This window comes from Capra hircus, chromosome 4 (genome assembly GCF_001704415.2).
Source record: "Capra hircus breed San Clemente chromosome 4, ASM170441v1, whole genome shotgun sequence".
In the NCBI taxonomy this organism is placed as follows: Eukaryota; Metazoa; Chordata; class Mammalia; order Artiodactyla; family Bovidae; genus Capra; species Capra hircus.
The window spans coordinates 54818584-54888363 of NC_030811.1; the positions used below are offsets into that span (position 1 = coordinate 54818584).

Consider the following 69780-nt stretch of genomic DNA (forward strand, 5'->3'; position numbering starts at 1 on the left):
GGTCTTTCTGCCCCTCACTTGCACGCTCCCTCCTCCCCACTGCCAACCACAGGCCTCCGTCTCCAGGTTAGTCTGCTATTACTTCTGTCTCCCCTAGGGTCCACCAGCTTGACAGTCTTTGAGACGAATATCCTCACCTGCCTTCATTTTCCCGCTCCTGCCCCGAGATCATTTGCTCAAATTGCCCCAGAAACTTGAGGGCTCCCAGAGTGGGGGCCTTCCATATTCTCACCTATCTCAGGCCTGCCCTTGACCAGATTGTCGGGGGTGGTCCACAGACAAGTTCTCTGTACCCTCTGGTGTTGCCGTGTCTCCATCAGCTGAGATCTGGCTGGTGGGGCTGGGGGCCCTGGGGCATTCCTACAGTGACATCCAGTGGCCAGGTCTGAACCATGTGCGGGAGGCGCAGACAGCCCCTAGGAACCCCAGGACATGTGGGCTCCAGGCTAACGTCACTCTGGAGTGGGATGGGGATGCCAGGCCAGCAGGGTCATGGTGCCCGCCTCCTGGAGGGCAACGTCCACCTGCTGATCCCTGCCGCTCACCCCGCCCTGTCCATCTGGAGGCCTGGCTTTGCCCTCTGGCACCCCCTGAGCTTTGCACACAGGGCGGGGACACCTGGATTTCTCTGGCCCCCTGAGTGGGGCCAACTTGGAGGAATTTCTCAAAGCCTATTAGAGCAGTGGCTGCCTCCTGCCTGCCTCCTCGGGCTGGGCAGGGCTGAGGGCGGAGGGAGAGAGGGAGGGAGGGGAGAGAGGAGGAAGGGAAAATAAGTTGGCAGTCCGACAGCAGAGCTGTGTCTGCATCCATCGCTAAGAGGAGGCCTGTGTGGTGTGGGGCGGGCCAGGAGCAAGGAGAGGCCTTCCTCCCTTTGTGCTCCCCCCTTCTCCTCCCCCCGAGGCCCTATAAATAGGCCCAGCCCAGGCTGTGGCTCAGTTCTCAGAGGGAGGCGAGCACCAGGCAGCGGTCTCAAGCCAAGCCCCCTGCCAGCATGGCCAGCGAGTTCAAGAAGAAGCTCTTTTGGAGGGCGGTGGTGGCTGAGTTCCTGGCCATGATCCTCTTCATCTTCATCAGCATCGGTTCAGCCCTGGGCTTCCACTACCCAATAAAGAGCAACCAGACGACAGGTGCAGTCCAGGATAACGTGAAAGTGTCACTGGCCTTTGGGCTGAGCATCGCCACGCTGGCCCAGAGCGTGGGCCACATCAGCGGTGCCCACCTCAACCCAGCCGTCACACTGGGGCTCCTGCTCAGCTGCCAGATCAGTATCCTCCGGGCCATCATGTACATCATTGCCCAGTGCGTGGGGGCCATCGTCGCCACTGCCATCCTCTCGGGCATCACCTCCTCTCTGCCCGACAACTCGCTTGGCCTCAATGCGGTGAGTGGGGTGGCCCCAGGCTCTGGGGGCTCTAGAATGGTGCTGAGATGGGCCCGTCTCATTCTCCACCCATTGTGCAGATGGGGACACTGAGGAACAGAGAGGATGAGAGGTTGCTGGAGGTCAAGCAGAGCTGTACCTGGAACTCAGCTATGCCTGCCGTCCAGAGCCTGTTTTCTGCCAGGCACTGTGGGAAGCTGAGACCCAGAGCATAACAGCCTTGCCAATGTCCCCTGCGGGTCTCTATTGTGGGGAATAAGCTCTGGAGGCAGCTAACAGTGGGGCCAGCGGCTCCTCACCCCCGGGCTGCAGTTTCTTCCCCTCCCTCCCCTCAGCCCTGTCTGGGCAGCGGCTCCCTCCTGCATGCAGCCTGTACCCTCTTACACTCTGCCTGCTGCCCCCAGTCTCCCTGGACCACATGTCTGGCATGTCGGCAGCTGGTCACACAATCCTGTGTGAGCAGAGCTCTCCCAGAGGGGCTGCTCGAGCATCCAGGCAGCCCCACCTTCACACAGGTCCTCAAACTGCCTTCAAGGAAAAAGCTCCTCTTGCTCTGCTGGCTCCAGGAACGGGGCAAAGATGGGAGGTGAAAACAGTTTCAGGGCAGCCTGCAGGTGACTTTCCTGGATTGGAGCAAAGGGTGGGGGCCGGAGCAGGGACGTCTCGCCTCCGTTCTGATGGAGATGGACATCTTCCATCTCTGGGTCTGCTGTCTATCACCGGACGCAGAGAGGTGTGGCGCATGTATTTGTGTCTGTGAGCAGTGTGTGCACACGTGGATGCCAGCATGGGTCTCCGAACCTGTGAAAGCTGGCGGTGTTACTTCTGAAGGTGTGTCTGTGAGCGTGTCAGTGCCGCGGTGTGAGTGTGTCTGGAGGTGAGTGCATCCCTGTGTGTGCCCACTGTTCGGGCCTGACCTGGGGGCACTCGTGATAAGCAGATGTGGGTGACTGGGTGGAAACTGGAAAAGAATTCCTCCCGGGCCGCTTAGCACAGCTAATTGACCGTTGGCAGGCAGCTGCCTGCTGTCGCCGACCTGGGCTTTTCCAGACCCTCAGCCAAGTGCAAACTCAGACCTGGCTTGGGCCACAGCAGGGGGAAAATTTGGCCTGAGAGGCCGAGGAAGTCTTGGAGGAGGTCTCAGAGTGCCCGAGGAGGGGTTTTCACAGGGAGGGAGAGAGAAGGAATCAGATCAGGTCCGGGCTGGCGGGACGTGGGCAGGGCAGGCGGGTGTGGGGACAGAGAGGGAGGCAGCCAAAGGCTCCACAGAGAGAGTGGCGGGTGATTAGGCAAGCAGCCGTCCTCCCGCTTCCCAGCCAAAGTCCAGATTCGGCTGCGAAGGTCCATGCAGAGGGCAGCTGGCATGACCCTGCCAGGCAGGGATTAGCACTCCTTGTGTCACCGTGACACTTCACCCAGTCCAGGACTGAAGGTTAGCCCTTCAGGCTGCAGTTTAAACTTTAGTCAAAGAAGATGTGGTCTTTGTGGGTGTAAGGTCCTCCAGGCCTGTCTCTCTAGTTGGGGCAGAGCTGGGCAACCTCAGGGTGTGCCCACGGAGTAGGGTCAGGATCACCTCGGGGCTCAGCTGGGTATGATGGGCAAGGGGAAGGATCCTTCCTGGGGAGGAATAGAGTCTCCCCAGGCCTTCTGGTCCCCTCTTGACCTTCCTTCTCAAGGGCAAGTCAGGCCAGGCATCTGCTGGTGACTCTCTTCTCTCACACAGGCATCCCAGGCAGGCTTGAGGAGGGCAAGCATCCCTGTGCAATCTTGATCTGGCCAGGCCCTGATTCAGTGTCTTTTTCCCTTGCCAGCCTCCATTTTTCCAGTCTCCCCAATACCTGGGCTGGGTGGTTTGCAGGAGAGGGAGAAAGGGAACCCAACCCTGAGTAGAGAAGCAGACAAGTTGGGTTCAAGGCCTGGCTGCTTACTTGTTGACTTTCTTGGAGCTGAGAGCCCTTAAGTCTCCAAGAGGGGACCTTGATATCTCTTGGCCACACCCATACTGCCAGCAAGCTCACTTTGTGGACTTGAGTTTATCACTCTTTGCAGGAGGGGCTGGCTAAGAGGAGCCCAAGAAGTGCCAGGCTGAGCATAAGGGCAGCGAACATCGTGGTGGGAGCCCAGGGACTGCCCTGGCCCCACCATGGAAGTTTGGGGTCCAGAAACACATGTCTTGGGCTGAAGAACTCAGAAAGGGTTCAGAACAATGAGCCTGGGATCTAAAGGGGCCTGGGAGGTGGCCTCAGTGCCTTAAGAAGGGCAGAGACCAGTCTACATAGCAGGTGACATGCTCTTTCCTCCAGGCTCTGGGAGAGGTTTCCCCTAGCCCCTTGAATCCGGGCCTCTCCCAGCCCAAACCAGTCGTTGGCATGGAGATTTTCAAGGAAAATAGGGAAAGAAGTGGCAGGAAGTGGTTGGAGTGAGTCAGGGGGTGTCCCATGGGGATATGTTGGAGAAAACTTTCTCCTCACTGAGTCAGGGCTCAGGATATGCCCTGGAGCTACCGTGGACCTCTCTCTATCCTGCCACATCCTAGCTGGTTCTCAAAGCCAGACCCTGAGTTTATTTAGAGTGAAAGACAGAGGCAGCGGCTGGTGCCTGGCCTGCCCTGCCCTAGTTCAGCTACTAATACCGTGTGATTTCAGGCAAGCCACCTCAGGTCCCAGGTCCCATCTGTGGAATGGGTATATCGCAAGACGTGGCTGGGTGCTGAGAACTGGAAGATGCTCTTGAACCTTGAAATTCTGACCACTCACTGGCTCTGTTCATTCTTCCCCTCTCTTGCTTGCTTACCCATGTTCGCTGTAAACATGACTTTCACTACTGCAGACTAAATTCGGGGCTGAGTCAGGCCACTCCCTGCTCTGAGGAGTCCATGGTCCCGAGCAAGATAAGGCTGCTGCGCATCTGTCAAAGATAGGGGGCAGGAGGCAGGTGTGATAAGACGTGTCAGGGCACCTGGGAACTTCTGACCTTGAGCTGTGATGAGGGCCAGGAGGCCTTCAGGGAGGAGGTGTCCCGGGAGCCTAAAAGTAGAGATTCCAGGGTGGAGGGAAGGGGTTTCCAGCAGAGGAGGTCATGGCCTGAGAATCACAGGGTGTGGCTGATGGGGGGTTGGGGAGGGGATGGGCCATGGTGGGAGACCGGGCCTCTAGAGAACAATGAGGGTTCAGGGTTCAGGTCAGTGTCTGCCTGCGTTCCAGAGCCTGTGAATTCAGCCCCTTTGGGAGCTCAGGCAGAGTGCAAATCTCCTTTATTTTGGGGTCTTTTCTCAACCCTGTTGATGCTGGGCCTGAGTGCCTGGGGCACCTCTTCTACTTGTTGCATCTGGCACCTGACTTTAGCCCCACACTTTCTGCTTCCCCAGTTTCCTGAGCCTCGGTTTCCCCAACCACAGAAAGAGAGCGCCCCCAACTCCCTAACCCCTGTTCCCCGTGCCACCGGTTCTTCCAGGGTTGAGGGCCCTCCGCCTCCCCCAGAGTTGAGGGTGGACTGGGGAAAGGGAAGCCAGTTTTCCGACGGCCCTGTCCAGGGAGTGGGCTGGGGGCTGGGTGGTGGTGCCACAGATGGGACATGTAATTACTGTTTCCAGCCAGAGCCTGATGAGGGGGAAGGCGCAGAGAGAGGCAGAAGCTTTGCGGTGGAGACTTTCCTCACCATGGAAAATTCTGAGGCAGTTTCCCCATTAGAGCCCTTGGAGCCGCCCTGCCGGCCCCATATCGTCCATCCTGACACTGGCCCCTAACCAGGGCTTGCTCTGGGAATCCTCCTCTGAAGAGACTATGCCCTGAGAGGGGATATGGCCCCCCGGGGTCCCTCAGTCTGAGGGGATTCACCTTCTTCCATTGTTCTCCCCCAGCCCAGGTCACAGCCTCCCCTCACTGCCCTGGCTCACTGGAGGGCAATCCCATGCAGTCTCCCCCAACCTGACCTCAGGCCCGCATGGTGTTCCCCGCTTTCCCTAGGGCCCCACCCAGCAGGGTGCCTTTGGCCTTACCCACCTAGGGCTTCCCCCAAGCAGCTCAGACATGCCCCCTGCCTGCACCTTGAAGACTGGCTTGGGCAAGCTTTCCTGGAGGCACAGGGAGCCCTTGATTCTTGCTGGCAGAGCCCCCCTGGGGGCATGGTCCCTGCCCTCTGGAAGAACAGATGTATCTGAGCCCTGTGTGGGCTGAGCCCACACAACTGCAGGTAAGGGCAGGAAAATTCCCTCAGCCAGACCCTCTGTCCTGGTTCAGAGGGGCTCCTTAACCCAGGTGGTTCCCCAGGGGGTAAGTGAGGGGCTCTCTTCACACAACCGAGGAGCTGAGGGCCAGTGGACGAGTACACTCTGAGGCTAAAAACAACTCACAAGCTGATAGAAAAGTGGGAAAATTCCCATTCCCATGAGCATGCCCTTTCAGTGCCTGAAACCCCACCATCAGGACAACCTGGGGCTGGTGTCTGCTCAGGGTAAAGAAAGAACTTACTCTTTTAAATTGGGGAGGGACAGCTTCCAAATCAATAAGCTCCTGGTTACCAGGGCTGTGCAGGCAGGGGGTGAGGCAGCCGTGGCTCTGGGGCATGTGGCTCTTGTGGGGCGGGGGCAGTGGTGGGGACCATCTAACATTCCAGGTGGGCGGGAGGCCCTATTACAGGCTCTGGGCTGTATGGAGATTGGCCGTTCACATGGCCAGATGGGAATCCTGCACTCAGGACCCTAGTCTGGAGGGTGACTGCAGGTCTTGGGGGAAGGGGTCCCATGTCAGGCAGGAAGGAATCCTACAGACAGTTTGGGGCTATAATCTGGGCTGAGGCCTCTGTTTTACTGATAAGGAAACCACGGCTCACAGATGGGTGGAGTCACTCAAGATTGTGCAGCAGATGATGGTGGAGCAGGACTGTGACCCCAGCCGCCTGCCTACAACCCTTGAAAATCTCTGCAAATTGCACATACTTACGCTCACTGGCACACACGTGTGTGTGCACAGTCACAACAGTATGATGCACACGGGCACACGCACACACACACACACACACACACACACACACACACACGGGTGGGCGGGAAGAACGTTTTCAAGCCTGGGTGGTCCCGCTCAAGCCCTGGGACCCTAGGAGGAGGTGGAGGGGGCGCTCCTCAATGGCACCTCTTCCTTTCCCGAGCAGGAAGGCAGGGGCTGCCCCCGAGTGAGGAAAGAAGGAGGGAGGGAAGGAGGAAGCCCTTGCTTTGTGTATTGTTCCTTGTCAGGAAGATGAAATGGCTTCTGAGAGCAAATAAAGGGCGCTTTGAGACCTGCTTCTTTCTCTCTTACTCAAGGGTGCTTCCATCCCATCTCCTCCCCCATCCCCAGCCAGCAGTGGACCTGTTTGTCGGAGGACAGCACATGGGGACAGGGTGACAACTCAGAAATGTCACTAGACACACAACACAGACACTTAAGGCCACACACAGCACCTGCCCCCCACCGCACCCCAGAGCCCACATCTGCAAGAGGCGGTGTCCTGCCTAATAGGGTTAATACATGACTAGTTTGAATGTCCCCCGTGGGCTGAAAAAGAGGGTACATTCTTGAATTTGGAAGTGCAGGGCATATGTATTTTCCTTAAATCAAGCTTGTTAGTTACGGGGTTTGAATCTTCCCTGTTCTTGCTGTTCATATTATCGACACTTCCCTCCATTGGTTTCTAAGAGAGGTGGTTAACCCCCCTCACTCTGGTAGTGGATTGATCGTTTTCTTTTTGTAGCTCTGTCAACTTTTGTGTCACCTGTTTTTAGGTTGTATAGTTTAGTGTGTACAGGTTGAGAACTTTTATAACTGTTGGGTAGACTTTTCACTTACTTAGTGTCTAATAAACCTCTTAATGTCTAAGGAAAAAGAAGAGTCACATCTGGACATATGTGGTCACGCAGAGACTCTGCAGAGAGCGATGTAGAGAGACACACAAAGCCGTGGATACCCAGAGGCACATGGGCGCTTGAAAAATCACCGATGGAAGGGTGATACTTGGGGAGGGGGCTCACTGGGATACTGAGTCCTGCAGGCGGCGGGTGGGTGGGGTGGTCCTTGATGTCTTGTTCTTTAATGGGTGCTCCAGAGCTCCACCAGGCCTGGTTCAGGAAGGGTGGGACACCAGGATGCTCAGGTCATGCTGGGGCCTTGGGCCTCAGGAGTCACTTTGGTCAGTCTGCTCATGGGCAGCAGGGAGAGGAGGGTTCGAAGTTCATTGCCGGGAGAGGTCAGCTCTGTGCCACCCTGGGGCCCGGGGCACCCTGGCAGCTACAGAACATCTTCTGCCAGGTCCTCAGTCTAAGATGGCAACAGACAGGACCTTTAGCCAGGTGCATAGGTAGCCAGCACCTTTGCCTGTGAATGTAGGCAGCATAGACTCTGGGGCAAGAATTCTGGCATTGCCATCTCCTTCCCAGGCCTTGAGCTCCCCGTCTGTAACCTCACAGAGCCTTGAGCAGGCTGCCCTGCAAAGTCCACAGAAACTAATATTGGCCTGCAGTCTCCCAGCTAGAAAGCAAATGAACCAGCCCTGGCTCCAGGGAACTTCCTTCTAGAGTGGGTGGAAATGCTAGAAAATTAACATTATCTGCCACTTCTTTTGGGGGAGAGGGGACACACCTAACAGCTTGTGGGATCTTACTTCCCTGACCAGGAGTCGAACCCAGGCCCTCAGCAGTGAAAAGTGCAGAGTCCTAACCACTGGGCCTCCAAGAAATTTCCTTGTCTGCCCCTCCTGTCTCCATACAGTAAGTGTCCCTTCGAGGTCTGGGCAGGGAGATGAGAAGGTGCCCGTATTCTGTCCCCACTGAGCTCCCAGGCCAGGGGTTCTGAGGCACCCGATAGGAGACAAAAAGTTTATCTCTCTGCAAGATTTGCAGGCTGTTTAGTGAGGGCTTGATGAGTGAAAGCAGAAGTTAATTCCAGCCAGGGACCTGGAAAAACTCCTTGATGCTGAATTGGAATTGATGGAGGAATCTGAATTGGACCTTGAGAGTGGGCTTCAATGGGTTTGATACAAAACTGGAGAGCTTGCATCTTTCTGATGCTTAAGATTAAATGTGTGGCTTTTCTCTTATTTATATTTGTGTTCAGAAAATTGTTACTGGTGGTTTTTTTTTTTTTTTGGCCTTAATTAGTGGAATAGAAGACCCGGGCTGGGCAAAATGCTCTGGGGATATACAAACTTTTTTTTCAATAACAAGTAACCACAACTGGGATTAGCCCTATTTATGCCATTGTGTCAAATTCAATAGGTTGTAAACAGGAACATGGGCTTCTCAGGTGGCTCAGCAGTAAAGAATCTGCTTGTCAAACAGGGGATGCTGGTTCGATTCCTGGTCTGGGAAGATCCCCTGGAGAAGGAAATGGCAACCAGCTCCAGTATCCTTGCCTGGAAAATCCCATGGACAGAGGAGCCTGGCGGGTTACAGTCCATGGGGTCGTAAAGAGTCAGAAACGACTGAAGAGATGAAATAACAATAGTAACAAAATCGGAACATTGGGTCTGAATTTTTACTTGCTCTCTTCTGGACGTCAAATTTCAGCAGACCTTTATCCATTTCAATTTGGAATGATCGATGATTTTTTTTTTCAGATGTAAGTAGCACAACTTCTTAGGCAGTTGAAAGAGAGGAGATCGTAGAAGCAATCAGGGGAGTCTTCCTTTTGATGGCGGTGGTGGTAATGGGTTTAGGGAGAGGAAATTTACTAACCCATGTGGTTCTGGGCAGTCAAATTCTAAGGGCTCTGGGCCGCTAGGATGAGGTATGTCTTAGAGTCCCCAGGGCAGATATCACTTCTTGTGGACTGGGCATGGCACCAGGGCCCTTGGTCTGCTCACTTTGCATGAAAAGTGGTGTCCTTGGGCAGAGCAGGAGCTGAAATGCTGAGATTTGGTTAAGAATGAGCTCGCCCAGACCACATCTGTGATGAGTGCGGTGGGGATGAGGAGTATGAGGCAGGAGCCACTTAGAGCGATCATTCCATTAATCGGAGTGGAAGGGCTGGTTTCGGGACTCCTGCCAGCCAGCAATTAGGCCGACCCTGGGGATCAAAGGAGAGTGTGTGGAGGCGCGCGGGAGGAGGAGCCCTGAGCTTCCTGAGCGCTCAGACACGGAGGGCAGCGGCAGGTGTGAATGTGATGGGTATCGGTGCAAGTTGCCTGGCCTCATCATCCTGGCCTCCGTGGAGCCTGTCTCTGCTCCAGGTGGGCCTCACTCTACTGTCCACACTCCTGAGCAGCACAGCCCCTCCTGTTCTGCCTGCCCCACCTAGTTCTGAGGATAAGAGAAAGAACCAGAACAAAGCCACAACAACTATCCTGAGCCCACCTGCCTCTGCAACCCTTTCCAAATGCCCCAAGACAGCCCCTACCCCTCCACCCCAAGCCTTAGAACCTCTGGCCTCTCTGGGGAATGGGGAAGGAAAAATTAGATCAGTTTTACAGATGGGGAAACTGAGGACCAGAGAGGGGCAAGACCATGGTCATAGTGCCAGCAAGTAGGAGAGTAGGGACCTGAACTCAGGGTCACTTCTACAGCCCCACACGGGTGCAAAGAAAGCTGGGTACTTCCCAGAGGGCTGGCTGAGCTGAGGGGCTGCAGCCCTGGGGTCGGCCAGGAAAGGCGCGCAGAGCTGGGGCTGCAACCGAGGGGAGGGGATATGAGTCATTTTCCCTGTGATCCAGGGCGGCAGACAAAGGCGGGAAGAGAATTGTTCTTGTAAGATGGCCTCAGGGTGGGGCTGTAAAAACCTCTGGATGGTGGAGGGGTGCCCTCCACCTAGGATTCTGCAAAGTGCCCTGTAGCCTTGGAGACACCCCCACCCTGCTCAGGAAGAAGGTTCAAGTTCAGTCTTATTTGGACACACCAGCCCTGCCTGGGAGAAGGCAGCCTCCGTGGCCACATCGAGGCATATTTGTGAGTGGGCCTTGGCCCACGTGGCCCAGGTCCCCTGTGTGGGCATATTTGGCCCCTGGGACCGACCCCCACATGGGAGATGGTGCAGAGGCTCCTTGGGGAGGGGTCTACTGGCTGCAGCTACAGAGGGAGGGCTTTGGTGACCTCATGGCAGCTCCCATTCCCTTCTTTTTCCATGAGTCATGTTTCTAAAAGTGGCCCAGGAGCAAGTGGGAGCCAGACGGTGGTGGCGGGGCCTGTGTGGCCAGGAGGGAGAAGGAGGGGGCAGATAGGGAGGGTGGGGCCCAGAGGAAATGGGAGAGAGACAGTGGAGGGGAGAGACAGACAGAGGTGGGAAGGAGACAGAGGTGGGGGCTGCGAGGAACAGAGGCTCAAGGGAGAGATGGACACGGGAAGCTGCGGCCAGCTAACTGCCGAAGTCCCTCTCCAGCTCTGCAGGGGATGCGGTGGAATGTTCAAGATGTGGGGGTAGGAAGAAATGTCTCCAGCTGGGCCCTCCCACCCATTTGCTCCTCTTCTTCTTTGACTGTCCCTGAATGTCCCTGATCATCTTTTCCCATGCCTAGGGCTTGCCTGTCACCTATGGCCTTGATACCCCAGGGTACCCTGGTCTGGATGTAGGTGGATGCAGAAGCACCATCGTCTCCAGGCCTCTCTGGCCTCTGGGGAGGATGCCGTGGGGTTTAGGACAAGCTGGTTCTTCCTCAACAGGTGTGGGAGGGGCCAAGGCCTGGTGCTCACTGCTGGCTGTAAGTGCTTGAGTGTGGTGGATGCAGTGGGCTCTGAGGGCACTGAGGGTCTGGCCTTTGGTGCCCAGGCCTGGGGGCCCTGGGACTCCATCCTCACTGCTCTGCTCACTGAGCCTCTCCGCCCCTCTCCCCCACAGCTGGCCCCTGGCGTGAACTCGGGCCAGGGCCTGGGCATCGAGATCATCGGGACTCTGCAGCTGGTGCTGTGTGTGCTGGCCACCACTGACCGGAGGCGCCGCGACCTCGGGGGCTCCGGGCCCCTGGCCATTGGCTTCTCTGTGGCCCTGGGACACCTGCTGGCGGTGAGTGGGGGGATCTTCCCAAGTAGGAGTGCTGGTAGGGAGGGTGGAGCCAGGCTGCTGAGGGTGTCCTGTTGAGGGCAGGAGGTGGGACTCACACAGGGCTCATTCCACAGGCTGGGGGACCAGCTGCCCTGGAGAGGGAAGCACAGGGCCTGGCTGACCATCCTTCCAGGTCTGATGGTCACTGCCCTGTTTCCTTTCTGGTCTTCTTCCTCCATGTCACCCTCTCCCTCTGTCTCTTTCTCTCCATCTCCTCTCCTGTTCCCCCTGACCGTTCCCTCCTACAGATAGACTACACTGGCTGCGGTATTAACCCTGCCCGGTCCTTCGGCTCCTCGGTGATCACGCACAATTTCCAGGACCACTGGGTAAGGGGTCGAAGGGCTGTACCGTGCAGGTGGGAGGGAGACTTTGGTGCCTTATGGTAGATCCATCCCCCACCCTGTGACATCATCTTCCATCACAGAGGCCCTGCGAGATGGCCATGGGGAGGAACTCAGGAAGATGAGACTTGAGATACAGAGGTGGTGGGTTCACACCTCAGGCAGGGCAGTGTAGGCAGCCTCCTCTCCCAGGCATGCTGAGTTGGGTCACACAGAAGCAAGGAGAAAATCACTACCTAAGTCCTGGCTTGGACCAGTTGTAGGGGGTGGAGGGCTGCAGATGCTGGGGTTCAGCACTGCCTTTTCTGTCCCAGGCACAGGTTGGGGTGCACCGTGCAGTGGGGGGGTGGGTCGGGGCTCTCATGGGAAGCAGGTCGCATCAGGGCCCGCTGAGCATGTCTGCTGTCTGTTCCTAGATCTTCTGGGTGGGGCCGTTCATCGGAGCAGCCCTGGCAGTGCTCATCTATGACTTCATCCTGGCCCCACGCAGCAGCGACCTCACAGACCGCGTGAAGGTGTGGACCAGTGGTCAGGTGGAGGAGTATGACCTGGATGCCGACGACATCAACTCCAGGGTGGAGATGAAGCCCAAATAAGGGGGCTAGGCCTGGGCATCCATGTCGGGGGTGTGGGGGCAGGGGCGGGCAGAGGGAGGGGAGGGGTGAAATCTGTATCATAGACACTCTGACAAGCTGGCCAAAGTCGCTTCCCGAAGATCCACAGGGCCTGCATGGCCAAGTCTGATTTGGGACTGTTGCTATCACCTTCTTTCTCTTTCTCCTCTTCCCGGCTTTGGGGATCCCTGAGGACCAAGATTTTCCAATCATCCATTCCCTTGAAGTCACAAAGGAGGTGAAAGAGAGGGACCTACCTTGCTAAGTTGTCCTCTCAGAGTGTGATGGGAGGTATGCCAGAAACCCCCCCCCCATCCCCAAATTGCTCACCAGCTCACCTGCCGCAGGTGCCTGGGGCTCCTCGGTGATTGCTTTGTGCCTCCGGGCGTGGCCCTCTTTCCTGTAACATGCACTTGCCCCAAGGATGCTCTGAGGGGGAAGAGACCCCACCAAGTGCAGTGGTGGGGTCAGGGGGCAGTCAGAGCCCGTCCTTGAGGACTGGCTGGCTTCCAGGGCTGCTCCCCCAGCTCTGGAGGTGCTGTACGACCTTGGGAATGTCTCAATCTTGGGGACTCAGTAATTCCATCTGTAAAGTGGCAGGGGTAGGGAGAGCTACATGGGCCCGAGACCCCTTGCAGAATCACTTACAGGATTCTGTAAGTGTAGACACACTGCACATTCTGGAAGACCTAGTCTGGCCCAGCGCTGCTTCTTCCACTTGCCTAGTATATAGTTGTAACCTACACATCTATGTGAACACATGTACATAGACACACATGTTCCAAAGCAAAGAGCAACAGGTCATCCAGCCGTTGGAAGTTCCCGTTCCTGGGGAGCAGGGCTGAGAGTGGACAGAGCCTGCTGTTGCAGAATGAAGATCATCTGAGGGAGGGGGAGGAATGTCCACGTTCCTTCACTGAGCTGTAGTTGATCTTTTCCACCTATCATTGCATCACCCTCGGCGTTATTTGGTTCTTCAGTTTCTCTTGCCAGTGCAGACACAGGTCAACATTATGTAGGGGTGTGTTGACTGAAGGACACTTGGTCATCCGAAGGTCAGCCCCCGGAGACAGATGTCCTTGCTGGACCCTCAGTGAGGGTTCTGAGCCCCCAGCTGATCCCGAGGTGGGAGGAGAAGCAGATTCTCCCCTTATTCCAGAGGTCCTGGTTGGAAGCCCTGGGGGGAAGCTGGGTGACCTGCACAGGCTTCCTAGGCCATAGGCTTCCCTCTTCATTTATTTGGAGGGGAGAGTTGGTCTTGACCGAATGAAGTAGCTGTGGCTTCAGCCCAAGGATAATTCTGAGCACAGTCTGTTAGCAGCTATCTACACATTCCATACAAATCCACCAGGGCCAGAGTAGGTCCCCCCATGCCCCGCAGCCACGATGGTGACAAACACTGGGAGACACAATACATAGGTATCTGGAAGCAGTAGGACGACCAGGAGGCCCTTGATGATCACAACACATCATAACATCCATACACTCTCTCCTCCATTCCTGAGCAAAAGCTTCTAGTCCATTTAACAGAGAAAGAAACTGAGGTCCAGGACCCGGAGCAAGACGACGATTCAGCCAGGCCTAGCAGCCAGGGCCGTGCCTCTGGCTACTCCCTGGACTGTGGGACTGGGCCCTCTTAGACCCAGATCCTACGTTTCTGCCCGGGTAATGGCCAGGTGCCGGGAAGGGTGAGGGGACTCTTGGAGGGGAAAGGGGGGCGCTCCATCCTGACTGTCCTGGCTGCTGCACACAGGGCCCTGCGTCTGTCTGCTCTGCATATATGTCTCTTTGGAATTGGAATTTCATTATATGTTAAGAAAATAAACACAATATAGGTCATCCAGACTCCTTGGAATGAAGGTTTTTCTTCTTTGGGCACTGTGTTCCCACAGGGATCACTGGGTCTGAGAACTTGGGCCCAGTCTGAGGGGGAGCCACTGTACCCCAGGATCCCTGGTCTCAGGGGGTGGACACAACCAGAGCTCCATCTGAGGGACAGAAGGCTCCTGCAGGATTGAAGTGTGACAGCTTGAGGGTTCTCTCTAACCCCCTCCTTAGAACAGTGCCCAGGGAGCACCAGGGACTGCCTGGGCCCCTCTTTCTCTGGCCCTTAGCACATTTCTGACCCACCTGCCCTGGGGCTGGGCTCTGCCTGGGGGGCTCAGCTCTGGGGGTGGAGGTGGAGATGGACTCACCCATCAGAGTGAGGTTAGTGAGAGGTACAAGGGATGCTGGGGAGAGGTGACATGCAGTAGCTAAGAGGGGAAAAGTCCCTCAGTTCTTTAGGGCCTGGCAGGGGTGGGGTGGCGGGCGTGTGTATGTGTGTGTGAAGGGTTCCTCTGCTCTGAAAGCATGAGCCACATTCTGTGAGGATGGGCATCTTCCCACGGTTTTTGTCAGGGCATCCTCAGGGCAGAAGAGATCAGAGTGGGCTGACCTCTGTCCCCAGGAGGACAGGAAGCCAGAAAAGGACCCCTCTGTCTGCTCCTGCCTTTACACCTGTCCTGGTGTAGACCAAGGCCGGTGCAGGCTGGAAAGGCCCCATCCAGCCCTCTTCAGATCACAAAATCCCATCCCACATGTGGCCCCCTGCTACTGGGGGCACAGCAGGCGTACATACCCTCATTCAGTGGAGGCAAGAGGATCCTCAGAGACAGGCCCAAGTCTCAGGACAGATCTTTGCCAAGCTGATATGTGGATGCAGGCCCCCCCTCCATGCCTCACCCCACACTCTAAGGGCTAGTTTCTCAAAATAGGGACAAGTACATGGGGAAACCCAGTGCCCAATAACGGAGGCCCAGAGTCTGGAAGACTCCAAGAACCACCAACCTGGACATCTCACTGGGCCACCTGGGCAGGTCAGGGGTGACTGGGAAGGTCCCGGGTCTCCCATTCTGCTCTAAGAGATGCCCAGGTCCTGCCTCCCTCTATGGGGGGGCTTTGCTGATGGTGATACAGTGGCAACTTGGCTTGTGGAGGTTGTGAGGTCAGTGTGGCTGGAGCAGGCTTTCTTATCCCAGTGTGCAGTGGGCCCCTACGAGTGACAGCTAGGGCCTCAGTCCATGCAAACTGCCTCTGCACCTCCCAGGCTGAGGGCAAGCTGCTATGAGTGGGAGTGTACAGGCCAGGCCATGGAAACAGGGTCTGGGCTAGCCTGGGGCAGCTAGGCCTCCCCAGGCAGGTGTGCCGAGACTCTCTCTCACAGCCCTTCCGGGCTTATCTCCTTATCTTGTCCCCTCCTCCCTGGTGTGAAGCCCTCTCAGTCCCCACCAGGGGCCCTGGGCACCCCCCACCTTAACCCCTGCTCTTCCTTTGCCATCCTCTGGCCATTCCAGAGAAGGGCCTTTCTTAGTTAACTGTTTAGTTTTAACTTCTAGAATTTTAGTACCAGGATACAGAGCCCGAAGAAGAGGTTGAGGAACTCCCCTTGGACTTCACATACAGCTTTTCTAATCTTAACAATACCTTTGGAAGGCAGAGATAACAGCTTCCTTTTCTAGAGGATGCCAAGGGCCCTGAAGATGAAATAATTTGCCCAAGCCCACACAGTGTGTTTGTGGCCAAACTGGGGTTTGAATTTGCTCTGTCTGGCTTCAAAGATTGGGCTCTTTCCACTATGTGGTGCTGTCCCATTTTGTCAAGACTCCCACTAAATTTACCTCTGGGCCAGCTAGGCTTGCTTTGCCTGGAGGGTGTTGAGAGGAAAAATAAGGGAAAACAATAACTGACTGAAGGGGATTCCAGCTCCAGGAGAAATGCCGTTTATTTGGGGGCCAGCTGGATATTGTGTCTGCTTGGGGCCTGTTGTTAACACCTGGCCCAAGACTGCTCCTCTGGCACTGGCCCCACCCAGTGCCGGCCAGGCCTGACTGCCCCTCTCTCTATTTGGGAGGAAAATATTTGATAAACTTCTTCATCCAGAGGTCGTCCTCTGCCACTAGCATATATGGGAAGGAGTAGGACAATGCTACACCCTGAGGCATAGTAATGCACCACTCAGGCCTGGGGGCTAAAGCATATGGGGCCAGGCTGCCCCAGTCTCCTCACCTTCCAGCCTGTGGGTTCAGGTCTTTAGGTCCTCTTTCTCCCAAGGGTCATCCCCAACTCTACTCATGTTCTGTCCAGCCCAGAACAGAGGGGAGGCTTTAGGAGAGTAACTGAATTGAAACAGAGCTTCTGAAGCAATCATAACTCTTGTCTGTTTTGTTCATCAAAATTTAATGGAGAGAGTATATTTCCTGGAATGTTCTGTGACTCAGCCTTGGTTCCCCAGCTGCTGAGCATTCAAGCCACTACACACATGAGGTGCTTTGATGGAGGGGGGTGGCCACCTATCACCAACCTCCCTTCCCCCAGCTGCATCCATGCTGAGACCAGATAACAGGCTGCTTCCTGCACTGGGCTCCCCACGGTTCAGGGGAGACCTGCGCGTGAAGGTTGGCCCGGAAGACTGTGCCCTCAGCACTTGGCCCAGAAGGAAGCAGGATGTAATTCAGCTGTTACTGAATCCTAGGATATTTATCCCTCCATTAAACTCACAAGAGCAAAAAGTTATGATTTCACAATTGCCTCATCTGTTCTGAGTCACACCTTTTTGCATGCTTTTGCAAAGCCCTTTATAGGGGACATCAGCCAGAGACCTGTGAGTAATGCTCAGGTCAACTCAGGGTTGCCTTTTAGTCACACATATATATGACCTCCTGCATCAGTTCAGTCCTGGGCTTCTAAATATCCAGGAATCTGGGAGTCTTGGAAACTCATATGCGCTTCCCTGGTGACTCAGTGGTAAAGAATCCACCTGCAGTGCAGTAGCCGCAGGAAATGCAGGTTTGATCCCTGGGTCGGGAAGATCCCACTGGAGGGCATGGCAACCCACTCCAGTATTCTTGCCTGGAGAACCCCGTGAACAGAGGAGCCTGGCGGGCTACAGTTCATAAGGTTGCAAAGAGGTGGATACGACTGAAGCAACTGAGCACACACACACACATAGACTTGTATTTTCCTTTTGATATATCCTTCTCTTCCAGGGCGAAGGGCTCTAGAGAGGATCAAGACTGGGGTTGGTCAACTGGTCAGACATAGACGCTGTGAGACCTCAGTGGGGTTTGGTTCAGTTCAGTTCAGTCGCTCAGTTGTGTCTGACTCTTTGCGACCCCATGAATTGCAGCATGCCAGGCCTCCCTGCTGCTAAGTCACTTCAGTCGTGTCCGATTCTGTGTGACCCTATAGACGGCAGCCCACCAGGCTCCGCTGTCCCTGGGATTCTCCAGGCAAGAACACTGGAGTGGGGTGCCATTGCCTTCTCCGCCAGGCCTCCCTGTCCATCACCAACTCCAGTAGTTCACTCAAACTCACGTCCATTGAGTCGGTGATGCCATCCAGCCATCTCATCCTCTGTTGTCCCCTTCTCCTCCTGCCCCTGATCCCTCCCAGCATCAGAGTCTTTTCCAATGAGTCAACTCTTCGCATGAGGTGGCCAAAGTATTGGAGTTTCAGCTTCAGCATCAGTCCTTCCAATGAACACCCAGGACTGGTCTCCTTTAGGATGGGCTGGTTGGATCTCCTTGCAGTCCAAGGGACTCTCAAGAGTCTTCTCCAACACCACACTTCAAAAGCATCAATTCTTTGATGCTCAGCTTTCTTTACAGTCCAACTCTCACATCCATACATGACCACTGGAAAAACCATAGCCTTGACTAGATGGACCCAAAGTAATGTCTCTGCTTTTGAATATGCTATCTAGGTTTGTCATAACTTTTCTTCCAAGGAGTAAGCGTCTTTTAATTTCATGGCTGCAGTCACCATCTGCAGTGATTTTGGAGCCCCCAAAAATAAAGTCTGACACTGTTTCCACTGTTTCCCCATCCATTTCCCATGAAGTGATGGGACCAGAAGCCATAATCTTCATTTTCTGAATGTTGAGCTTTAAGCCAACTTTTTCACTCTCCTCTTTCACTTTCATCAAGAGGCTTTTTAGCTCCTCTTCACTTTCTGCCATAAGGGTGGTGTCATCTGCATATCTGAGGTTATTAATATTTCTCCCGGCAATCTTGATTCCAGCTTGTGCTTCTTCCAGCTCAGAGTTTCTCATGATGTACTCTGCATATAAGTTAAATAAGCAGGGTGACAATATACAGCCTTGACATACTCTTTTCCTATTTGGAACCAGTCTGTTGTTCCATGTCCAGTTCTAACTGTTGCTTCCTGACCTGCATATAGGTTTCTCAAGAGGCAGGTCAGGTGGTCTGGTATTCCCATCTCTTTCAGAGTTTTTCAGTGGGGTTAGAGACCCATAACTCTCCCTGAACCCAGCATCCTTGTCCATCTCCAAAGCTCATGTGAGCTCCAAGAGGGCCCAGATGAAAGACTGTGGGTGGCTTAGGGGATCCATTTGCCACCTAGCCTCAAGGATATGGTGCCTTTTGGGGATTTGGTAGAAGCAAACAGGGCTCACTGCCTATTGGGGTTCCCAGGCTGGCCCTCAGTGTCCTTGCAACCAAAGCCAGAAGCCAGCCTGGAAAAGCACTGGAGGGACTGGTGCCAGGAGCCTCCACCCATAGCGTGGCCCGGCCACGTGCCGAGCCATTAGGATTTTTCCATCATTCCTGGGGGTCACACCTTCACTGGACAGGAGCCTCTCAAGGAAGGAGATAGTGATTAATGTTTCATGGTCGAGCTGCTGGGCATGACGCCTTGTTTTCTTTAGGATTAGAATACAATGAGGACGATGAGTGGAATTTGCTATGATCTGGGGGCCAGGGAGGGGCCGTTTCTGGGGGCCGAGGACCCACAGGTGGTGATGTTTACTGTCCTTGGTGCCTCAAAAGGGGAAATTCTAGAAGTAGGAAAGGCAAATGAGGCTCTTGCCAACAGGGCCCTCATTCCTGGCCCTCAAGAAACAGTTCCCACCAACACCTCGGGCCCTGGGTTGCAGAGAGGCCACAGGGGAAGGGAGCCCAGGAATTGTAACAAGCGTGTCTTGCTTTGATGACTCTACTTCATTTTAATAAACCTTATTTTCAGTATATAGATGTGTGCTTATGTTTCTGTTTTTTCCAGTGTATTGATGAGGAATGGGACCAGGGCAGAACTGACCTTTGGCGATGTGCGTTAGTATGGCCTCACCAATTCTTTTTTTGTTTGTTTTCAAAAATATTTTTAAGTAACAAATTTTACTTAAATACTAAATGGCACCAAGTTGAGTACAAGTCAAACATATTACTAAATATATTAAACATGAACTTAAGTTTAATGAATTAGAAATATTTATTTCTTTTTAATTTCTTCCCTATTAACTTTTTCATTTTTATTTTTTTAATTGAAGTATAGTTGATTTACACTGTTGTGTTAGTTTCAGGTGTATAGCAAAGAGATTCAGTTTATCTCTATATATATATACAGGGCTTTCCTGATGGATCAACAGTAAAGAATCCACCTGCCAATGCAGGAGATGTGGGTTTGATCCTGGGTTGGGAAGATTCCTGGGAGAATGAAATGGTAACCCACTCCAGTATTCTTGCCTGGAAAATCTCACGGACAGAGGGGCCTGGCAGGCTATACAGTCCATGGGGTCGCAAAGAGTCAGACTTAGTGATTAAACAGCAGCAACATCGTATATGTATACATATATATATCCTTTTTCAGAATCTTTTTCCTTATAGATTATCAAAAATACTGAATATAGTTCTCTGTGGGTCCTTGTTGGTTATCTAGTGTATGTATAGGAGCATGTATGTGTTAATATTAAAATACCTCCATATATTTTGAGCTCTGCAAGTACCTCCCCCTCACCCATAACTGTCTGGTTTCGGGCGACCCTGTGCTTCTCTAGTCTCTAGCCTCCCCTAGACCTGTCCGCAGTTCAGCACTTAAAGGGTTAAAGTGTCATTAGCAGGATGAAAGACGCCCAAGATCTTGTCCAGCTCAACAGTTGTGGGATGCTTTTGGTAGACAGGTACCCCTGCCACACAAGACGTGTATCTTGCACATCACCTCTAGTTGGGAAAAAAAGAGAGTGCATTCTCTCTTTCTCTCTCTTTAAAGTGAAGTCGCTCAGTTGTGTCCAACTCTTTGCAACCCCATAGACTGCAGCCTACTAGGCTCCTCTGCCCATGGGATTTTCCAGGCATTCGTACTGGAGTGGATTGCTATTTTCTTCCCCAGGGGATCTTCCCAACCCAGGGCTCGAACCCGGGTCTCTCTCATTGCAGACAGACGCTTTACTGTCTGAGCCATATATATATATATATTAGAGGTGTCTATCCAGTAAGGTTCAGATTAGAAACCGTGTGTGATGGAGGAGAACTCATTCCTACAGGACTGTATTTGGTCATCCTCTGACCTGTCCTGAGAGCCTGCCAGTGGTTCTCATGGGAGAGTCACAGGACAGCTCTGTGCAGGCACACAGACCCAGTGCTCTGCTAGCTCTTACAGCCTCCTCCAGGACCAATCCCTGGCCGAAGGCTAAAGAAACCCCCTCTGCTCATGGTCGTGTATCTTAAAAGATGTCCAACACCAGGGGCTATGCTCAATTTACATGAAGCCTCCCTGCCCTCCATGGAGAATATGAGGGAGGACTGGCCTGGCTGTGCTCAGGAAGGGGGAGCTGGTATACATTTTCAACAACCTACTGCTTGAGCCAATGGAACTACAATTTGGAGGGAGAAAAGTATTGTCTTTGGGGGGCAAAATGAAAGAGAGGGAGGGAGGGAGAGAGAGAGATTCAGTGAATCCAACCAATGAGATTAGTCCAAAAGAAGTACACCCAAAGAATTAATAAACATGAAAAAATTCTCAAGGATGGGAGCTCACCATTGACAGAACTCTCGAACATTCTGAAAAGTGGTTAACATATCCTTGACCCCTTTCTTAATGTGGGTTTTATTTTTTAAGAAAACTTGGCTTATATTTTTCAGACTTCCCTAGTGGCTTAGACAGTAAAGAATCTGCCTACAATGCAGGAGACCTGGGTTTGATCCCTGGGTCGGGAAGATCCCCTAGAGAAGGGAATGGCTATCCACTCCCGTATTCTTGCCTGGAGGATTCCATGGACAGAGGAGCTTGGTGGGCTATAGTCCGTGGGGCCACAAACAGTCGGACATGACTGCGTGACTTTCACTCACTTATATTTTCCAGAATGCAATTTAGATAACCTATGCCTCTAAGGAACTAAAAAAAAAAAAAAAAACCAACCAAACAACCTAAACCCATAAAACCAATAGAGTTAGTCATAATCATGTAGACATCGACAGCTGTGGGTCATGCCCAGGTCACGCTAGGTGTCAATAGACTTTGGTGGGTGTGGGTGTGGTGAAGAGTGATGGCTATAAAGCAGGAATCAGTGATGCCCGAGGTGACCGTGCAACCTCCTGTAGCATCTGTTTGCCACTGAATTGATGTGAACATCTCACACATTTCGGGTGGTTTGTCTGAACTCCAAGGAAACCTCTACATCGCCGAGCTTGAGTTTTTGAACACACTGAAGGCACATTACCCAGACCACAGAGCAGATGAGCATATGCTGAGTTCCAGGTAGTCCTAGTGGATCTGCCTGCTGGGAAAAGCAAGTTCCTGGGAGCCTGGTAGAGATCAGGCTCCCTCCTTGCCCTCGCCAAGTCAGCTCTTCTTGCTTGGGCAGATTACACATAACGTGGTGGTGTTTTTACCTTTTTGGCCAGTGAGAAATGCATAATAAATTATACATTTGATAAAAATGCTGGCAACCTCTATTTTCACATACCACGCTTCCTCAGCTGACATTCCTGTGAATCAGCACTGGGAGGTGAGTTCCATGTTCGAGAAGGATGGAGCTAGTTTTGTGTCTTAGGTCAAATCATTGACCTAGGCCGGTTTGGGAGGCAACCTCTCCCTCAGGACAGGGGCACATGGCCCCTCGCTGTCTATAGCCTCTGGCAGGTGTGAGCCAACAAGCATACACCTGCAACTTTGAAAGAAGTATTTGTGAGCTCCTGTTCTAGCATACTGTGTGTTCAACCATATTTCCAGGTCTTAGCAGCAAAGACAGGGACGCGGGCATTTACCGGCCCTCTGTACACTCGTATCTCTCTGTCCCCTGCCTGTTCGCCCCCCTCTCTCTCTTCCCACTGCCTCGCTGCTCTGTATCTGCTCCACACCCCACAAGAGGATTCCTGGGCTCTGTGGAGAGGATGACTCTGTGAAACTGTTCGTGAAGTTCCAGGATTAGCTGATGTGTCCGGTTGTGACTGATGAGCCGGCGGCACCTTCCATCCGAGACGAACTCCAAGAATTTCCACTGCTGGCACTGCTGACCTCCCGGCCTGGGAGGAGCCACGGCATCTGCCTCCAGGAATGTGGGGCCTCGAGACACCAAGCCTAGGAATGTTTCCATCGGGCCCAAACCTTCAGCTCCAGAAAATTCTGAGGACTCCCAGCTCCCTGCTCACTTTTCTTTCCCTCTTTCTCCCTGTGAAGCCGCCTCAAGCTGGAGGGAAAGTTCTGGAGAATTAGCTTTGAGACAAAGCTTAGCGGCCATGGGATTTTACTGACAGGTGCCATTCACGTGGCCAGACACGGCCTGAGTGAACGGTGTGGGCGGTTCTCCTGCCCTCTGTGGTTGCCTCAGCTCTTGACCCGTTTTCCCAGGGGCTGAGGTAATTTTGAAAAACACATCGCCCTCTGGGAAACTCATCGTAGTAGAGATTTTGACAAGTCCTTCAATAAGGAACTTGTTGAAGCCAGTGTTCACCAAACTTATTTTTGTCCATAGAACTCTCTTTTGAAAACGATTCGATGACTGTTTTGGACAACCGATCTTCCACAGAGCACATGTTGTCACTGCGGCCTGGGCGTCGTCTCTGAGGGCTCCTCAGTGTCCAGATTCCCCTATTTAAAACCTCAGGGATGGGGGTGTGCTTATTCTATGAGAACCTCTCCGAGGGCAGGCGCAAGGGGAGAGGGTGAAAGAGAGACAAGTGTTGAGTTCAGGGTGAGGGTACCGGGGCCCCTGGGGATGGGGGAGGCAGGTAAGCGTGTGTGTGTGTGTGTGTGTGTGTGTGTGTGTGTGTGTGTGCAAGAGAGAGCCTGAGAAGGAGGGGGTAGGGGAGAGACTCGGAAAGAGAGAAAAATAACCAGTTATCAGAAGACGCAGATAGATTACAAAGGTTGAGAGACACAGAGAGAGAGAGGGAGAGGCTAGGGGTTGGAGGTGGGCTGCTTACAGTCTGCCTGAAGGATGGGGAGGACCTTCTTCAGGGCCCGTCACTGATTAATCCCCATCCGGCCTGGTCCAGGGGGCTTGTATTGTGGCCAGTAGCAGGCGCCTGGAGTACACAGTGAAGGCTTCCTGGAAAAGAGCCTTCATGAATCATTGACTGGCCTTCATTGTGCTGGAACCAGAGGAGTCTCGTGTCCATGCCAATCTCCCCAAGCTGTGGGCAAAGGTGGTGTGGGCCGGGAGTAAGTCCGAGCTGAGCCACATCTCACACAGAGCCTCAGAAACAGGCTGACCCAGGGCCACCAGGACGTGCTGGGCACCCGGGGGCTCCCTTGCCACCAGGGCAGTGGACGTGGGCTAGGAGTCCGGGCCCAGGGTTCTGGGCTTGCCTCTGACACCCACTTCCCATGAAACCTTGGCTTTGTTCCTTCTCTCTGGGCCTCGATTTCCCCAACTGTACAAGGAGGACTGAATTTGAGAGTCCAGGAAACCCCTCTCGGATCTAGGATTTTCCCGAAGGCTTTTCCAAATCACACGGCAGAAAGCCTCTTCCCATGTATGGGCCTGGGAGGGGTCTTTGTATTCAGACCCCAACTCATGCCTCGGCAGCTAAGACCCTCTGGGCTCTGCACTTGCTGTGGGGGATGGGCAGAGGGATGGAGGCCTTGGGTCCATCCTGGAAGCTCCAGGATGCTTTGGGAGACCCGATATCCCACACGGCCAGGACAGGGTCTGTCCAGCTCTAGAAGGTGAGAATCTCTCCTGAGGGCAGGTGCAAGGGGAGAGGGTGAAAGAGAGGCAAGTGGGTCCGTCACCTTCTAGGACTGTACTATGCTCATTCTTCCCAGTTGCCTGAGCTTCTCCTGGGTTGGGGCACCTGGGGCACCCCTCCCCCAAGTTAGTTTGGCAACAGCATGGAGGTGAGAGGAAGGTGGGTCATGGTGGGCTTTCACAGAGGCTGGCCATGTGCACCATCATTCCTACCCCTTGCTGGAGACCCAGACCTAACCCCCTGCCGAGGGAGGAGGGGGACTGGGTAGCACCCACAGACCTGGCCTTTATTCCACACTCGCTGGGGCTTCTGAGGGCGGAAGCACCACCCTGCACCTCAGGCCAGCTCTTGAGGAAGCCAGAGAGGTCCCTGCCCAGGGCTGAGCAAGGGGACTATTTCTTAGCCCCAATCTCATGCTCACAGGGTCCTACCCCCTCCCTCTGATGGCTGCTAATTCCTTGTGGGCTCTATAAGGCAGGTTCTGGGGTGAAATAGATTGAGGAAGGAGTTGAGAAGGGGGTGGGTAGGGTTCCTTAGCAGGCCAGGCTGGAAGTAGAAGCTTCCTGTTCTCTTGGGTGTCCCAGGACAGCCGTGTCTGCATGTGGGGACCGAGGGGACCGTGGGGACCGTGGGGACCGTGGGAGCAAGCTGTTTAATGTGATGTGTGATAATGCTAGGAAGCTGAGATGACAGATAGTTGACCAAATCCCCCATATCTACACTCCTGCCCCCATTAAAGAGCTGGAAAAACTGAGGCCAGAGACAAAGGTTTTTCCCTCCCTCACTTGGGGGCTCCGTCCCCACTTGGACTGGAGCTCTCTCTGCTGCCTGAGCCTTCCCTAGCTCTCGTCTCTGGCTGCTTTTCACTGAGGTCGTTTCTTGTCTCTGCCTTGCCCTGTCCCCATGGGGCAGCCCCGATCCATTTCTGGGAAGGCCTTTACAGCCTCCAGAATCGCTCCGAGCACAGTGAGTACCTGGGCATGGTTGTCAGACTCACCTGGCTCCCTGCTCTCAGCTTGCTCAGCCTGCCCACCTGTGCACCTCCACTGGTCATGGAGAGAGGGAAATGTTCACCACACCAAAGAGAATAGAGGGAAGGGGTGTCCGGGGCTGCAGGCCTTGCGGGTTGGACCTCCCGAGGAAGCTGGGGGTGCTGTTTCTCTGGGCACTGACTGAAGGGGCCACGGGATAGGCAGGGAAGCTGGAGCACAGACCAGAGGAGCTGCTGCGGAGGAGGCTGGCTGGGGCTCTCTGAGCTCTTTGCCTCCAGGCGCTTGGTGCCTGGGAATTTCAGGGTGATCTGGGCTTTGGAGATGGAGGATCCTGGATGGGATCAGCAGGGAGGCTAGAGCTCTCGGAGTGGCCCATGAAGGGGCAAAGGGGAGGCCACCTACGGTGCCCTGCTGTGCGTTTGCTCTGTGCAAGATCGCTCAGCCATGTCGCTTTGCTTGATACTGATGAATGAGCTGAGATTTAGGGATTCACTCGTTCATTTAATGGAGAAAGGCTTCTGGAGATACTATTACTTGTCAAGCACTGTTCTGGGTATCAAGTATGGAATATTTTAAAAGTGAAGAAACTATAAGTCAGAGAGGATAGGCAACCAACTCAAAGTTGCACAGCTAGCAAGGGCAGAGCCAGGACTCAGGGCCATGGTCTGGGCCCAAGCTCTTCCCATTTCTTCGTACTGGTAGGAGGCAGGGAGTAGAAAGACAGTGTAGTGAGGAGGAGAGAACCTCAAACTGCCTTGCTGTGTGAGTGAAGACGGGTCACCTCCCCTCCCCTCCCAACTTTGGGGGACTTGACCAAGCCATCTGGAATTGCTCCTGGGAGGCAACAACAGAAATTAACATTTTAAATGGGGACAACTACCAATTTTTGAGCAAGTTCTATGCATCAGGTCCTGCAACCTTCATGGGAGTCCCTGAAGGTTCCTGAGCAGGTGGAGGGGCACAGCTGAACATCCCTGAACACAGCTTGCCCCGGGCCTCTCCCAGTGCCCCAGGACCTCTGGTCCTCAGAGGAAGCAGTTAAGGCTTTGGACAAACAGAAGTGACAGGCAGGGACTCAGGGACACACAGTTTATAAATAAAGGGGTTGAGTGGGGCCAGGCTGGTTGCTTTGGGGAGAGTGAGGACCACACTGCAGGGAGAAGCCAAGAGAAGGTGTCAGAGGACAGCCAGACCCTCCTTCACTCACTGCCCCTCCCAAGCCAGGGTAGGCAGCTCTGGTCCAGCCCTCAGGTCCTTGAAGCGGGGACCAGGGAGGCTTCCTCCACTCATCTTCTCGGCTCAGCACGTCTACCCTGACTGCTCCAGTTGCCCTGCTTGCAAATGAAAGCTGGGTGCCCAGAGAAGATGAGTGTGGGCTGTTGGGTAGGCAGAGAGGTGATGGGAAAGGAGGTGGGAAGGTGGGGATGGAGGGAAGGATTTTACCAGAGGAAGGGAAGAACAGGTGGGGGCATTGATATCTCACGTGGAACATATCTCTCCCTGTACATTTTAACTTTTAAAAGTTACATTAAAAATAACATACTTATAAATAATATATGTAGCTTGGTAGAGGGGTTTAGGTCACAGGCTCTGGAATCAGACTGCCTGGATTAGAATCCGGGATCTCATATCAGCTATACGATCTCCAACAGATCACTGGTGCCTCTGTTTCTTCATCTGTAAAATGGGCACCCACCTCACAGAGCTGTTGTGAGGATATAATGAGCTCATGGATATAATGAGCTTATTAAAGGGTCTGGCACGTGGTAAATTTGATATGTGTCTGGCAGTTAGCTATCCTATGGACTATAGCCTGCCAGGCTCCTCTATTCTTGGAATTCTTCAGGCAAGAATACTGGAGTGAGTAGCCTTTCCCTTCTCCAAGGGATCTTCCCAACCCTGGGATCGAACTCAGGTCTCCCGCATTGTGGGCAGATTCTTTACCTTCTGAGCCACCAGGGAAGGCCAAATTTGATAAAAATAGTCATTATTGTAGAGGTAAAATATAAAGTGTAATAATATAATACATATAATATGAAGAACATAAAGTAATAAAGTTCTATCATATAATAAACACCCATGAGCCCATCATTCGTCTCCCCAGTTAGAACATTTCCAGTAATTTGCATCTGGTTGTGTGTCGGCTACTCTCTGAAGACCCCTTAGAGGTATATAGTGTCTTGAATTTTGTGTTTATCATTCCTTTGCTTAAAAGAAAAGGGTTTTTATTATGCAAGCAAGCCTAAGTGCCTAATCGATTTATTGTTTACTGAACTGAACTGAACTGAACTCTTCTTTTTGGAAATGACAGCACATTATAGATAGCTTTCCAGGATGCTCCCTCCATCTTTTGTTTCTGAGATTCATCCTTATTGTCACCTGCAGCAGGAATTCATTTATTGTGAAGAACCTGCCACCCCTGGTCTCTCTGGCCACTCCTGCCCTCTCCTGACCACTGGCCACGGAGATTCTTGTGCAGCACAACGCCCACCACCTGTGGGGCTTCAGGCCTGAACCCCCACCCTGCGGCTTTCCACCGGCCCTCAGCCCCGAGCCCTGGCATCCCAGCACGATCTCTGGATACAGGGCCACATTTCATGGGCAGGGCCCCTTCTCTTGTGGTTTGGGGAGAAGTGGCTGGCGGCATGGCACTCTAGCTCTGCTTTTGACCGGCTGTGTGACCCTGGGTAGGTCTCCTGCCCTCTTTGGGCCACGATCTCCCTACTGTGAGGAGAGTGGGTGAAGCAGTCCATCCCTCCTCAGCCACGAAGTCCTTTCTCTGCTGCAGGGGGTACCTTGCCCTGGTGCGCCGGGTGCAAGGTAGGGCCGCGTGGGGGGTGCCGCTTCCTCTTCCCCTCTCAGTGGGGCTGGGGGGGCGCCTTTCCTTGGTGATGGTGTCCCAGAGCTCTAGGGACTCTGCTCCCAGCGCCTTTGTTGTTGCTGAGTCACTACGTTGTGTCTGACTCTTTTGCAACCCCGTGGACTGTAGCCCACCAGGCTCCCTTGTCCATGGGATGGATTTCCCAGGCAAGAGTACTGGAGTGGGTTGCTATTCCCTTCTCCAGGGGATCTTCCTGATTCAGCACCTTTAGTGTGTAATAGCCTCTTCAACACCAAAATAAGTGTTTGAAACGTTGAGTCAGAATCTTGACGTGAATGACAGCATGCAGCTTGGGCCACAGACAGCTCCTGGGGCTGGAAACCTGGAGACCTGGATCCCAGTCCCAACTCAGAGAACACTTTCCCAGGTGACCTCGGGCACCTCAGTTTCTCCTTCTGCAAAATAGGGACAGTTATCCACACTGGGCACGTACCAGGGACGGTTGGGCTTGTACCTCCCTCACGCAGTGCCTCTCGTCAGGCCTGGCTGGAGAAAGCCTGCTCTGGGAGGAGGGCAAAGTCTGCGGGAAGTTTAAAGTTTATCAAGAAATGAGTTATCCATACACAAATCAAAGCCAGCGCCTTCTTCAGTTAGAGGAAAACAAGGTGTCACGTTGTCTTGGGGCTGCCTGGCTGAAGTGCGCCTCCCCCCACCCTGCCCATTCGCCTTGTCCCACCCTGCCCCACCCGCGTTGAGCAGGTGCTCCTGCGGGGTCATAATTTCTGCTCAGGGGAAAAATCACTCTGGGACTCTGAGATTGACCTGAAAACCCGAGAAGAGAAACGGATTTGCCCTCATAGCCCAGAGGCTCGGCCCTGGTCCTCCTCCTGATCCTGACCCTGGATGGAGACTTGATCCCTGACCCAGCGCCAGACTGAGCTCCAAACCAGATCCAATTCTGACCCTAAAGAGGTCACAGACTGAACTGTGACTCCAGACAGAGGCTGAGCCCTGACCCCAGCTTCAGGCAAAGCTGGGTCATAGGCACACGTGAGAGTGCCCATGGCTTCAGGCAGCCGGAGCTCTAGAGCCTCAGCTAAGCGATTCCCTCCCAGAGGGCCAAGGATGGGGCTTCTGTCCATAGGGATCCGCTCTGAGGTCCCAGCACTCCAGCTCCTGTGCTAGCCTGTTCTTGCCCCTGAGGGAAGCACAGATTCATGGAACAGGAAGAGGGGCTAAAACTCAGCCAGGGACAGGGCTTGCCCCAGCCTTGCTCTGGCCAAGTACCCTCTGTCGGCAGCCCACTCCAGCAAAGGAGATCAGGGCCAAATATCCAGAAAGAGCTGCATCCTGAGGCCTGTGCATCAGCTATAAGACCCCAGCCCCAGTTATGGACATGCCTGGAGCCATTTTGAGGCAAGGGCTGCTTTCTAGCCTGGCCCCTCCCACTGACCTCAGGAAAAGGCAGCAGTTACTCAGCATCACCACCAGGGGGCACCAGACATAGATGGCACTGAAAAGCCTGTGCGGTCAAGTGCCTTGGGGCTTTTGCTGTGGCTTCCAGGGGTTCTCAGGGAGAAACCTGATAGTCCATTAAAAAAAATCCCACCTGCTTGTAGCGAGAACAGACTCTACCCTGACATCTACAATATCCACTGGTGACAAGGAAAAACTAAACACTAGCTTCTGTGATCTTAATTTTAATTTTATAAGCAGTGCACAAATACATATTTTTTTAAAGACTGGAATACTGGAGACAAAGCAACTATTCCATTGCCTACAGTCTATACCTTTCCCGTTTCCTTTTTCTCCAGTTTTACAATTTTGATGTGGGAGTTTCCAGACATTAAAAAATGTGTACGTGTATGTATATCTATTTTATGTGCTTAGTCGCTCAGTTGTGTCTGACTCTTTGCGACCCCGTAGATTGTAGCCTGCCAGGCTCCTCTGTCCATGGGGATTCTCCAGGCAAGAATACTGGAGTGGGTTGCCATGGCCTCCTCCAGGGGATCTTCCTAACCCAGGGATGGAACCCAGGTCTCCCACATTGCAGGAGGATTCTTTACCATCTGAGCCGGCAGGGAAGCCCCAAAGGGAATTCCCCTAACATGATAAAGGCCATATATGAAACCCACAGTGAATATCATACTCAATAATGAAAGACTGAAAGTTTTTCCTTAAGGTGAGGAACAAGACAGGATGTCTACTTTTGCCACTTCTAGTCAGTGGGTACTAGAAGTTCTAGCCAGAATAATTCAGCCAGAAAAAAATTAAGGGCACCTAAATTGGAAAGGAAAAACTAAAATTACCTCTGTTCACAGATGACACAATTAGGTGTCCTGATGTTGAATTCAAAAAACTCAAATCATGGCATCTGGTCCCATCACTTCATGGCAAATAGATGTGGAAACAATGGAAACAGTGACAGACTTTATTTTCTTGGGCTCCAAAATCACTGCAGATGATGACCACAGCCATGAAATTAAAAGATGTGTGCTCCTTGGAAGAAAAGCTATGACAAACCTAGACAGCATATTAAAATGCAGACACATTACTTTGTCAACAAAGGTATGTCTAGCCAAAGCTGTGGTTTTTCCAGTAGCCATATATGGATGTGAGTGTTGGACCACTGGTGCTTTTGAACTGTGGTGTTGCAGAAGACTCTTGAAAGTCCCTTGGACTGCAAGGAGATCCAACCAATCAATCCTAAAGGAAATCAGTCCTGAGTATTCACTGGAAGGACTGATGCTGAAGGTGAAGCTCCAATAATTTGGCCACCTGATGCAAAGAGTCGATTCATTAGAAAAGACTCTGATTCTGGGAAAGATTGAAGGTAGGAGGAGATGGGGATGACAGAAGATGAGATGGTTGGATAGCATTACTGACTCGATGGATGAGTTTGAGCAAGCTGCAGGAGTTGGTGATGGACAGGGAAGCCTGGCATGCTGCAGTCCATGGGGTCCGAAGAGTCAGACACGACTGAGCAACTAAACTGAAATCACTTTCTGTTACTCTGCCTTTCAGGGAAGCAGAAGTTCCTCAAGTATGTGTTTTTGAAATCTTTCCCTGTTGATACAAATAGAATTAGTTTACCCTTTCAATGCTTTATACTAGTCTGTTGTGTGAATATACACATTTTATTTAGCTATTTCATTATCATTGGACTTTTGTGTTGTTTTCTGGGTTTTACTGCATTTTGCAAATGAAACTGGGCTTCCCTGGTAGCTTAGTGGTAAATAATCTGCCTGCAATGCAGGAGACTCGGGTTCAATCCCTGTGTTGGGCAGATCCCCTGGAGAAGGAAATGGCAGCCCATATCAGTATTCTTGCCTGGAAAATCCCATGGACAGAGGAGCCTGGTGGTCTACAGTACATGGGGTTGCGAAAGAGTTGGACACGACTTAATGACTAAATAGCAACAACACAAATAATTCTGCCCTCTAGAACAAATATCTAGGAATAGAACTTCTGGTTTATAGGGTAGGTTCACTCATAGATATAAAAGATTATATCTGTCTTTTCAAAGTGTGTGTACCAATGTTCACTCTCATCTGTACAATATAGAAGTACCACTTCCCCAAATAATTCTAAACATCATATTGTCAGACATAAAATTTTTAGCAATGTGATAAGTGAAAAAGAGTAACTCATTACTTTAATTTTCATTTTCTTGAATATTAGTGATGTTGAGCCTTTCTTTATCTGTTCATTGCTTCCATTTCACTTATTTTCTGAATTGCTGTTTATATCCTTTACTCATTTTTCTATTGGATTTTTTCCTCTTATTATTAACCTTTAGGTATTTTAAAATGAAGTTTTAATACTATATCTTTATCATTGTTGGTCACAAATATTTCTACCAGTCTGTAGTTTGCTTGAAGTTTTATTTATAGGGTTCTTTCTTGAACATATCTATTTATTAATGCCAATGTGCTCAAACTTACTACTCTTTTCTTTATGATTTCTTTTTATGTAGAAAAAGTTTCTCTTCTTCTGAGGTTGTAAACACAAATTTGCATTTTTGGAAAAAGTCTTACTGCTTTATAGTTTGGACTTTAAGCCTTCTAGAATTTATATTTCATAAAGGTGAGCTAAAGAGCTAATCTTATATTTTCCATCCAAAGAATTGATTATTCTAACTTTCTTTGCTGAGACTCCAGCCTCGTAACATGTTCTCTGTGAGTTATGCTCTGTATGAGGTTCTCTGTAGGCCTTTCCTTTTCTGCTTATTCCAGAAACCCAATAAGGAAGGTATCATGCCAGTTTTTCAATGAAAAACTGAGGTTCAGAAAGACTAAATAACTTGCCCAAGGTCACACATGCTGTGTGTGTGAGACAGACCTGTTTAAGTCTGCCATTGAATTCAAAGTGGTGGAGTCAAACTTTGAACCCTGAGCAGATACAGAAATAGCTGGAGATGGAAGTTCAATGACCCTGGCCCATTCAGAAGGGATAGTGGGCCTGGGGGAAGCTTGAGGAACAGAAACAATTAAATCAGGGTCTCTCAACCTTAATTCTATTGACCTTTGGAGTGGCTAATTCTTCAGGTGGTTGTGGGGGGCCATCCTGTGCATGGTAGGATTTTAACAGCACCCCAGTTTTTATGGTTTTTATCCCTTACATAATATTAGTACCTTGCCACATCTCCTCCCCGCCCCTGACTGCTGGCTGTGACACTGAAAACTGTCTCTAGGCATTGACAAATAGATAAGAATCAGTAGTAGCATTAATATCAATTATTAACCCTCAGTAACACCCGTTGATGTTAATTATCAACAGTGATCGATCACAGATTTTATCCTTGGACTGTTGCCTCTTTGTAGCTGGGGATGGAGGCTCTGGCTTTCCTTTTAAGCTACACCTGCTCGGTGCTCTGTGTCTGGCATTGATCCTTACTCAGCCTGTCAACAGAGGGGCTCTGCTTCACCCTGCAAATGTGCAAGCTTGGTGTGATTGAGCCCTGCCCCAGGTCACGGCCGAGGACATGAAGACGCTCGTACAAGGGCAGGAGTGTCTGGGGCTGGGGGTGCTTCTCTCTTTCCTTTCAAAATATTTTTCTTTGTTGGTGATGAGCACAAATGGAAAAACACAGCCCTGCTGATGTAAAATGATTCCTCAGTCCAGATGTGGCAGGGACGAGGAGCTCCATCATTCATGATTGGCGTCAGGCTGGAAACATGTGTGTCAGAGTCCCGCCTGACAAGCTCTGGGATTGCAGACCTGCACACAGAAGGCAATGGCACCCCACTCCAGTACTCTTGTCTGGAAAATCCCATGGATGGAGGGCTGCAGTCCGTGGGGTCGCTACGAGTCGGACACGACTGAGCGACTTCACTTTCACTTTTCACTGTCAGGCACTGGAGAAGGAAATGGCCACCCACTCCAGTGTTCTTGCCTGGAGAATCCCAGGGATGGCAGAGCCTGATGGGCTGCCATCTATGGGGTCGCACAGAGTTGGACGCGACTGAAGCGACTTAGCAGCAGCAGCAGCAGCAACACACAGATGGCAGGGCCTGCCGGGTACTGGCACCTTCGGGACGCTTGAAGATCTAATGCGATTTCCAGACGCCCCAGTGCTGTGCAAGGTTCTGGGCAATTTAGAACACTGTTTCTAGCCTGGCCAACTGAGATCCCTCATTTTAAAGTCTGAAACTATAATAAAAATGACAGAGTAATGAATACTCAAATTAGTCTGAGCTGCTGTGTAGGTTCTCTTGTTTCTGCCCCTGATAACACTGGTTTTGCCCCACTCAGGATGGCTTAGCTACGTGAATCTTCTTGCACGCTTCCTGTTTTTCCCTGTTTCCATACGGACTTCTGAAGAGACTTTGACAAGCCCCCATGTAAAGTCCAGAGCCTGGGTCTCTTCAGACTTCACCTCGCCATCCAGACTGGTATCCTTGCTGGGAATAGAGACAAGGTTTTGCTGAAACTACTATCTTCATGACCAGCCCATGGGGGTGCATGGGGACTTCATGATTGCCCTTCCTTTTCTAAGATTCCTATTTTCCAGACTCTACTGACACCCTACCCACTTCTGCTGGGTCCCCAGGGCTCCGAACCCATCCTTCAGGCCTGTGGATGAGGCTGAGATCACAACCAAACTGGGCTCCCTGAGTGTGAACTCAGGCCTTCTTCTTTGCTGAGTCTCCTTCATTTGGGGGGAATCTTTCCACGGTGGAGCCTCAGAGGGCTGGGCTCAGAGAAGAAAATTATAAAGAATATTGACCTACTGGGGCAAGAGGTGTCCTGTGGCTGCCATTTGTCTGCGACCTTGGTAATGTTAGGACAGACATGGGCAGACTTACAAAGTCAACCCCTCCCCCCGGGAATGCAGAGTTCTACCCTGAGCCTGTGGCGGAGCTGGGCACGGTGTTCCGTAATCCTGGTGAATATTCAGTGGGTTCTGTTCCCTTCACTGGCTCCTGTCTATGCAGACAGCCAGCTGGGCAGGAGAAGCAGAGGCCGTGCTGGCAGCAGTGACAACAGGGGACAGTGGAAGGAGCGCAGGGCCACCGAGGCTGACCCAGGCAGCCGTCGCCGAGCTCCCACCATGGGCAGCAGGGTGTGGGGCGTCTGCGTCCTCTGCTTGCTGGGCCCCTTGCCAATCGTGAGTAGCCAGCTCAGACCCTCCTGCCCCCGCACTGAGCTTGAGATCTGGGAACCGCTGGGCCATCCTGGGGCCCACTGCCCTTCCCCGGCGCAGGAGTCTCTCTACTAAGCAGTCTGGTGGCCTGGCTTGGAGAACTCCTGACACCTGCGGTCCCCAGGTCTCCTCCCCCTCCCTTCCCAGGCAGCCTGCTCATCCCTGGGGACCTCTGACAGCAAAACGTCCTTCCTGGAGTTGAACTGAGTTCAACTGCCCATTGCATCCCCCAGGGCCTGTCTGCACCCTCGGGGCCGCAAGACTCTGTCCTAAAACAGTACCTCTGCCTCCCTTTCACACCCTGAGTTTTCTCCACACCTCCTTCTCTGACAAGCTTGCAGAGCCCTCCCAGTCCTCACGATCCCTGAAGCCACTTGATTGAGTTGCTTCCTTTGAAGACGGTGTGGCCAGGGATTGAGTGTGTCTGGGTAGTAAGTGAGAAGTTGCTCCCCCTTCCAACATCTGGGAGCCTCTCCCTCGCAGGGCACACCCTGGGCCCTGAGCAGCTTTCCACAATCAGGTACAGTCCGGAGGCCTAGAAGGCTAGGGAGCAGGCTGCCAGGAGGGGCCCTCTCTGAATGTTTTGTGTACTTTCCCAGAGTTTAATGCAAGTGACAGTGACTTGGGGACCAGGATGGGAGACACAGTCCCAGATTGGAAGCTGTGGCTCCCAGAGTCTCCTGTGAGCTCACAGGACTGAGGTTGCCCTCTTCCTCCATTGGCTTGTGTGTGAGTGTGTGTGTGTTTGACAATGTGTGTGCATGTGTGTGAGTGTATGTATGTGTGAGTGTGTATGTGTGGCCGGGGCTACACCTGCTCTCTGTGCATGGACTTTGAGCTTGGATACCGGTGCTGTGAATTCGCCACGTGACCTAGGTAAGTCCCTTCCTGAGCCTCACTTGTCTCTTTTGTAAAGGAAGAAAATAACGTCTGCCCCCCCGGGCTATTGTGCCTGGAGAAGGGTCTGACTTGCCAGAGGCTGGGCCTGCGGTGCATCATGGGTGACTTCTATTTCCCTCCCCGCGCTGCACAGAGTGGGGCTTCCTCCCTCTCATCTGTGTGCACCCCACAGGAAATGCTTTACTCTAGAAGGGGGACTGAGATCCTGTGGGGGTCACTCAGTCACTGGTGCCAGGGTCAGGGTTAGCACTAAACCCCAGTCTCCTGGTGTGGCCTCTGTCCTGCACAGAGCCCAGGTCAGCTGTAGCCATGGTCAGCCAGGCCAAGGCATGCAGGATGACAGTCTCCCCTCAGGAGGAGTGGGGTCCTGGACGTGGGCCAGATGATCCCTGGTCCCACAGTGAGCTGGGGATCCAACCGGAGTATTGGGATAAGTCTTGGAATGATCCGCGTCTTCTCACCCCTAGCAGTTTCCACCTGTGACCACACATCTGGGTCATGAGTTGAGCTTCCTTGAATTTTTCTTCCCTTGGGAAGTGTGGTGGCTGTCTGTTTCTCCTTTTGATGGGAGGCTTCCCACCAGGGGCCTTGGTGGTCCCATAGTCAGGCCCTGAGAAGGCGTCTCAGGGAAGGATGGGATTGTAGATATGGAGGGGGAGGGGGGCAGATGGAGCCCATGGTCTCATATCAGGCCCCGCCCTCCCCATCTACCCCCTTGCGGACAATCAGACTGCTGTGTGGACATGTTGGGGAGGTAAGACTGGGGTTCTCCTCTGAGGTGGCCCTAGGCTCACTGAGTCCTGGGAAGAAGCCAAGAGGTGTTTCCAGATTGGAGATCCAGAGCCCGGGCTGCAGGTGGAATCTGCATCGTGAGGTCCCAGGGCCCAGGCAGGAGATGGCAGAGCTGAGCCCAAGCTGGCTTTGGGGGAGTGGGGTCAGCCAGCCAGGACTGGGGTGTCCTCCCCTGCAGGGGTGGGTCTGCTGGGGGTAACCCTCCTTACTGGTCAGGGTCTCCAGGTCCTCTCCTAGCCCACTGGCCTTTGGGTCCCTTCCACGTGGTCACCTACTGTCGACTGCTCCCATTCTAGTGTTTGAAGTCTCTGATCCCAGCCACTGTCTCATACCTACTATGCTTTTGCTGCGCCTGGGTTCCTGCCAAAGGACACTAGGAGTTAATGAACCACCTGCCGACATGGACTCTGTGCCAGACACTGGGGGCTTGTGTGTGTGCATGTGGATGTGAGGATGGCCACAGGCAGGGCTCTCCCCTCACGCAGCTCAGGTACATCTGCCCACTCTCTTGTCTGGGCACGTTCTAAAAATATGCTCCTTTCTCTTCAAATGTTCGGCTCAAATGCCACCTCCTCAGTCCTTGTGAGAGGGGCCATGCCCTCATAGTGCTTGCCCAGCCCTTGCTCAGTTTGTATTAGATGTGTTAGGACCAAGTGTTAACTCCCTTCCTCACCACACTCTTCCCTGGTAAATCCTTGGGCACAGAAATCTACACTGATTGAATTTGATGCGCATGTTGGATTCAAACGTGGGCTGTGGATCCATGTTCACAGTGTAAGGAGCATGTCTTGTAAAGCTGAGTTCCTTCACATGTGTCTGTGTGGGGCTGTGCCCTGTTGGATGGTCAGCTTTTCTCCAGTCTGGGGAAGTGGGAGGGAGAGGTGTTAAGAATTCCTGCCTTTGACTCAAGCTCCCTGGAGAACTTGTTAAAATGGGAAGTCCTAGATCCAGCCATGCTGCTGCTGCTAAGTCGCTTCAGTCATGTCCGACTCTGTGTGACCCCATAGACAGCAGCCCACCAGGCTCCCCCGTCCCTGGGATTCTCCAGGCAAGAACACTGGAGTGGGTTTTATGCACTGGAGTGCCTAAAAGTGAAAAGTGAAAGTGAAGTCGCTCAGTCGTGTCCGACCCTCAGCGACCCCATGGACTGCAGCCTTCCAGGCTCCTCCGTCCATGGGATTTTCCAGACAAGAGTACCGGAGTGGGGTGCCATTGCCTTCTCCAGATCCAGCCATAAATCTCTGCGTATTCTTGGCTCCACTGCAGTTGATCTCTGGCTGGGTTAGAGGCACACTTTCAGAAATACTGCTAGAGGGTTTCCAGAAAAGCAGATTGTTTCCTAGCTGATCACAGAGATCATTCCCTGTGAATGATCCACAGATCGTTTCCCAGGGCACCAGGCTCTGGGAAATTCCTAAAACCTAATTCTTCCTGATTGTTGGGCTACACATCAAAGCAGTTATCCCTCCATCTATCATCCATTACCCATCCATCTCTATGTGCATCCCATCCCCTTATCCACCCACCCATCCACCATGCATCCAGTCATCCATCTATCTATGTGTGCTAAGCCGCTTCAGGCAGATTCTTTGCGACCCCTTGGGCTGTACCCCACCAGGCTCCTCTGTCCATGGGATTCTCCAGGTAAGGATATCAAAGTGGATTGCCATGCCCTCCTCCAGGGCATCTTCCTGACCCAGTGATCTCACCCGTATCTCTAACATTTCCTGCACTGGCAGCCAGGTTCTTTATCACTAGCGCCACCTGAGAAGTCCATCTATCTGTATTTTGTATGTATAGTCACTCATTCTACCAGCCAGCCACACAGTTACCCATTCATTCATTCATCCATGAAGACTTATTCATTTGCTCCTTCACCTCACTCATGGAAAGAAAAAAAAGCCACTGAATGGCTGCATTGTTGAGCTGACCACCCCCGTACCATCCTCTGAAGACTTTTACTTAATGTGTCTCAGAATTGACTTCCATGAGTTGAAAAGGGGGAGCCTTTGTCCAAATCTCCATCTATTCTCCCTCCCTCCCTGCTTGCCTGACTTTCATCCAAATGGCCATTGCGTTTCTTTGATGAACCTGGTCCTTGTACCTAACTAAGAGCCCAGCCGTGGAAATGAATCAGGCTTTACCTCTGTCCTCAGGTCATTTGACCAGCAAGCCTGGAAGGAGCACACGGCTGGCTTGGCTCATGACATTCATCCTCTGCTGCGCAGGTCCTGGGCCACGTGCACCCAGAGTGTGATGTCATCACTCAGCTGAGAGAGGACGAGCAAGCGTGTCTACAAGCTGCTGAAGGGATGCCCAACTCCACCTTGGGTACGGGGCTGGGGAGGGAGGAGGTGGCTCGTCATGGGTTTCTCCATCTCCTCCAGTCTCACCGCTCAGGATGGTGGACAAGCCTGGCCCTGGGCTGAGTCCCTCCTGCTCCCACCTCGCTGTCTAGGCTGCCCCAGGATCTGGGACGGGCTGCTGTGCTGGCCGATGGCGGGCTCCGGAGAGTGGGTGAGCCTCCCCTGCCCGGCTTTCTTCTCTCACTTCAGCTTGGAGCCAGGTGAGGGGTGCTGGCGGTGGAGATGGGGGAAGAGCTGAGGTGAGGTGGTTTCCTCAGGCGGTGGCAGAATGTGGTGGCCACGTCCTGGCTTTGGAGTCAGGCAGACCTGGATTGAGCACCTCCTTACCCTTTCTTGTCTTTCTCTGTGAACTTGGATGAGTCAGTTACCCTCCCTGAGACTCAGCTTCCTGCCCTCCTGTGACCTGGGGAGAGCAAGAGCGCTGGCTGCAGAGGGTGTGGTTGGGCCTGGGAGTGCTGTGCTTGGGGTCAGGCACTGAACACTTATTCTCTGGGTGTGAGCAGGAGGTGTGAGAAGGACTGGCCACGGGGGTGGAGAGGCAGAGTCAGTCTCCCCGTAAGGTGCTACCAGTTGCTTTGTGGGGGAGGGCGGAAGGGCAGCCATGCTCTGCCACACCTCCCTGGCCTGGGTGTCTGCGGTGGATGGTTCCTCCGGTGGCAGAGAGGGCCTCCTTTCCTTAGGATGCTGGGGACCAAGTTCGCTACTCTGCTCCAAGGAAACAGAAGCTCTCAATTAACAGAAGGTGAGTCTGAGGCCAGAAAGGAAGGTCCCAGAAGGTGTCCCAAGCAGGCAGGACACCAGGCCTCTGGAGAAAAGGCTCCCCTCTCTCTGCTGCAGAGATGAGCTGTCTCTGCAGACTCGACCAGGGTCGCTCCCGGCTCCCCCACCTTCCTGGGAAGAGGGGGGAGTCGTCCTGATCACATCTCAGCTTCCCCGGCTCCCTTGCCTCCTAGGGGCTGTGAAGAGGGACTGCACCACTGCGGGCTGGTCGGAGCCCTTCCCGCCTTATCCCGAGGCCTGCCCTGTGCCCCTGGAGCTGCTGACTGAGGAGGTGAGAGGCTCGTCACGGATGTTTGTGTGGCTGGTAGACTGCACAATGGCAGAGGCTGCCACTTCCACTGAAGTTGGCGGGTCGGAATGTGAATGACAGCTCACTTCTGGAAGATGGCTGGAAGAGAGGGAGTGAGAAGTAGAAGAGAGCAAGTGTTCACTTGCTCCAGAGCGACAGGCGGGCTACGCTGCTGGGAGGAAGAGGGAGGCAGAAGGCAGGCTGGGCAGTGTTACCTGGCCGGTGTCTCCTCGACACCCTCTGTGCCCAGGCTCCAGGACTGGAAACAAAGGCTCTGAGTTGTTCTGGGCAAGGACCACTGCAAAAGCTGCCTGCCCTCTCTGGTCCTCAGTCTGTGCAGTGGTGTGCATGGCTGTGGGAGAGCGAGGGAAACCCAGTGAAGGAAGTGACTCCTACCCCAGCAGCACACTCCATGCTTCCAAACTGAGCAGTGCCTTGGCAGGTCGCTTCCATTCCCATAACCCCATAGCTCTCTCCCTCCAGCCCTGAAGGCAGAGCATGAGTCTGACAGTCTTTCAGATAAAAAGACTGAGTCAGGGAGAGGCAGTCAAGGGTGATTGACTGCATCCCTCAGGGGAGCTGGGTCCCCGATCAATCCCCTCCCCGCAAGGCTACACCTTCTGTCTCCATCTCCGGGGTCCAGGCTGAGTTGATTGATTCAAATACTTGTTTGTGGAAAGAGCTCAGCCTTGAAGCTGTCCCCGCTGTCCCGTTTATTTGAGGATGCCGTGTTCCCAAGCTGATGAGCAAGCTGGATGTCAATAAACAAGCCCAATTTCCTCCTGAGCTTTGTCACTCCCCAGGGACGCACAGTTTCTGTGGAAGCTTCTTTCCCCCCATCTCCCAGCAGCAGCTAGAGTTAAGCATCTTGATCCTCATCCTCTCCCCCACCCCCACTTCCCTCCCCTGTCCTGTTCGCTCACTAGCCTACAGGCTGTAAACAAACTCCAAAGGGAGCTTGCCTTGGTCCCCACAGATACCCCTGCCCGCACACTGACAGTTTGGGGGTAGAATTGAAAGCGTCACCTGCTTGATGGTCAAGCCTCCCTTTCCTCAGAGGCCCCGTTGCTGAGATTCCCTCTGCCTCCACCCTCCCCAGAAATCCTACTTCTCCGCGGTAAGGATCGTCTACACCATGGGCCACAGCGTCTCGGCTGCAGCGCTCCTAGTGGCCATCATCATCCTGGTCGCTCTCAGGTTCGCCATCCTCATTCCCTGCTCCAGAACCTTCCCCGCCTCCCCGTCATCCACAGCACCAAACTTGATCTTCCACTTGGATGTTAAAGACGTTCCCAGGGCTGCTGTGGCCATTTTAACTTCTCCTTTCGCTTTCCCCATGGGTGGACCCATCCCTTTAAACCCTAGGATTGCTCCCACCTCTACATCTTTGCTCTGGGGAACTTATTCAGTTTCCTTGGAATGCCTGCCTCCTTTACCCCTCAAATCTGTTCGTATTCAAAGCTCAGTTCTCATATGCCTTAAAGAATCCTCTTTGTCTCTTCTGTGAAGCTGTGAAGCCCTTCTTGACTATTTCCAGCCTTTGGTTGTTGCCCTCCTAAAGCCTTCTCCAGCCTGGCCTGAGCTATTGTCTCCTGGGAATGAGCCTTGTTTCTTTGATTATCCGGGGGTGGAGGGTGGGGGTCCCCTGTCTTTTCTGCCTCTGTCCTCCACATAATGAGCTCCCTGAAGGCAGGAACTGATGTTTTCCATCCCCTCACCTGCACTGAGCCTGGCTGTCCTACAAGGTTAAAGCTGAAGCCTCACATTCAGTGCAATGGATCCAATCTGATAAAAGCCAGTCCAAGACCATGTGATTCACCTCCCTCGTGCTCAGCCTCCCCAAGCCTGCTCTCCCTCCTTGCCTCCTGTTTTCCTCACCCCTCCCACTCCCTCCAGGAGGCTCCACTGCCCCAGGAACTACATCCACACCCAGCTGTTCACCACCTTTATCCTCAAGGCGGCAGCTGTGTTCCTGAAGGACGCCACCCTCTTCCACCGGGAGAACATGGACCACTGCAGCTTCTCCACTGTAACAGTCGTGGGTGGGGGTGCTGGTGTGGGCAGGGAGGTTGGATTAGAGATGTCAGCCTGTGCAGTCCAGTGGGCTGACCCCGGGGCTCTGGCTTTGCCAAGGACAGAGCGGGAAAGCACCCCTCCCCCTTCCCGCCCCTCCTTGGGGTCAAGTCCTAAATCCTCTTGCGCCCAGCCCCGTCATTCCCTTGCTCCACTCTCTGCTCCATATTCTGTATTCTGGTTTCATTCCCCATCCCAGAGCCCAACCTAGAGCACATTTCACTCCGCTCATGCTTTCCATCTCACACTTCCTCTGGGCTCGGTCTGTGCTGGGTGTGGGTGTCAGGGGCTGGACAAAGCCAGGTCCTTTCTTCAAGAAGCACCCAGGATGCCTAAGGGGACAGATTGTACCAGATTACAGGACCACCGGGTAGAGGGAGCCGAAAGCTGGGAGAGAACAGGAGAGGGCTTTAGAGAGGAGGTGGCTTTGGAGCTCTGGGGAGTGGGGAACGGGCAGCAGTGATGGGGAGGGAGCGGGGAGGACCAGGGGGAAGCAGCTCTCACAGACAGGAGAAGCTGGGGCTGCTCCAGGAAACAGGGAAGCCATCATGGGGGTGGGGAGGTGGACAAATGAGGGGAGACCAAAACTAAAAGAAGCTGGGCTGAGTGTGGGCAGCTCTTACTAGGTTTCCTGACACTGTACCGGAAATGAATGGATACATGAATGGACAAACCAACAGCCGACCTGCATTCCTTAATGTAGGAAACAGTAGCAGCATATACACTTAGCGCTTGGGCACCAGGCGCTATGCTAAGTGCTTCACATGCATTGTCTCGTTTTCTTTCCTACGTATATTTTCGTTTTAGTTCCGTTTGTAGATGAGGGATAGTTGGGAGGCCACCCCGGCTGCTGAGTGGTGGGAATGGGGCCAAGCGCTCAGAGCCCTCGCCTCTGAGCTCAGAGTCGAGCGCTCTGCCACCCAGCCGATGAGCAGAACCACTCAGTGAATGAGTGACGCATGCGCGCATGCGCGTACCTGTGCAGGGTGGAGCTCTGCAAGAGGAAATTGCGTTCCTTAGCCTCAGCTCTAGGGGCAGACTTGTGCTCGGGAGGGATGGCGAGCTAGTGTCAGTGAAAATAGTAGCAATTTGTATACAGGGTTTCCAGTTAATCCTTATGATGAGACCATGAGTTAGGGGTTGGAAGTTTTTCATTTTATATGTGAAAAGTTAAGGTGTGGCTGGGTTACCCAGATGATAAACTTGAAGCCAGGCTCTCTGGATCCCGAATCTGTGCTCTTCACCACCACGTTATACTGCCACATCCCCGCGGCGGTAGCCCGAAGTAGAAGAGACTGGGGGTAGGGAGCTTGAGGGGGCTCCGGTGGGCGTCCTGGCTCTGAGGCACCCAGGCCCCGGCCCACAGGTCCTGTGCAAGGCTTCTGTGACCGCCTCTCATTTCGCTACCATGACCAACTTCAGCTGGCTGCTGGCAGAAGCTGTGTACCTGACCTGCCTCTTAGCCTCCACACTGCCCAGCACAAGGAGGGTCTTCTGGTGGCTGGTTCTTGCTGCCTGGGGTGAGCACAGAGGGCTGGTTTGGGCACCATGGTAGAGGGGGTGTGGGGTGGATGGAGGATTGGGGATGACCAGGGAGCTCACTCATGATGACTCCAAGGCCCAGAGAGGGGAAGGATGGCTGTAGCCGTGCAGCGAGTGTTGAGATCAGGACCAGGTCCCCTGCCCCGGGGCTCTCACAGGGTCCTGCCTTCACAGTGCCTTGTGTGACTGGTGGTGGTGGTGGTGGGAGGTGGGCACAGGATGCAGACCCTTACTCATGTCTTTTCTGTACCCCCACAGGGCTTCCTCTGCTCTTCACCAGCATGTGGGTGGGTTGCAAGTTGGCCTTTGAAGATGTTGCGTGAGTTTGGGCTATCCCTTCATCACACCTGTACTGGGTCCTGATGGGGTGTGGATTGGATGCTTGGGCGATGAGGCTGTCCTCCAGGCTGGGATGAGGAGGGGGTCCCTGGTCCTGACTTCAGGAACTCCCAGGGTTGGGTGGGGGGTGGGGAGGAGTGGGAGGCACAGTCCATGGATAACACAGAAGAGGCTTGAGCCTGGGCAGCAAGGGGGCACAGGGTCTCAGGTTTAGGGATCTCAGGGGATAGAGGCTGTAAGTAGGAACCTTCCAGAACAGGGGAAGTGTTGGGGTCACAAGAAAGCAGCAAACACGACTGATTTTTGAGAAACTCACCCACCTTGGTGAAGGGAGAGGGTGAGCCCCTCTTGAATTAGGGTGTCCCCTTGGAAAGGGCTTAAATGTCCCTAGGAGATAAGGCTGGCTGGGGGTAAGGTGAGGCTATAAGGATAGAATTCTAGAGGGAGGAGCCTAGAGCTGTAGGTAGAGGGAAGAGAGGAGAGAGGAGCAGGGGTACCCCAGAAAAGGGCTTCCCAGCATCTGCGCCCCCCGCCACCCCGCCATCAGTCCAGGCCTGCTCTCTCTTCAGGTGCTGGGACCTGGACGACAGCTCCCCCTACTGGTGGATCATCAAAGGACCCATCGTCCTCTCTGTTGGGGTCAGTGCCTGAGGCCAGTGTCCTCTGCATTATTCAGCCAATCTCCCTGGGCCTACCGAGCAGCCATACGCAGCAGGAAACATGACTCCAGGCTGGGAGTCTGGACATCTTGGGTTCGAGCCTGACTCAGCCACATGTGCTCTGTGAGGCCTTCTCTGGACCTCAGTGGTGAAAGTCGCTCAGTCGTGTCTGACTCTGTGACCCCATTGACTATACAGTCCATGGAATTCCCCAGGCCAGAATACTGGAGTAGGTAGCCTTTCCCTTCTCCAGGGGATCTTCCCAACCCAGGGATCGAATCCAGGTCTCCCGCATTGCAGGCGGATCCTTTACCAGCTGAGCCACAAGGGAAGCCCATGAATAGCCCATTGGAAAAATCAGAGCTCAGGCTTCTTCTAACTCAGAATTTTGTGAGTCTGGTGGCCTGGTTGCGGATCACCTACCATTGCAGTGAGGCCTGGCTGGGGGTGTAGAAGGAGCAGCAGCTGAAACCCCTACCTTGCCCACACTCAAGGCAAGGCAGCCAGGACTGATTTGCATGGCCTGGGTGAATGCGTACATCTTTGTCGATTTTGTAATTGTGCAAGTGAAGGCCACACGCTTTTTAGAAGAGCCTGAGAGGTGCTGGAAGCAGGATAAAAGGTATGACCTCCCACTTTTGGCCTGGGACTGGAGGAGGGCCTGAGCCCAGGATCCCCTGAGCACCATGTCGGACCTCCCAGTCTCCAGGTGACAAGGTCGCGAGCAATGACTTGCACATCCTGGCCCTCAAAGACCTGAGGTTTCTAGTCCCCAAAGAGGTCCTACCCGAAGCCATTTGGGTCACTCCTGCCACTTGCCTTCCATCTTCCTGCACCTCCATTTCCAGGTGAACTTTGGGCTTTTTCTCAATATTATCCGTATCCTGCTGAGGAAACTGGAGCCAACTCAGGGCAGCCTCCACACCCAGCCTCAGTACTGGTAACATATGTGTGTGTATGTGTGTGTGCATGTGGGTGTGTGTCTATGTGTTTCAGGAAATTCTGGGGACATAACTGGTGCAGGAGTCAAATGGTTCTTTTTTATTCACGATTAGGTGTCCATCATCTTGGTTCCGTGCTTCTCCCCAGGTTCCCAGAGAGAGAATAGATCTGGTCCTTGCCCTCCAGTGGAACACAATATAGGAAGAATGGGGGTCCCGAACAGCCAGTTAGCAACCCACATTGTGGGCGATGAGTGAGGAGATCAATTTCTACGGGAGCTTGTGGAAGGAGATCCTTTCTAAATGGATCGTGGGGTTGGAGTACAATCTGGGAGGACTTTCTGGAAGAGGTGTCCTTGAATTAGACTTTGAAAGATACATAGACTTGACTGGGTTAAATTGAGACCAGAGCATCTGAGAGAGAGAACAGCAGAATCCAGGCCTTGTCTTCTTCTGCAGGCGTCTCTCTAAGTCAACGCTTCTCCTCATTCCGCTGTTTGGAATCCACTATGTCATTTTCAACTTCCTGCCTGACAGTGCTGGGCTGGACATCCGCCTCCCCCTAGAACTGGGACTGGGCTCTTTCCAGGTGAGAGTCCCCACAGTACTCTCTCCTTCCCTCTGAGTCTTTGGGTGGGAGGGGAGTGCTGCTGTCCACAGGGTTGGTTGATTTCATGGAAGATGAGGGTGACTAGACTGGTTATTCTTCCTTCCAGGTACGTATTCATCTATTCCACAGTCCCTCTGTTTGCTATTTTATATCCACCTATCTATTCATGCACCTCTCCCTGACTCTGTCTACCCATCCTTCCGTATATCCATCCGTCCACTCTATTCAACATTTTGTTGTTGTTTAGTTGCTCAGTCGTGTCCAACTCTTTGCGACCCCATGGACTGTAGCACGCCAGGCCTCCCTGTCCATCACCAACTCCTGGAGCTTGCTCAAACTCATGACCATTAAGTTGGTGATGCCATCTAATCATCTCACAAATTTAGCATTTGCTGAGCACCTATTATGTGCCAGGCTCTGTGCTCAATACTGGGGGATGCAGAAATAAATAAAATCAGAGAAACGGGCCATCAGGCCAATGATAAAGCTTTTGAATGCTTGCTATGGCAATTACATATGACAATATGCCTGGCAGATAGTAATGTGATGAATACGTCTACTTTGCATTTTTCCAGAGACCTGGCCCAGGTCACAGCCTGTTGAGGGGTGGGGGAAAAGGTAGTAGAAGACTACAGACATCTGAGGCCAGGCCAGGGTGATGGGGTCTTTTCTGTTTGACCCCACAGGGCTTCATTGTTGCTATCCTGTACTGCTTCCTCAACCAAGAGGTATGTGACTCAGACTATCCTCATTCTTTAAGCCTTTCCTCCCACCACTCCTAAGCCTGCCTCCCTCCTGTCCAGCCCCTGTAAATCCCACCTCAGGCCATAACTTGAGTCCTGCAATCCTTGTGGGAATCTGTCCTGAGTTTCTGCATCAAGCTTAACCTGAATACTTCCTGTGAACGTCTTTTGTCCATCCTTCCTCTGGTCTTGGCGAAGCTTACTATCCATTCATCATGAGGTAGAAAAGGCCTCTCAGGGCTTAGAAGAGGGATGTAGGGGCTGAGGGGCTAAAAGGGGTCCCTCCATTCTGTATTCCTAAAATTGAACATTAGAGAGAGTTGGGGGAAGGAGTAAGTCAGATCCTAGAGAGACAGAGAGAAGACACAGAGGAAACAACAAAGTCTAAGGTAGACACACAAAGCCTAGGAAAATAGATTCAGGCGAAAGACAGAGAAGATGATGGAGAGCAGAGGCAGGGGTGCTGAGAGAGACCACCTGGAGGAGAGAGACGCAAAAAGAGCAGACCAAACAGGCGTACACACACATGAACAGCCAGAATGTCCCTGTCCTGCGCCAGTCGCTCAGTCATGTCTGACTCTTTCCCCTGCGGCTCCTCTGTCCATGGGATTTTCTAGGCAAGAATGCTGGAATGTGTTGCCATTCCCTTTTCCAGGGGATCTTCCTGACACAAGGATCAAACCCAAGTCTTCTGAATTGCAGGCAGATTCTTTTTTTTTTTTTTTTTTGCCACTTTATTATTTTTTAATTTAAGGATAATTGCTTTACAGATTTTTTTTTTTTTCTGTCAGACAGCAAGAATCAGCCATAGGTACACCCATCAGGCCTCCCTCCTGAACCTCCCTCCCCATCCCACCCTTCTAGATTGTCACAGAGCCCCTGCTTGAGTTCCCTGAGTCATACAGCAAATTCCCATTGGCTACCTATTTTACCTACGGTGTTGTAAGTTTCCATGTTACTCTCTCCATGCAGGCAGGTTCTTTACTGTCTGAGCCACCAGCAAAGTCCCTCTAGACCGAATAGATGGTGCCAGTGCACTTGTAGAATTATGGAGATATGGCAGAGAGGAGTAAATCATAACATCAAACCTGGAAGACACTTCATGTTTTTCCCTTCGGACAGACTTGCTATATGGGGAGTAGTGGGAGGATTTAACTCAGCTCCCGCGACAACCAGGTCCTTCGGCTGTGTGCACGGGCAGACTCTTGGGCTCCCTCTAGTGGCCACGGATTTATGGTGGGCTCAGTACTCTTGCCTGGAAAATCCCATGGACGGAGGAGCCTGGTAGGCTGCAGTCCATGGGGTCGCTGAGGGTCGGACACGACTGAGCGACTTCACTTTCACTTTTCACTTTCATGCATTGGAGGAGGAAATGGCAACACGCTCCAGTGTTCTTGCCTGGAGAATCCCAGGAACGGTGGAGCCTGATGGGCTGCCGTCTATGGGGTCGCACAGAGTCGGACACGACTGAAGAGACTTAGCAGCAGCAGCTGTTCTGCTGGAGACCTGGGTGCACAGACCTGTCTGCCAGCTGTGGAGCTTTGCTACCCCTTACCTGACACTTCTGTCTCTTATTGGCTCCCTCTCCTCTGATGTTCTTTGTTCCCACTAGCCTCTCTGAGTCTCCTGCAGACTTATCTGGGAACTGGGAGCAAACACAGGACTTCCATACCTGCCTGTAATGGCTCATGGGCCCTGGGCTACTTGGAGAGGACAGAGTACTTATCTTTTGGCCAGAAACTCAAGAAAACACCCATAATTGTCTTTAAGTGGGCCAAGACAAAAGCAGTACTAAAAGACAGAGAAGGAGCCAAAGGGAGTAGTCAGAAATACTTGCAGGAAGGAGGAAGTAGTATCCTCTAGAGGTAGTACTTAGCTGTGGCTGTGGCCAACCATAGCTTCTCCTGCTGCAGGAAACCCCTGTCTCAGTTTCTCCTGCATGGCCTCCCCTGGCACCCTTAACCCCACTGGGGCTGAATAAAGAACTGGCAGTGGGACCCTCCTAACACCCTCCCTCTTGTTCTTGGAGGTGAGGACTGAGATCTCACGGAGATGGCACGGCCACGATCCTGAACTTCTGCCAGCCCGGAGGACTCATATCAAGTGAGGACTTGAGGGTGAAGGTGCTGACATCTGTGTGTTAGGCTGGTCACAGCCTGTGACTGGAGCCCACACCTGAACTTGGGCAGCTACCTGGGTCTACCACCCTCCACAGGGTCCCATGGGAGCCCTCATGCTTCCACCCAGCACTTCTTTCCTGTCTCGTTCCTGACTCTTTTTCCTGGGTCCTTGTGTGTCCGCTCCTGTTCTTCTCATGTCCCTCCTCCTAGAATCTGGGCCACAGCCCAAGGCCAGAAGAGCCAATAAACCTGTAAACGCATAGCTGCGTTAGAGTGACCCCGTCCGCCTCTGCGGGGGAGGGACCTGTAAGCTTTGTTCGGACCCTGGTGCTGGTGTGCATTTATGCCATCTCCATTCCTGTCACATCCCCATCACGGTCTGTGCACGGTCTCTTATTTAATTCATTAAAAAATATGTATGTTCTCTTTTGTCTCTGCTTCCATTCCCCTCTTCTACAGGCAAACATTCCACTGTGTTAAATGCGAATACTTGTTTCTGTGTTCTTGCAAAACACGTAGTGTTGTGTGTCTCCGTACTTTGAATTTACATAAATGCTGTCGGTTATATGCCTCATCCTGCTTCTAATGTTTTTCCTCTCAGCACAGTACTTTCAAGAGAGCCACCCGTGTTGCCATGTGCCCATCTGGTGGCTTGTTTTGACTGCCTTATGGTGCCACATGGTGTCACCAGCCACGTGTGACCATCCCATCTTCCCCTGCCTCTAGGTGACTGTTCACGTGCCCTCTCGTCCCCAGGCCGGGGAGCCTTTCATCGGGACACATTCTGGGGAGTGAAAGCTGTGCCAGTTCAGCCGATATGCCTTTTCTTAACGCGACAGAGTGTTTCCAGATTGCACTCCAGAACTGCCAGCGAGATCTCCACTCCCACCAGCAGCTCCACCAACACTTGGCATTACCCAGCTTTTCAATGTTTGCAAGTCAAATGGGTGTACGGTGACATCTCCTTGTTGTTTAAATTTACATTCCTCTGATAACTAATGAGCGAGCATCTCTTCTCTTCTTGTGCCTGTTAGCCTTTTAGGTTTGGCCTTCTGGAAAATGCTCGAATTTCTCTCTTTGCTTTTCTGTAGGGTGGAGGTTCCTCAGTTCTAGGTTTTTCTCTTATGTCTTCTCCGTTGCTTGCCCTCCTGTGTCCCCAGCCTGCTTCTTCCTCCCAAGTCCTCTGCCCAAGTGCTGCCCCCGAAGTAAGGCAACATGCTTTTCTTCCTTTAGTTTCAAATCAGAAAAGTAGTTCATCCTCATTGCCGGGCATTTAGGAGATATAGAAGGGATTTTAAAAGAAAATAAAAATCAGCCAGTGGGCACTTCCCTGGCGGTCCAGTGGTTAACACTTTGCCTTCCAATGCAGGGGTGCACGTCCTAGTCTTGGTTGGGGAGCAAAGATCCCACATGCCTCACAGCCAAAAACCAAAGCATTAAACAGAAGCAGTATTATCACAAATTCAGTAAAGACCTTAAAAAATGTCCCATATCCAAAAAAAGTCATCAAATTAAAAAATCAGTCATAATCTCATTACCCAAAGACAATCACCACTCGTATTTTTGTATGTTTCCTGAAATATTTTTCTCTTCTGCTTCCTTGAAACATTGTGAGATCATGATATGTTCATAAATTTCTGTCATGTCTTATATTTAAAATGAACATAAATGATATATAAAAATGGACAACAAGCACATGAAAAGATGCTCAGTGTCATCAGTCATTGGGAAAATGCAAATCAAAACCATAATGAGATAGCATTTTATATCCAGCAGAGTGGCTAAAATGAAAAAAAAAAGTAACAAGTATTCATAAGGATGTGGAGAAATTGGAACTCTCATGCTTTGCTGGTGAAAATGTAAAATGGTACAGTTGCTTTGGCAAAAAGTCTGGCAGTTCCTGGAAAAGTCCAACATTTAGTTACCATGTGACTTTGCATATAGGCAAAAGAATGAAAAACTCATGCCTGTACAAAACTTATACATGAATATTCATAGCAGCCCTACTCATAACTACCAAAAGATGGAAACCCAGCTGTCCATCAATTATTAAATGGATAAATAAAAGGTGATATATCCATACAATGAATAACAAAAGGAATGAAATATGGATACATGATTCAACATGGATGACCCCTAAAAATATTGTGCTAAGTGAAGTGACTTAGATACGAGAGATTATTTATTATATGATTTCATTTATATGAAATACTCAGAATAGGCAAATCTATAGAGACAGAAAGCAAATTAGAGGTTTTTAGGGTTGGGAGGATGGAAACTGATTACTAATGGGTACCGGTTTCTTTTAGGGGGAATTAAATGTTCTAAAATTAGAAAGTGGTAATGGTTGCACACTCTGTGAATATACTGAAGACCACTGAATTATATACTTTAAAAGGGTAAAATTTTTGACGTGTGAGCTATATCTCAATAAAATTGTTATTCAAAAAGTAAACAAATCGTTGCTGCAGAACTCTTGCAGACCTATATTCTGCTTCATAGTTTGTAAAGCCTATTTAGTAGTCTTTTTAAAGCATCAGTATTTCCAGTTTTATTTCATGTATCTAATATTCTTTATTTAACCAATAAGTGTTTTACAAATATTCTATTGGTGAACCTTGCCTCTAATTTCTTAATAGTTGTGATGACAAACTTCTTTGCATATAATTCTTCATGTACAACTCAAAAAAAAAATAAAAACACTGGAGTAAACCCATAAACATAGAATTTTTTAGCCAATACAATGCAGGTGATAAGTTTTAAAAATCTTATTGGCAAACTGCCTCCCAGAAAAGTTGACTCAGTGTATTCTTGCACAAGTGGTGTGAACGTGATGGTCTCTCTGCTGGATTATTGCCATTGAAAGTATCTTCATCAGCTTAATAGTCAAACAGTGGTTTCCTGAAGTTTTAACTGGTGTTAAGTAGAGGTTAGTTAGCAGTTGGAAACAGTGGTTGAAGCAGAAGCTCACTTTGTGAATGATCTATTCCTTCCTTAGAGGCTTCATCTATGGCCTGAAGCCTACTTCTTGCTTCCTTCCAGTTTCTACTGGAGCTTCAAATTCCCACCACTTTGTTAGCCTCTTCCATTACAAGAATCCCTGGACTGGGACTGTATCAAGGGTTCTTATGTATGTCCTTTGATTGGCAAACCCCTCCCTTCTTGGGACCTCAGCATCCCCATCAGTATGGGGAAAGAAGTCGGTCAGTAAGTGGCTTCTGAGTTCTCTACGAAAGAGAAATTGAATTGCAGGCAAGGTTGAGGTGAGCAATGCTTAAATTGGCCACCAGATGGCAGAACAATTGCAGTGAAGAACCCTGGATGGGCTGACAGAACTTCCTGGATGAGGCCCCAACACTGGAGATGATGGAGATGCTGGCCTGGGCGTAGTAAGCCCGCAGGGCTGATGGAGAAAGGGGCTCCTGGTCTGGCCAGCATAGGGGAACAAGAGGCTCCTGGAGGAGGGGGCAATGCGATACCCCTAAGCCCTTCTCACCTCAGTCTTGCGGAGTTAAGAAGCTGATGAGAAGAATAAGAGCTGAAGAGACAGGAGTGCTCACTGGAGTCTCCCTACAGGATTCACAGCAGATTGCGTAGGGGTTCCCTGGACCGCTGGTTCTGCGCAGGAAGAGTAGGATTTCCCATCATCCACTGCAGCATTTTCCTTCCAGCCGTATTCTCCGCAGGTCCTGAAAGGCATTTTCTAAAGGAAAGGAAGAAACTCTCCTTCCTTCCTGTTGTGTCCAGCCGGTGCTCCTCTCCATTGTGGGAAGGAAGAGTGACAGTAAAAATGAGGGGCTTGTTCCCTGTCCCAGGGGAGCCCTCGGGAGTGTTGAAGCTATCCCCAAGGATAAAACTTGATGTAAGAATGGGTGTGCAGGGCTAACATTTTCTCAGCTGTAGGAACTCAGAGAACGGGGCGTTGGTGAGGGCAGGAGCAGTCAAAGAAGGCTTCCTGGAGGAGGGGACTCAGGTTGGTTGTATAGACTCTAGAATTCCACAAGACCAAGCACCACCATCTGCTGGGCAGGAAACAAGAATGTGGCTGATCTCAAGTTGGGTAGCAATGTTTGGAGGAAGGGTCTGCAGGACAGGATGGTGGGCATCAGACAGAGACTTTTTTCTCCCCAGGAATATTCATGGGCATTCCTGTTAGAGTGCTGGGTTCCGCAGGGCCACCCATTTGCTCAGTACATGCTTAGGTGGCAGACAACTTGTAGAGCCTAGAAACACAGCTGCAAACAGCTCCAGAACAACCCTACTCAAGGGGCTTAGGGTCTGGCTTGGGAGGATATGGGTCGGAAGATAGAACTCCTTGGGTTGGGTTGAGTAGAAACATGATGTAGTCAATGATGTTAGGGAGAGGAGTCAGAGGCAGTGCCCATGCCCCACCAGGGGACCACTGTGGCGAATTCCCCCTTCCACCGCTTTTGGCTGTAGACACAGCTGCTCATACCAGTAACACTGGGGATAAAATGCCAGATACCCAACACGGCTGTCCTGAAAAGCCGAACTCCTCCACTGGCCTGCTTACCAAAAGCTCGATTGCACCTGGCTTCCTCTTGGTGTTCTCTTCCAAACCCAAGTCCCACAGAGCTACTTCTGACGCACAGCCTTGGCCTGCTAGTGGCAGGGGGTGCCAGAGAGCCCCTGCTGACTTCTACCCAGAGAGAGTCTGCACACTGTCACAAGTTCCTCAGACATAAGACTGACATTCAGAATAAGCTGGCCACGGACGTGACAGAGTCCAGCACTGGGAGGCGGTCATGCAGCTCAAACAGTTGCATGATAATGGTGTACTCGGGAGAAACAGAGCTCCAAAAGAAGCAGCAGCTAGAGGACCAAGTCTAGCCTGGGCGAGTTCCTTAAAAAAAGGCTGTCTGCTCTGTGACAACCTGGAGGGGTGGGACGGGGAGGCAGGTAGGAGGGAGGTTCAGGAGAGAGGGGACATCGGATACCTATGGCTGTTGTCCATTGGACATATGTATACTTACGTTGATGTTTGGCGGAAATGAACACAATAATGTAAAGCAATCATCCTTCAAGTAAAAATAAATACATTTTAAAAATATTTAAATAAAAAAGGCTTTCTGGAGAAAGTGCCATGCAAGCTGAGATTAGACCGCAAGTATAAATTGGCTGGATAAGAAAGTGGGTGAAAATCCCAGATAGTGGAAATAGCATGTGCGAAGGCCCTGAGGTGGAAAGGAGCTTGTCATTTGGCAGGAACTGAAAGTAGCTACTGTGGTTATTGGAATGAGAAAAGCCTGAGATGAGGAAGTTTGGGCAGCACCCAGCTCATGCAGGGTCAGTGAAATCACACTGAGGAAGTTTTATCTCAAGAGCTGTTGGAAATGTGTGATGTAATGAGACTTCCAATTTTGCAATAATCTCTCTGACTGGTTTGGATAGGAAGACTGAATTTCCGGTGGAGACCTCAGCTGGAAGCAGGGAGGCTGAAAAGGGAGGCTTGGCTCAGGGGATGGTGGTAGGAAAGATTAGGCCAGAGTAAAGATGTCTAACTGGGTGATGAGTTAATATGTGAGGTGAAGGGAAGGGAGATTTCCAGGAAGGTTCTTCTGAAACAGGTTGTGGTGGAGAAGAGCACATTTTAGGAGGAAGATCACATCTTAGGAGCGTGAGCAAGACCGGTGTTGGGTGCATGGGAGACAGTTGGATGCTAGAGGGCAGGCTGGAGCTGAGAAGACAGACCTGGCTCTGGAGTGGAGTTCCTGAGCGGTGGGAATATCGGTGGTGGTGTTTGACTCCCGAAGGGTGAGAGTGAGTAGTGGAGACAGAGCTGCTGAACATCCCCGTGGGGAGCAGGAAACTCCAGAGCAGACTGGAGGGGACAGCCCTAGACTGGGAGGAAATCCAGATGGACTGGGACTGGGGACTCTTTGAGCACTGCCTCGCAGCCCTGAGACCTGAGACTGGGCTTGCAAACTCGTTGGTGGACTTGGGAGCACAGCTCAGGGCAGGAACGTCTGGGGCAGAGGAAAGACTTGGAAAGCAGATGGGAGGGTGTTAAAAAGTGAGTGAGCCGTGAGGGCACAGAGTCAGGATGTGTAGACCAAGCTGGCTTGGGGCGGGGTAGGGGAGCTGAAAGGGTTTTGGGAGGGGAATGTGGGGTTCATGGTAGGGAGGTTTGTTATAAGAAGATAATCTGGATAAATGCTAATGAGCTGGATGTGGGAATCACTGAAGGATAAGGGGAGGGCACGTTGTGGAGTGAGCTCACTGAAAATGTAGTCTCCGAACCCAGACGAGGGTACCTTATCTGGGGAAGGGGGTCCCTGACCCTGGGGATGTGGTGTGTGAGTGCCAAGTTGCTTCTGTCATATCGGACTCTGTGTGACCCTATGGATTATAGCCCACTAGGGTCCTCTGCCCATGGGATTCTCTAGGCAAGAATACTGGAGTGGGTTGCCACTTCCCTCTCCAGGCAATCTCCTTGATCTAGGGATGTAACCCGGGTCTCCTACGTCTACCTGTGTGGGCAGGCAGGTTCTTTAGCGCTAGTGCCCCCCGGGAAGCCCTGGGGATGTGGTGGGTGCAGGCGATGGGAGGGGCAGGGGTGGATGGCTGTGGAATGCTGGCCGTTCACTCTGAAGGCATGGTGATCTGCGGGGGAAGGGAGGGGAGCTGGGCATCTTGAGGAGAAGGCAGAAGGTGGGAAGTAGCAGTGGCAGAGGTGGGGGAACTAGTTGGCAAGAAGTGTGGTGAGCTGGGCAGGTGAGTTTGGAGTGACGGCACTTCCCCCGAGGAGAGTATCTGGCCCAGGGAAGGCCCAGGGGAGCCTTACTGAGGGTGTGGTTTTGCCCAGAAGATCGAGGCACTAGTGGCTTCTAGGCCATGTTTGCAAATGAGGGTTTGTGTTGACGACCCTGCGATCTGAGCCAGAGGGGACAGTGAACGGAAGGTCCAGGGTATGGAAGTGTTAGCTGTGTGGGTGGGGATGTTGAGAACTGGAAGGACAGATGACAAAGTCAGAGGGGTCCAAAGCTTCTGCCTGCCTTGCCCTTTGTACCCAGGGCAAGGGCTCCTCGCCGGGCAGGGGAAGAGCTGCTGTGAGTCGAGGAGGAGGACAGGGTGGTGCAGGATGGGAGGGGCCGCTTGGCCAGTAGGCCTGGGCATCACAGTCACCTAGGAAAAAGGCTCGGATGGAGGGGAAGGAAGACTTGGAGCCAGAGTCTCCAGGGAGGAGGGAAGGCTGGTGATGGCGGAAGGGGGCTCAGGCAGGGAGGGGTGACGCAGTGAGGAGGACAGGGCATGCTGGAGGGAGATGCAGGACAAAGCCACAGATGGAGCGGACCGGGCAGGGCGGGCAGCGGGCGGGAGAAGACCCGGGCGCTTGCCCCCTCTCCAGAGCCCGCGTGTCCCGGTCCTGCCCAAGTGTCCTGTGACGCCCTCACCATCCTCCGGGGCTGCCAGCAGCTGGGCCCTGCAACCATGAGGAGCAGGACTGATTTGGGAGGTAGAGCAGGGCCTTGGAGAACAGCGAGAAGCCGAAAGCCGTAGATGTCTGGGGCTCTTGTGGGAAGGGGGTGGTCTGTAGTGTCTCCCTCATCTGTGTGAATCTGGTGTGGATGTTTCTCTTCTGGGGCTCCCCCCACCCCGTCTCTGTGTGCATGTCTCTCTCCCTCTGTTCCTGCCCTTTTGTTTTTCTCTGTCTCTTTCTTCCACTTTATGGGGCTCCAGCTTCCAGCTGTGGGAAGTGAAGGACCAACCCATTAGGCAGCTGGCTTGTCTCTGTGATACTGGACATCTGGGGCTAGGGTTGGCTGGAGGTGGCTGGAGCTGTGCACTTGCATCCAGATGGCCAGCTGCCTGCTCTGTCAGAATCCTGGTTCCCTTTGCACACCTGCCTCAGTATGTCTCTCTCTCTCTTTCCTCACTGTCTTCTCTCTAGATTATTCTACCCCAGGTGTCCCTGCCACAGCCAGGATGCCGTGTGTGTGTATGTGTGTGTGTGTGTGTGTGTAGGGAGTCTGGGGAATGACAGGTGGGACAGCACAATCCAAGTTCACGGAGCCTGTCTGCCGGCTTCCCAGGGAGCAGGGCGGGCTGGCAGGCAGGATGAGGTTGATGGGCAGTCCGTTTCCCAGTCTCGGAGATGTTGCATAAGCAGCCGCGGCCCCGTGTACATTCCCATGGTTACGGGGCTGGGAAAGGCTGGTGGTGGTGGCATCGCCATGGCACCAGCATGGCCCAGGGCTCAGCTGGCATGGTGCTGGCACATAGCAACTCTGGGTTCTCACTGGACAGATCTCTGCCAGGCAGGGCTCCTCCCGGGCACTGAGTGCTTGTGGAGTCAGGCAGGAGGCAAGCAGCCCAGGGCCAGTCTCAGCCCAGCGGCCGGAGCTCCGTGGGGTGGGGGCTGGCCATGGGAGTAAATGCCCCCCATACTAGCTGGCTCAGCGCAGGCAGAACGGACTCTGTCCACAGCCCCATCCTCAACCCTCAACCTGCAGAAATCTTGGCCTTGACCCTAGCCTCATCCTTAGAGTTTTCATCCCCTCCACACTCTCCTGCTAGGCCTGTGTCCTGGCGTTCTCACAGTGGAGACCTAAGCCCTGTTTTGGGTGGAATGCACACCAGGAGCTTCCCTGGTGGCTCAGACAGCAAAGAATCTGCCTGTAGTGCAGAAGGCCTGGGTTTGATCTCTGGGTTGGGAAGATTCCCTGGAGAAGAGAATGGCTACCTACTCCTGTATTCTTGCCTGGAGAATTCCACGGGCAGAGGAGCCTGGAAGAGTGGGACACCACTGAGTGGTTGGCACTTTCACTTTCACATCCTGAGGATAGAGGCATATAGGATTCAGGCCAGCAGGACTGTGGGGGTTTAAATGTCAGAGGTCAGTGGGGGTCAGAGCAGTCACAGAAGTCCTCCTGAGAGGCAGTGGTATGCTGGACCCATGAGGATGAATAAAATTTGAGGCAAGGAAAGATCCTGGGAGGAGGAGCATCTGACATGAAGATGGGGAGGCCCAGAACACACAATCTCTCTGATGAGATTAGGTCTTTCAAAAGAGAGAATATCTGTGTGTGTGTGTGTGTGTGTGTGTGTGTGTGTGTGTGTGTGTGTGGCGGTTTCTCCAGGTTTAGCTTTGGGCTGCTTGAGCGCAGGAAGTCTCCTGGGGCTGAGGTAGGGGAAAGTTAGTGGGAAATCCCCTTAGAAAGAGCCTTGCCGACGCCCTGACACAGCCTCCAGGGAGGATCTTGAACACGTTCCACGAGGCTCCTGCATGACCCCACTCCCCTCCCACACCCCAACCAGCTCTTCCTCCACACCTCCCTCTGCCTGCGCACCTGGGCAAGCTCCTCCTGCTCTTCCCCAGCTCTGAGGGTCACCCCCACTAAACCAGCAGGTCCTGCACAATTCCAGGACTGATTCCTGCATCTCCACCAGGGAGTTCTGAAGCCTCAGCGTCGGTCCTGTGTTCACATCCACTCTTTGTCACCAAGTCCCTTGTGATAACCCTAGAACTCCTGCCACAGGGGGACCCCTCCCTGGTGGCCTCTCAGCCATCCCAGGACCTCGACCACAGGGGAGGGATAAAGCCCTCCTGGCCCTCCCCACTTTCCCATTTAACTAGGAAAGAGGAACCCAGGTTTCTTTCCGTGGCCTGCAGGGCCTGGTGTGGCCGGGACCTCCTACCTCCCCAGGTTCATCTTCCCTCATCTTTCTCCCCTGGGCTCTGCCCTGGCCACACTGGCCATCTCATGGTGCCCAGAGTCCCTCGGGCCCATGCTCATTCCAGAATGACTGCTGCTTGGCACACTCTGCCCGCTGAATCTCCTCCAGCTGCTGTCTTCACCGAGTCCCGACTTAGCGCTACTATCACCTCCTAAGGGAGGCTCATCCTAACCACCTGGGGACATTGCTCAAGGTCGTGTGGCATCTCCATGTTTTATTTTCTTTGTGGCACTTGGCTGTGGTTGCAGTAGAGCCTTATTGTCCACAGGCATTCTATAAAGTCACCTCGAACACTGAATTAGTGAATATGAAGCCATTGCTCCTAGAAGAGAGACAGAGCTAGGCTCCTGTGAGCCTCTAGTCACCAGGTTTTGTCAACGGATCAATACATAACCTTGTTTTCTGTGTGTTTCTGTTTCTAGACACCTGATTTAATATATATCACTGATTCATTAACATAGAACTCGCGGCCAGCAGCACTATTATTCATGATTGAGAGACCCTAAGTTACCCTTGAATTTTCTCTGGAGAGCACATCACAGACGCCTTGCATCAAGGAACTCTAGATAACACTTCTGCCCTAAGCTCGGGGCCATTTAAACAGTGAAACCACCAACAAAAAGCATGAAAATGTAAAGAAACATAGCTCTCAGTAAACCTCAAAAAGGATGCTTTAAAGTCTGAACTGAGCCAAGGTTGCAGAGGTCGTCGTGTAGAACCCAGCTGGGGATTCGTGAATCAGGCTGTTCAAGTTCTCCCCACCCAGGGCACGTCCAAGAATGACTGTGGCGGCGCTGTGAGTATTGACTGAGGGGTGCAAATACATTTCAGGGATCAGGCGAGCCACAAATACGGAACCTGCCAGCAGTGAGGATCCACTGCTTGGTATTCCTAAGTGTTTCGTGTGTATTGCTGGACTTCCTTTTGCTTATTCACTGCTGTATCTTCAGCACCAAACAGGGTCAAGGTCAAGATTCACAGTAGATGCTTAATAAATATTTATTGACTGATTGTCCTGCCTCTCTCTCTTTCACAGACACACACTCACACACACACTCACATGCACTTACAACACAGAGTACTTATCAGGTCTTGGAGCTGAGAAGATAGGGATTCTCTTTTCTGGGCACCACAGGCAAGAGAGAGAAGGAAGAGGGGGTAGGTGGGCATCCTTGTCCTAAACCTTTGCTATTCCTGGCCTCCGCTCCCTACTTACAAGTCCTGGGGCTAGCTGTGTGTGCAAGTGTGTTGTTAAATCCCCCGCCCCGCCGCCCCTTCAGGAATCCATGAGGACATGCGGTACGTATGCAGCCTGGCTGAGGACCCCTGTGTCTGGTCCTGGGAGGATGGTGTGGGTGCGTGCATGAGGGTGCCATGCCCCTTCGCAAGCACGTGTGTGAACACGGGCTCCAGCCTGCCCCGATGAGGCCTGCTGGCTTCCTCGCAGCTGCAGAGCTTGCTGCACTGACAGGCCTGTAATCACGGGAAATTACCAAGCCCAGAACTAAAATTAAGGCTGCTGCTGCTGCCACAGGACCTGTTTACAAAGACAAGCACCCGGAAGAGGCCTCGGGAGGCTCTGCTGGGAGCTGCAACTCCTGGGGAGGATGGAGTGGGGACCCAGCAGAGAGGCCACAGAGAGAGAAAGCCTCTTATATTTGTCATACACCTGCTAAGTGACAGGCACTGTGCTCGGTAATTTCATGCTTCAGTTTATTTGATCCTCACAGAGACCCCGCCAGGCAGGAAATGGTCCTGGGATACCAACCCCAGACCTGGCCTTCGAGGTCGAGGAAGGAGCTTCAGGTTGTGAAGCTTGCGACTGGCAGAGCCGGAGTCTGAACGCAGGGCTGGCTGACTCCGGGACCAGGGCTGTGGGGCCCTGTGGGGCAGGGAGAGGGGAGCGCTGGGGAGTGGGAGGCGGGCTCTCTGGTTTTCGTATTTGGTGTCTGGTGTAAGGAACACTGGAAAGACGACCCCCATCCACCATCCTGTCTCCCTCCCACCTGTCACGTGGTCTGTGGCATACCTCTTAATACTTTAGGGTGAAGGTGGCCCCATGGGAACCCGCATATCCCTCCAGGAAGAAAACAGATGAATCGTGCACACTGACATCAAGTCTAAGGGACCCTGTTCCACGTGCAGGGTGGCCCCACCCCCAGCACAGCCATCCGGCCTCACATGGGTGGGGCTGAGGGGACACGGCATGAAGCTATACATTGGCCCGGGCTCTGGATTCCCAGCTGAGGTCTTCTCTTTTCCTTTTTCCTTTTCTGTGGCTCTCCACACACCTCTGGCCCCAGAAAGCCCTAAACATGACTCTGAGAGCTGCCCTTCCCACCCCAGCCCCCAGCCAGAGAGCAGGTTATTTGTGAACAGCGAGTGATGATTGTGTCTGTGGAGGGGCATTGGGTGGAGCAGGGAACTCCCTCTGCAGAGGGCAGAGCTGGACTGGGCAGACAGTCATCCGTGTTGTCCGGGTCAGGCTTTCTGGGTGAGCAGCAGCCTCCCCTCTCCCCAGCCCCGCCACTGTCTCAAGGAGAGCCTGGCTCACTGGCCTGGGGAACGAGAGAAAACTCAACCCAGAGGCCCCATGTGACATATGTTGGCACACTATTGGACTGGCTTCCAGCCAATAAGCACTTTCATCTGACAGCAGTCAAAATATTAGTAGTGCCAGGGGCTGTTCTAGGACACACACACAACACTCACATACATAGACTTGAAGAGACTCCTTTGAGGAATTAGCATTATCCCCATTTTACAGATGAGAAAACTGAGGCACAGAGAGATCAAGTGGTTTGCCCACAGCCATAGAGCTGGCTGGTTATGAGGTGGAATTTAGACCTGGGCAGTATGGCAGCAAAGGTCCTATGCTAACCACTATGCTCTACTGCCTCCTGAGTCCCAGTCCCTTGGTCTTTCCCAAAGCAGACACACACCGTGCAGGCTGTATGGTGAGTGGCCATCTGGTCTCTGCCAGAAATGGCCCCTGTCGTCTCCTGCAGGCAGCTTGGCTGGGCAGAAGGGCCCTATTTGAGAGGCTGAAGCAGACTCTCGGGAGCGTCTGCCGCTGGGGTCTGCTCACCAGGCCTCTTGTGTCCCTGTGGGGGACTGAAGAGCACAGTCGCGTGGCAACGGTCACACTCACCCACCAGCCCTCACAACCCCGAGCTGTTCTCAAAAGGGCTGAAGGGAACCCTCTGTGAGCCCGACTGCCTGCCAGACTGTGGGCTGCGCTTCATGTGAGCTTGTTAATCATTTTTTTGCACTTGGGTTGTGACCAGAGATTAATCTGGAGAAGGAAATGGCAACCCACTCCAGTATTCTTGCCTGGGAAGTCCCACGGACAGAGGAGCCTGGTAGGCTACAGTCCATGGGGTTGCAAAAGACTCAGACACGACTTAGCGACTAAATAATAACAACAACAACAGCATTTAATAGTGTCAATGAAATGGAAGAATGAAAATAGAGTACGTCATGCCTGGTAAAGGTAGGTACTGTTTCATGAAACTTTCATTTCCATTTCACACATTTATGCTGAGTCACAGTAAAAATGAAGTAAAAAACCCCCAAGTTTGATGAACCTCCCAGAGGTTGCCTTCTTACTCCTTGCATCTCACTTAGGTTCCTGCATCCATGGAAGGCAGCCCAGCATCTGGATCAGGCCCGGCCTGGAAGTCCCCCTGCTCCCCACACTGCAGAGCCAAGCCCAGCTCCAGGCGCCTGGAGGAGAGCACTCAGCTTACAGACTGAGCCGTGAGCAAAGGGCCTACTGTGTGGTGTAGGCCACCAGGCGCCAGGCTCTGTGCTGAGCATTTTGCTTGCATCACCTCTTAAGCCTCACGAAATAAGCGGCCCTGGTCTCTGCCTTCCACAGATCAGGAAACTGAGGCTCAGTGCGTTTCATGTGCTCACTCAGTCTTGCAGCTCATACACATCATAACTGGGTTCTGGATGGTGGACACACAGATGCTGATGACAGGCAGGCAGTGATGAGAAGGCGCCCTGACCCCGTCATCTCACCTCTGGGGACCCCTCCTCCTCCCTCTGTACCCAAGCTCCTCGGCCACCAAGTTCCCCTGAGACCCCCTCCCTCACGGCCTGTGGGATTCTGTGGGTCTACTCTGAAACAGTTTCTGATTTCAAGGACCCCAGGGTGGAGTAACTTGGGAAGCCTCCTGGGAATGTAGGGAAGGGTCCTGCCCAAGGAGAGCCTGGCCCTGACTCCAAAGGCTATTGCGCAACCTTGGGTCTACACATCTACCTCACCCAGACTTTTCCTTTCCCCATGCACTCCATAGCTGGCACCCGAGGGCAACATGCCTTGTGTTGCTGAGGGTGAATGGTCACAGGAGCCACACTCCTTCCCAGAGCTGCTCAGAGCCCAGCAACGCTGCCCCAGCCCAAACCCCTGACCCAGGGCTCAGCCCTCAGAGCTAACAGGTCGCTTCCATTCCTAGTTCCTTCCTTTTCAGAGGTGTGGGGACCTAGTGAGCACTGAGTTTGGAGTTAGTTGGACCTGGGTTCACACCAGGGCTGGATTCAGAGAAGAGTATGGTGCCTATTCCTCCTCTGACAGACATGAATTTAAAATAAACCCTGTTACTTCACAAACTCTCCAGTCGCTCCCCGTTCTCTTCAAAGCAAAATGCCGAAGGCCTTACAGTGGTTTACAGAGGGCTTCAGAGTCCTGTATGTCTACTTCTCTGGACACGTCTCATTTCTGGACTCACTCAGCTCTAGCCATGCTGACCTCTTGCCATTTCTGCCCCAGGGCCTTTGCACTTGCAGTTCCCTCGGCCTGGAGCCATCTTTCCTCAGATACCCACATGGATCACTCCTTCACCTCAGTGAGGGTCCCTGATCCAAAGGCATGCTTCAGCCTCAGCTACAGCCCATGGCATGCCTTATGTTGCCTTCTCACTTTATATTCCTTCACACTAAATCACTTCAGTCATGTTCAACTCTTTGTGACCCTATGGACTGTAGCCCGCCAGGCTCCTCTGTCCATGGGATTCTCCAGGCAAGAATACTGGAGTGGGTTGCCATGCCCTCCTCCAGGGGATCTTTCTGACTTATGGATCAAACCTGCATCTCTTATATTTCTTGCATTGGCAGGCAGATTTCTTACCACTAACACCACCTGGGAAGCCCCTCCTACTAAAATACTGTATGACTTATTCATCTACCTTGTTTATCCAAAGATGCTTATCATCTATCTCTCTCCATTAGAATGTAAGCTCCACAGGGGTGGGGTTTTTTGCGTCTTTGTTCAGTGGAACTTAACACCAAGTAGGCATCAAAAAAAAAAAAAAAAAAAAGGTGCAAAAGAACTGAGAGAGAATTAAGCATGTGTAAAGACGTCCAGAATTTGGATTTCTTCCATGAAGTCCCTGAATCATCCATATCAAATTCTTTGAAGCCAAAAGCTTCTGAAGAAGCTGGTCTTGGACATTCCTGCTTTGCTCCAGGTCTTCATTTGGGTGAGTTTCCACTCTGACCCAGTGGCTGGCCCCAGCTGTCATCCTCCTGGGTGCCGAGCCTGGGCCCTGTAAATACAGATGCAAACCAGAAAGCCACACCACGCCCCACCCACCAGCCTGGTGGAGACGCTGACAGGAAGACAAGAGGCAATGACGTGTGTGTGACAGGGAAGCAGCAGGGCACCCACAGAATAAGAGAGAGAGATGGAAACGGAAATCCTTTTTCCCAGACAAAGGAGATGGTTGTGTGGGTAGCTGACCTCCTTAGAGTGTTTCCTCACGGTGGTGCTGAGTTCTAGACCAAGTGAGGTGAAGAACTGGAGGCCCATCCAGTTCTGAAATGTGACATGCAGAGATTTTTGTTTTTCACTCTTCAAAAACAGGCAAGAAGCCAAGGCAGAGATCAGTAAGTCCATTTCACAGATTTTGCCATGTGTGAACTTCTTCCTCCATCCCAAATTTCAGTCTCATCCAGAGGTCCTGAGACAAGACCCTTTCAGCTTCATCCTGCCTCCTTCCTGACCCCATCTCAAGCTGCTGCTGCCGCTAAGTCGCTTCAGTCGTGTCCGACTCTGTGTGACCCCATAGACGGCAGCCCACCAGTCTCCCCCGTCCCTGGGATTCTCCAGGCAAGAACACTGGAGTGGGTTGCCATTGCCTTCTCCAACGCATGAAAGTGAAAAGTGAAAGTGAAGTCACTCAGTCATGTCCGACTCTTCGAGACCCTATGGACTGCAGCCTACCAGGCTCCTCCATCCATGGGATTTTCCAGGCAAGAGTACTGGAGTGGGGTGCCATTTCCTTCTCCACCATCTCAAGCTAGCCTTTGTCAGTTAGGACACTGAGACTCAGAGAGAGAGAGTGAGCTGCTTACGGTCACACAGAGAATTAAGAGTCTGGGCAAGGACTGGGAACCAGGCCTTCTGCCTCTCAGCCTGAGGCCCTTCCACTGCCAAACATGTGTTCTTTGGAGCCCCTGCCTTCAGCCTGGGTTCCTGGAAGATGCCATGACCTCTGACCCGGCTAAGCCTGCATCGACTCCTTCTGCACCCCTGGGGCCACCAAATTCAGGGCTGAGGGCCTGTGGGGGCTGGCTAGAGGCGTGGGAGTCGGGGTAAAGCCAGTTCTCACTGAAGCCTTTGCGTGCCTCTGCCAGGCTTCTGCACTGCCTTCCTCTGGAGAGCAGCTCTGGGTGGGGGGAGGGGGGTGGTGGAGGTGGGCATGGCCCACGCTTTTGGGGCAAACTCTCCCAAGGCTCAAGAATACAGATTTTTAGGCCCAGAGGGGCAGTCATAAAATTCAAAGTCATACCTTCTCCTGACATACTGTAGAGGAGAAACTGAGGCTCAGAGCAGGTATGAGGCCTGCCCAAGGTCCCAGGGGATCAGAGACAGGGCCAGGCCTGGAGTCAGAGTTTTGCATCATCATCAAGTTTGATTGTATTTGCTCCTTCAGGAATTCTGGTATATTTCATTTGGGCAGCATCCTGGAGTCCAGATTTCTAGCTAGACTTACATACGTCCAATGATGGGGGACTCACTACCAGTTTGTGTTTTCTCTTGCTCTCTCTCCATTTCTGTTCACCTGATCTCTGGGCCAGACCCTAGAGTTCAGGTTCTCTGCTTCTGACCCATCCTGCCTTTCCCAAGGGTGCTTCTAAGGACCCTCACATGCTTGCTGTCTGTCCGTGTTTACAGAGGGGACTGATGTCCTCCTATCACCCCCTCTCCACTCTAATGAGCATACTCAGGGCCCGAGATGGGGTTTGCTCTTCCTTGTCACTCATTTTTTCAAAAATTCCTACTGACTATGTGTTCTGTCATGTACCGGGTCCTTAGCACTAAGGATACACTAAGGAAAACAAACATAAATATCAGACCAGAGACTTGAACCGTCCCTGACACAGGCCCTCCATCCTCACCACACAGCCTCATGCAGCTCTGAGACCGATGGCCGGAGGGGCAGACTACCATAAAGAGACAGATACACAGAACACAAGTGTTCAGAACAAAGGTGGGAAGAGGCGCATGGAAATGCTATAAACCACCGGCCCCATGGTCAGTACAGTTCCTCTGCCAGGAAATTACAAGGCTGTCCTTTGGCCTTCTTCTGGACTTGGAGGCTGAGCAGCCCTTGGGAACATCTGGAACATCTGGTAGCCATCTTCTCCCACCGAGGGAGAAGGGCCAGGGCTTGAGTGGGCTGGGGGTGGGGCCGGGGAGGCCTCTTCCTTCTCCCAGATCCCTAACATCACTTCCAGACCCAGGGCGGCGTGGTACCTCCCCAGCCTCTCTGCTGGACCCTTCTGGTCTTGCCTGCCTCCTCTGGCTTCTCAGAGTGGACCGTGCCCACCCGGGGCATACTCTCTGCCAGGTCCCATGGGGATGTCAGCTCCCCTGGAGCAAAGCCAGGCTGGGGGGCAGGGGCGCAAGCCAAGCTCCCATGAGAGTTCACTCTCTGGGACATGGGGACTGGGCTGATGGGCTGTAATGGGGTGGAGGCCTCCCGCAGGGTGGTCCAGGCTGGGAGCAGCTGCGATAGCTGGGGGCAATGGAAGATACAGTTGGGTGGGGATGACAGAGTGGGCAACTCACATCCCAGACTGAGAGGGATCAAACTTGCCCTCCCCCCATAACTGCTGTTGGGGTTAAAACGTGAGAGTGGGAGATGTTATGGGCCTAACTAGTGGCCTGTCAATTCCTATGTTGAAGTCCTACCCCCCAGTACCTTGGAATGTGCCTGTATCTGAAGACAGGGTTTTTAAAGAGGGGATTCAGTTAAGACAGGGTTTTATGGTTGGTACCTAATCCAACATGCCTCCTGCTGCTGCTGCTAAGTCGCTCCAGTCGTGTCTGACTCTGTGTGACCCCATAGACGGCAGCCCACCAGGTTCCCCCGTCCTTGGGATTTTCCAGGCAAGAACACTGGAGTGGGTTGCCATTTCCTTCTCCAATGCATGAAAGTGAAAAGTGAAAGTGAAGTCGCTCAGTCGTGGCCGACTCTTAGTGACTCCATGGACTTCAGCCCACCAGGCTCCTCTGTCCATGGGATTCTCTAGGCAAGAGTACTGGAGTGGGCTGCCATTGCCTTCTCCATCCAATGCCCCTGGTGCCCTTTTAAGAAGAGGAGGTTAGGACACAGAAACACACAGAGGGAAGGCCATGTGAAGACACAGGGAAGGGATGCTAGTCTGCAAATCAAGAAGAGAGGCCTCAAGAGAAACCAACTCTGCTGACCCCTGGGTCTTGGACTTCCAGCCTCCAGAAATGTGGGGAAATAAATTTCTGTCCTTTACGCCCTCAGCCTGTGCTATGTGCTACAGCAACCCCAGCAAACTAACATAGGTGCAAATCTGTTTCATTATGGCAATGCCTTAAGCATGGTCACTTTCAGCGCCCCCCAGAGAACCGCATGTTTAGATGCTCTGCCAGAAAATAGGCAAGTATACCTTTAGGATTATACTCCTGGATTATTATTTCCCATGGATTAGTGTAAAGATTGGAGCAGCTGGAGGAGTCGATATTCTTCAAGGAGACCTGACAGGACATCAGTTCTCAGCAGTGAGTTGTATCTGCCTTTAGGAATGTAGGTGAAAACGAGACACAACATCAGCAGTACAGAGACCAACCAGAAGGTTACCACTGTCTTCCTCTTGGAAGGGATAGAGGTGTTTTCCTCCCACCTGGAATTAATAGAAAGCCTATAAAAAGAGGAGCTTATGAACATTTAGCAAGTGCCTGAGGCCGCGCAATGTACACAAGAGCAGGATGTGGTGGGGAGCTGAAACTTCATAATCTGGATGGCAAGGTGTGTGTCCACAAAACAACTGCAACAGCTAATCCTTTTCTATTCAGACATTAATGACAGACCATGTTCTAAGCATGTTACAAAAGTCATCTTCATTAATCCTCACAAAGCCCTATGAGACAGGCATTATTTGTGCCCCTGTTTCATGCATGAGAAAACCAAGACACAGAGAGATTACACGATTTGGCAAAGATCACAAAGCTTGTAAGAAGGAAGAGTAATAACATTAGATGGAGAAGAGATGTGAAGAAAGGAAGGGTGAAGGCACAGGGTAGCAGACACACGGGCTGCCCTCCAAAGTTCAGTCCCCCAGGTTGCGGTGACTTCAGAACACTTATTGGAGCCCTTCAGTGAAGAACTACGTAACTCACCACTGGGGTCCAAGGAGTATTCAATCTGAAGATAAGCCCTGAGGGACTACTGTTGAGATAACTCAAAATGCCAGTTAAAGTGGAGAGTCATAAACAGTGGCACATGGATCTTACATATTTTGGGACAATTTCTAAAACGCATGCCTCTATTAATCACTCTGAATATATGACCAAAGCCTCTTCTTTGAGCAGAAGTTCACTGACCAGAACTCCAGTTTATCTATTTTTTTTTTAATAAGCCACACCCATGATGCCTCATCTTTGGTTTCCTGTTCTGGTTCTTTAATATGCAGAGCAGCGAGGGTGTGGGCTGGTTCACACTCGCTGTGTACAGGGTGGGCAAGACAGCCCCTCTGTGCCCACATGAAGTTCGTTCCAGCCAGGTAACTTCCCTGGGTCAGCAGAAGGTAAGCGGAAGTGACGGGAGTCACTCCTGGGCAGGAGCTGGCAAAGCCAGCACATGCTCCCCCACGTTCTCTTCTTTCTGCCTTGGTTTCTGGCAAAGGTGCAGATATCGGCTGCACCAGCCTTCGAGGCCTGCAGCAGAGCCCCTGCTTACCAGGAGGAGTCTGCAGCAGGACCAAGGAGAAACTCTGTGTGGGTTGAACTGCTGAGGTTTGGGGAGTGATTCGTTCTTGCCGTCTCGCCTACTACCTCCTCCCGACCGGTATACTCATCAAGTACTACGAGTTCAGTCTTGGTCTGGGCATTTTGATGTATTTCTCTATATGTCTCCAGTGTTTATGTATGGTCTCCTTAGACCTCATTTCACTCTTCTTTCTAGCTCTTTGTTTTTGCTGTGGGATACCCAGAGAACTCAGCCCTTATTTATGATGCTGTTTCTGCAGTAAACATGTGCAAGGCCTCCCAGGAGAGGCCTAGCGGGCAAGCACGAGGCAGCACACTGAGTGTGGTCACCTGGGACACCCCAGGGGGCAGGAACCGTGCCCACCCCCCTCCTGCATTTTCCTCCTGCTGAGACAGACAACTCTCTGGCAACCCTGGGCATTTTTCCACATTCCTACTGGGCACTCCACGAATTCAAGGCCCTGACCTCTCTTCACCTGGGCCACTCCTCAGAGTCATGTCTGCCACAAGCAGTCTTGAGAGAAGAGGTAACATCTCCTACCAGGCAAAGAGCAGTCTTTCTCCCACTTTCTATAAAAGCAGAAAATCTCCCGAGGCCAGAGTTCCTCTCCTGTTACTCTAGCCACTGAGTACCCCACCCGTCCTGGGCCCCTCGCAATGGCTGTGTGGGACTTGAGTGGCAGCAGAGAACCAGAGCCAACCATCAGGGTGCTCTGGGGACTGCTTTTGCCTGAGGAATGAAGTCCTTTGTCTCAGACCTAGGAGTCTGGGCTCTTTGGCTGGCGTCTGTGTAGCAGTAGCAGGCTAACTTGTGCGCTTGTACACAGGATAACGGGGTTTCCCAGGTGGCTCCGTGGTAAAGAACCTGCTTGCCAATGCGGGCGACCCAGGTTCGATCCCTGGGTCGGGA

The 69780-nt window shown here is 52.4% G+C and overlaps 2 protein-coding genes across 4 annotated transcripts; both read left to right on the plus strand.

Annotated features, from left to right (window-relative positions):
• Positions 772–14185, plus strand: AQP1 (aquaporin 1 (Colton blood group)). Its single transcript, XM_018047113.1, has 4 exons — positions 772–1381; positions 11179–11343; positions 11631–11711; positions 12143–14185. Exons 1-4 carry the CDS (start codon positions 992–994, stop codon positions 12320–12322), a joined length of 816 nt encoding a protein of 271 aa, XP_017902602.1. The 5' UTR covers positions 772–991; the 3' UTR covers positions 12323–14185.
• On the plus strand, positions 34503–51621 carry GHRHR (growth hormone releasing hormone receptor). Of its 3 annotated transcripts, XM_005679238.3 has the most exons (14): positions 34503–34729; positions 38686–38788; positions 38916–39023; positions 39777–39874; positions 40992–41089; positions 41789–41921; positions 43332–43485; positions 43766–43826; positions 44416–44485; positions 45354–45445; positions 45906–46035; positions 46743–46784; positions 48829–48902; positions 49646–51621. In XM_005679238.3, the coding sequence occupies exons 1-14, from the start codon at positions 34673–34675 to the stop codon at positions 49647–49649; spliced, it is 1224 nt and encodes a 407-aa protein (XP_005679295.2). In that variant the 5' UTR covers positions 34503–34672; the 3' UTR covers positions 49650–51621. The 3 variants fall into 3 exon arrangements, with proteins under 3 accessions (XP_005679295.2, XP_017902603.1, XP_017902604.1); XM_018047114.1 differs by lacking the exon at positions 46743–46784; XM_018047115.1 differs by lacking the exons at positions 34503–34729; positions 38686–38788; positions 38916–39023 and adding an exon at positions 39329–39565.

Coding starts and splice junctions, on each gene's coding strand:
- AQP1 (XM_018047113.1), top strand. CDS start 992: ATGGCCAGCGAGTTCAAGAAGAAGCTCTTTTGGAGGGCGGTGGTGGCT. Junction 11,344..11,630: donor CCCTGGGACACCTGCTGGCG/GTGAGTGGGGGG, acceptor TCCCTCCTACAG/ATAGACTACACTGGCTGCGG. Junction 11,712..12,142: donor ACAATTTCCAGGACCACTGG/GTAAGGGGTCGA, acceptor GTCTGTTCCTAG/ATCTTCTGGGTGGGGCCGTT.
- GHRHR (XM_005679238.3), top strand. CDS start 34,673: ATGGGCAGCAGGGTGTGGGGCGTCTGCGTCCTCTGCTTGCTGGGCCCC. Junction 34,730..38,685: donor TGCTGGGCCCCTTGCCAATC/GTGAGTAGCCAG, acceptor TCTGCTGCGCAG/GTCCTGGGCCACGTGCACCC. Junction 43,486..43,765: donor GCTGGTTCTTGCTGCCTGGG/GTGAGCACAGAG, acceptor GTACCCCCACAG/GGCTTCCTCTGCTCTTCACC.